This window comes from Phoca vitulina, unplaced genomic scaffold (genome assembly GCF_004348235.1).
Source record: "Phoca vitulina isolate PV1807 unplaced genomic scaffold, GSC_HSeal_1.0 scaffold4, whole genome shotgun sequence".
Classification (NCBI taxonomy): Eukaryota; Metazoa; Chordata; class Mammalia; order Carnivora; family Phocidae; genus Phoca; species Phoca vitulina.
The window spans coordinates 74,559,139-74,631,227 of record NW_022589707.1 but is presented as its reverse complement, the minus strand read 5'-3'; the positions used below and the strand labels follow the sequence as shown (position 1 = coordinate 74,631,227).

The window sequence follows — 72,089 nt, the reverse complement described above, 5'->3', positions numbered from 1 at the left end:
GAAACTCGCTAGATTTGGTGAGTTTATAAATTTAAGGGATGGCAGTAAAAGAAATCAAAAATCTCATGATTAAACACCCTCTAATGGAAATGATGAAATTCCCAAATCTATATCAAAGATCACGATCACTAAACTTCATTGAGAAAAAGTATTGATTTTCAACTGAAATCTACCCCGAACAACTAAATATATTCATGTACATCTCAGTGAAGGAAATGTTTTTTACATAAAAACATGTTAAAATGTGAGAAACTTAAAAGAAAAAATATATTTGGATTATAGAAAATATAGAAGTAAGCATTTCATTATTACCTACTCGTGTTTATAGGCATTGAAAGGTAATTTATTCATTAACTTTACAAGTTATATTGTAAATTTTGAGATGTAAGCATTTTCCAAAGCTCTGTGATAGAACTTTGATTGCACATATGATTTGCGCTCTTTTGGAAAGTTACAGATGGGGTCATTTCTACTACAGTTGCTATTAGTGTTAAAAGTGACTGATACTTTGGTAAAAATCTGATTTATGTTTGTAAAGCAGTTGGATACATATGCAGTTCAGAGTCTGTCCTGTTTTTAAGAACAGAATTGCTTTTGCAAGGCTTAAAGACAGTGTTTTTTTCTTTTTTTTATAAAAAGAACATAAAAATATTAGTAAATCTAAACAGGTTAACCTCTATCATAAAGAAAGCATAAAAAGCTATGAAATGTCTAAAGATTCTAAAGGTTGGTTCCTTTATTATTGTGTTTTGCTGTTCTAAGGACAGTGCTTCATGTGACAATTCTATCTTTATAAGCTGGTAGAAAAGAGAAATGCTCACATTTTAAGGTTTGTTTTTCATGTAATGGACGAATTATTACAGGCTTTTGTGATATGCTGCTATTCATTATCCAAAGCCTCAAAAAAAAAAATCTGTTTGATGTACATGTCTGCTCTGGATCAGCAGTCTCATTTCAAGCCTTCTGAGTTATGCTAGACAGGTTTCTTTTTATGAAGGGACCAGTGTGGCAGCAAAGGCAAGAGTGGTGTTGCTTTCTTTTCAAATGTCTTTAGGATGATACTGTTATCTCTTAGAATAGTGATGGGTTTGACTTCCTCTCTAGAAGCTTGTGTAATTCATATTGCTATTAAGAAGCCATGGTAAATAGCTTTGAGAAAACAGAGATTGCTAAATATTCCTGTAGCCTCCTTTGGAATATAAAATAGAGAGGTAAAGAATGGCTGATTGGAAACTTTACTAAATGCATTCAAGATTTTTTTTTAGGTTTGAATTAGGTAGAAAATAGGTTGGTTTTTTTTTTTTTTGGTCATGATACATGACTTTCTTTAGACACTTTTATTATCCCTTGCTACTGCACCAAGAACATTGACAGAGCTGTGAACTTTAAAACACATGGACACAAATCAGATGGTGTAAACGATGGGGTTTTGGAATATAGGTGAAGTTCAGTGGGGTGAGGTCCGGAGCTGACGACCAAGAAAGAATTCTTGAGGCATCTTTGGTGCAATATGGTGGTTTATTAAAGCACGGGGACAGGACCCTTGGGCAGAAAAAGCTGCTGCCCCGAGGTTGTGAAAGGTGGCTGATTATATACTATGGGGTTGGGGGAGGCAAGGAAAAAAAGGGAGGTTTTGAAAGAACTTTCCTGTATTAAAGAAGACACACAGGACACCAGAGGCTTTGCTATTTGTCAAGTTAAGGTTGTTTTTCCTTCTAGTAAGACATTAACAGTAAGATGGTTGGGAGCTTCCTGGAGGAATGTTGCATTCCTCCTATCACATGTCCTTATCAATGGGCTATAGATTTACAAGAAATTCAATTTTATTTACATTTCCTTCTGCCTCAGCCTCCCTCAATTTTATGGAGGGGAGGGTGATATTAGGGCTTCAGGAAACTGAGTTATGGGTCTCTGGAAGTTAGGCTATTGATAAGAAAGCTTCTTCCTTGTAAATCACTAGGACATTTGTAAACTGAGGGAGACTCAGGTCTTCCAGGATTGTGATCTCTACAAGTTAACTATTTGTTTTTCCTTTAGGGCAGCCAGCAGTGCCTGAGGAATGTCACACATATCCCAAGGCGGTGGAGGGGGTGGGGGGGTTGGTTTACAGGGTGTCAGCTTCAGCTTTGTCCTCAGCTTGCCTTCTGTTCCCTCATCATAAACAGAGCCTACATATAACTATGCTTATCTTAAAGTGGATTATGTACTCTTCACAAGGACTGACACGGATTTACTTGACTTCATTATCATGATAAGGCTTACAAAGGAGACATAAGGTGGTCAGGGAGCACAAAGGACAGACAGGTAGCCAAGACCTGGGAGGTAAGGAGAGAATGTCTGAAAAAAGTAAAAACTTAAAGATTGAGTTAATCAGTCAACAAATGGGGAGAAGGAGGAATATTCTAGGAAGGAGCACATTTGCCAGTGGATTTAGATTGAAGAATGGTAAAAGATTGAACTAGAGAGGTGAAAAGGTATTGGGGCATAGAGGACATTTAAAAACATCATGGCAGTTGGACTTGATTCTGTAATAGTGGAGAAACAGGGAAACACTTGAAGCTCTACATGAAGTTGTTTTGCAATTTAAAACGAGCACCATCATCTTGTCAGTTGGTTGGAAAATAGATTGGAAGTGGTGAGAACAGATGCAGTGTAGACAGTTGAAGGCGCTGTCCCAGAAATTTCTGCAAGAGAGAGACTTGAATTCAACAAGGAATAATGATGATGGAAAATGCAGGCAATTAAAGAAATACTTAGCATGCAGAATCACTAGAACTTGTGAGTAATTTGAGTTGGGTATCAGATGAGGGGGAAAAAAAGGCAAAACCTAAAGTTGGCATTGAACAACTGAGAGACATCATAGGAGGAGGGATAGATTCAGTGAGTTTAAATTTAATTAAACTCATTAAATCATGACTTTAATTTTTGAGTGTTGAGTTTTATTTGTATATGTCTCAAGAGGCAGTTAAGATATACATCTAGAGATCAGAAGACTGATCTTACCTACAAAAGAATGAAGTCATAAAAAGTACTTAAGATTCCTAACAGAAAATGTGTAGAGTAGTAAAAGATGGTCTAGATACATATTTTTAGTAATACTAATATTTATAGGATGGCCAGAGGAGTTGGAGGAGAAGACACTAGATAGGAGGAAAATCGGGAAAGTATTGTATTCCAAAGGCAAAGAGAATAGAAGCTTTCCAGGAGAAATTAGTAAACAACCATTGATTCATCCATTAATTCACAAATACTCAATAAATTTCTACTTTGCATCAAGCAGAATTGTGGAAAACCCCTATAAGGGCTCTGCCCTCAGGGAACTTAAAGAAAGGTGGGAAAATAAATGTAAATTAAATAATCACAAACATTTCATTGTAAATTGCAATTAGTCAAAAAGAGTAAAATTATCATAAAGAACTCTAAAAAATATAAAGCAGTTGAACTTCTGTAAGTTTTGGGAGCCCCTGTCTGAAGAGGTAAGCTCTGATTTAAGATTTAAGGAGGAGCTAACAAGGCATGAAGTGGGAGGGGGCAGTTCTGGCAATGAAATAGCAAACATTATGCACCTACTATGTGAGGGACTTGGCCATGTACCCTGAGCTCTACGAGTTAACTTGAAACTTTTAGCGTGAGAATGATCTCAGCTTCCAGGAATTTTTAAAAAATAAATTATTACTTTTAGGGAACCAACCATGCAAGGATGGTGGTCCTAGACCAACAGGGATGTTGGAGTTTGGTACATTTCGATTTTAGGCTGAGAGGTAATTAATTATGGGAAATATGAACTTAATAATTTATTAAATATTTATTCCATACATATAATATGTGTGAGGTGCTTTGGGGAAGAATGAGTTCCATATTTTTTTAAATCAACTTTATTATAATTTGAGGGACAACTTATATATTCACCCATTTTAAGTGCATAAGTCAAAAATTTGGTAATTTTACTAAGTTGTCACATTATCTTTAATGAAATTTTTATACCTTAATTGATGTGTTTTTCCTCCCTTGGATGGCAAAAGCCTCTACCAGGCTTAACGATGAAATCTTGCCTTGTGAAGCCTTTACTAGGGCCAGTGTTAGATGCTTGATTGTTCTACCCAGCAATAAATAACATTTCTAAGCCCTCAACTTAAAACTGAAAAGTAAAGGAGATCACAAATTTTAAACATTAAGTCACATATTGTTAACCAAAAAATAATCCATTTTTCTTTCTATTTCTATTTTCTTTAAGTAATTCAAACAAGAATGCTCAATAAATATTGATGACAGTGAAAAAAAAATAATTCAAACAAGAAAGAAAATATAGCCACCTTGTAAAATTAGGAATTGTTCAAGTTTCCATAGGGAGAGAGTTCATCCTAGAACTGATACTTAGGTTCAAGTTCTCAAGCACAGTGCAGAGTTCCCTAAAGTTACCATGTCACCTGTTCCAGAGACAAGATATAGTTCAGGAGAACTTTTTAGCACAGATTCACAATGAAACACCTGACAAGTAATTTGCTGTTGGAATCTCTGAGTTTAATGGAGGCTTCTAAGCATGGTGGTCCAGAATAGAACTGCCCAGATACCTACATTACTGTTTCATAGAAAAATAGTACTTCTTTTTTTATATTTAGAAAAGGAATAGACGTTTGTGTCTGTTTTGGGGTGATGTATATGGTAGACATAGAGAGAGTTCCTCACATGAACTGAGATCAAGAGTCGGAGGCTCAACTGACTGAGTCACTCACACGCTCCAGATTATATATATACTTTTTATAATAAAATTCTCTGCCTTTTGTTTCAGGAGGTGGGGGTGATAATTCGCCACCACTACAGCTATCATTGGGGGGCACACCATATACGTGAATAAAAAATGTGAAGTGATTATTTCTTGAATGTAATAGAGACCAACTAAAGATTTGTAGACTCACTATGATGAATTAACTTGACTTTATAAGGGAAATAAAATTGTTTCTTTTGTTGGAAAACTATCTCACATAATTTGTGCTATTGCAGGCATATCTCAGAGATATTGCAGGTTTGGTTACAGACCACCACAATAAAGTGAATATCATACTAAAGTGAGTCCAGTGAACTTTTTGGTTTCCCAGTGCATGTAAGTTAGGTTTACACTATTCTGTAGTCTATTAAATGTGCACTAGCATTATGTCTAGAAACAATGTACAAACCTTAATTTAAAAATACTTTATTGCTTAAAAATGCTAGCCATCATTTGAGCTTGCAGCGAGTTGTAATCTTTTTATTGGTAGAGGGTCTTGCCTTGATGTTGATGGCTGCTGATTGATCAGGGTGGTGGTTGCTAAAGGTTGGGGTGGCTGTGGTAACTTCTTAAAATAAGACAACAATAAATTTTTCCTCATCTATTGATTCTTCCTTTCACAAATAATTTCTCTGTAGCATGCAGTGCTGTTTGATAGCATTTGACTCACAGTAGAACTTTTCTCAAATTTGGGTTCAATCCTCTCAAACCCTGCTGCTGCTTTATCAACTAAGTTCCTGGGATATTCTAACTCCTTTGTGGTCATTTCAACAATCTTCACAGCATCTTCACCAGGATTAAGTTCCATCTCAAGAAACTACTTTCTTTCCTCACACGTAAGAAGCAACTCCTCATTCATTCAAGACTTCTCATGGATTACGGCCATTCAGTCACATCTCTAGGCTCCACCTCTAATTCTAACTCTTGTGCTGTTTCCACCCCATCTATAGTTATTTTCTCCACTGAATTCTTGAACCCCTCAAATTCCTCCATGAGAATTGTAATTAACTTCTTCCAAACTCCTGTTCAGTTTGATATTCGACCTCTTCCCATGAATCACAAATGTTCTTTATGGTATCTAGAATGGTGAGTCCTTTCCAGAAGGTCTTGATTTTGCCCAGATCCATCAGAGGAATCACTATCTATGGCAGCTATAGCCTTATGAACTGTCTCTTCAGTAATAAGACTTGGAAGTAGAAGTAACTCCTTGATCTATGGGCTATAGAAAGGACGTTGTGTTAACAGACATGAAAACATTAATCTTGCTGTACATCTCCATCAGAGCTCTTAGATGACCAGGTGCATTGTCAATGAGCAATGTTATTTTGAAGGGATTTTTTTTTTTTTCCTGAGCAGTGGTTCTCAACAGCGGGCTTCAAATATAGTAAACACATTGTAAACAGATGTGCTGCTGTCATCCAAGCTTTGTTGATCCACTGATAGAGCACAAGCAGAGTAGATTTAGCGTAATCCTTAAGGGCCCTAGGATTTTCAGACTGGCCAATGAGCACTGCCTTCAAATAAAAGTCATCAGCCGCTTTGGCCCCTAATAAGAGAGTCAGCGAGGCATTGACTTCTCTTCTCTAGCTATGAAAGTCCTAGATGGCATCTTCCAAAATAAAGCAGTTTTCTCTACATCAAAAATCTGTCGTTTAGTGTAACCACTTTCCTGAATTAGGTCTTCTGGTGAACTTGCTATGGCTTCTCCAATAGCACTGGGTGCTTCACTTGGTACTTTTATGTTATGGAGACAGCTTCTTTCTTTGAATCTTAATAACCAACCTCTGCTAGCTTCAAATTTTTGTTATGCAGCTTCCTTCCCTCACTCAGCTCACATAAAATTAAAGAGAGTCAGGGTCTTGCTCTGGATTAGGCTTTGGTTTAAGAGAATGTTGTGGCTGGTTTGACCTCCTATCCAGACCACTAAAATTTTCTCCATATTAGCAATAAGGCTATTTCGCTTTCTTGTCTTTCATGTGTTCACTGGAGTAGCACTTCTGATATCCTTCAAGAGCTTATCTTTTACTTTCACAACTTGGCTAACCATTTGGTGCAAGAGGCCTAGCTTTTGGCTTATCTCCACTTTGGACATGCCTTCCTCACTAAGCTTAATCATTTCTAGCTTTTGATTTAAAGTGAGAGATGTGCAGCTCTTTAACTTGAACATTTAGAGATCATTGTGATGTGGGAAACAAAGGCAGAAGAAAAATTATTAAATTTCCTTACTACTTACAGCCCATTGACAAGTCCTTGAAAAGGCAGAGTGACATTCTTCTAGGGACTCAGCTGCCTCGATCTTAAGACTATGCTAAGGGCAAAAGGCAATCTTAGCCCAACCCTCCAGGATCCTGTAAATCAACTTTAACTTATAAAAATACCTTTGGAAACTTTATCTCTGCCCCCCAAGATATATGTTGGCAATCATCCCCCAAGCATATGACCCACTGATACACATCGGAAGGGTCTCATGACTAAGGTTTTATTAGACGGTAATAAATGACCTTTTCCTAAGAATAGCTAGCCCCCTTAAGGTCCTGGAATCCTTGCTTCCAAAATTCCTTCGAGACTTACCCTATCCCTAACTCCCTCCCAACTTGAAAGTATATAATGGGCCATTCCTCATGACCCCGGTGCAGCTCCTTCTGCCCAAGGGTCCTGTTCCCGTGCTCTAATAAAACCACTTTTTTTTTTTTTTTTGCACCGAAGACATCTCAAGAATGCTTTCTTGGCTATCGGCTTCGAACCCTAAGGTCTTTCCTACATCAGTTGTAGGGTGGATAAGCTGCCTAATTTCAATATTATTGTGTCTCAGAGAATAGGGAGGTCCAAGGAGAAGGAGAGAGAGATGAGGGGGAATGGCTGGTGGGCAGAGTAGTCAGTCACAGATCACCACAACAAATATAATAATGAAAAAGTTTGAAATATTGCCAGAATTACCAAAATGTAAAGAGACAAAGTGAACAAATGCTGTCAGAAAAGTGGCCCCGACAGACTTGCTGGAGACGGTCAAACCTTGAGAAACCTTCAAATTGTAAGCAAAATATACTGCAAAGCACAGTAAAGCAAAGTGCGATAAAGCAAGATACACCAGCATATAAATGTACACTTCTACAACAGTATTTTTTAAATGTAATAAAATATTCAGATTTTAATTGGATAGGATAAATAATCCTAGCATACAGCACCTTTTTCTTTGGCATTCTGCATGTGGGGCTTTTTATGCCAAACTTTCTTACGCTAACTCTAAGTACAATCATCTATTGTTTTCTCCAACGTAAGGCTTTTAATATGTTAAAGTAGAAACAGTCACCACTGTTTTTGATATTCTAATGGAATGTCTTATTTGGCCATTTTTCTTTTTCAAAAAAGAAAACACCACAATCTACCCTGAAAAATATTTTCCATCACATATATGTGCTAGGTTTGGTTCCAATCTGATGAATTTAGAAAACATCAATGTCTTTCAAATAATCACTTGGCTTATGTGTCTCATATATTATTTGCTTTCTGAAGGGTGTTAAAATTAGACGGCTATTACTGTCCGTCTGAAGTAAATTAGGGCCTTTTTATTTCCTCTTTCTTTCGTGTGACTCTATTTACTTCTTAACTAGTGTGACAAATGTGGTTTCGAGTAAAAATTGTGCTATTTAATGAAAAATGTGTTGGCAGCCGCAGAGCTGAGAATCGCAAAATGTCACAGCGCACTTATTTTCCTGTCGATCTGGTGGAGAGGTAGTTAAGGAAAAAGTTGTAATCAACATAATAATGGGATGGTTAATGTTCTAGCAGAGTGGAATTTTACTTTGATCTACTGAAAAGAAACCCATCGAAAAGCAGCCATTTAATTACTATTCATGAAACAAGAGTTGTTAAACATCAAATTATTTTTTCTCCTACATTTCACCGTAAGCTAATCAAGATTTTGGAAACAATATAGATGAATGGAAAACCCCACTGTACAAAATGAACGGTAATTTAGATTTAAACAAGAGCTTGGAAATGGCAAAAAAAAAAAAAAAAGAAAATAGAGCATGAGCAAAGACTAAATACCTGTATAACACTGAACAAATCTGGAGCTGTTGTCAGTAGCTTTGTTATTCACAGATTTGACTAAAGTAGCGTGTATTATGATCAGAAGATTATCATATGCTGCTGAGCTGGAAGCACAAAATGAGCTATGTTTCTTAATAGGATTTGATTATCTGTCCCATTAAAGCTATTGGTAATCTAAATTTATTATGTTTGCAACATTTGGGTAGAAAAACACATGATGTTAGTGTGCCCCCGTGTGGCTGTAGACTGGTCAGTAAGCATGTCAGAAAAGGCTGACAAAGAAAGAGGGTCATAACTGGTTAGATTATCAATTGAATACTTGCTGCATCCAGGCAGAGGGTGGCGTCTCCTATTTTTAAAGTTATTCTGAGAGGATTCACAATTGCTTCTATAGTTCTTATGAATATTTTACTTTTAGTAGTTACTCCTGCTAACTAGCACATCCGTCTCTGATTCTGAAGTCGTGTCACTTCGGAAAAACACGTATCTCTACAAGAAAGATTTCTTTTTTCTCATGTATGTAGCGTGTGATTAAGTCAAGCCTGATGGATCTGTGCAAGTATTTGCAACTATAGTTTGTGATTCAATAGGATAGTGAGTGGATCAAATAAGAAAACTTGTCTTAGGACGGGCCCATAGCCTGAAAGAAACTAGTTTGCCAATTTGTATGATGTACATGAAGACTGGTGTTCGTTTTTAAGTTCTGCGAACCAATAGGATCTGGGATATCTATAACGCGTGCTGTAGACTTCACAGAATTTGAAACCCCTTTTCTATAGAGCTGCTTTTAGAGTCACCAACTTCAAGATTTTGACTCCAGGGTATTACCAATGAATACTCTTCTTCATTTAACTCTCTAGTCACTAGTCCCAAGATGCAAGGACGAAGACTGCTTCCTTGAGACACGTCAAACAAGAACCCTACCTGTACAGCGGGAAGGTTGAAATTTCCATTGAATTAGGTATTTGAGTTCTAACCGACTTTAATATTGCTGGTCTCAGGGCACCTTTCTTCTGGCTAAAGCATGGTTTTCCAGATTTTCCATTTTGTTACTTTCTTTAATTAGTTCAAAATACTGTGCGTCTAGGCCAACCTTTTTTGTTAAAAATTTAAAAAATGAAATCAGACATAGACTCACTTTTAAGGAGGGTGATCACTAAAGTCATAATGCAAACATCTATTTTCTCTACTAAAAATTTCTCTTTTTAATGAAAATGAATTGTTTAGCATAACAACTGTTGTGATTGTGAAGGAATTTTTAAAATTCCAATCATTGGGTTGGAAGGAATAGGTTTTGTTTTGTTTTCCTGTAATCCAAAGTAACCTCTAATTTTAGTTTGATCACTTAACATATTTTTTTAATTTCTCAGAGAATAGTATTTTATAAATATTGATACTTGTCAAATTTTTGCACATATTGAAATGAGTTACGTATTTTTAAAAGACAAATTGAACCCTTTCTGACCCCACCATTTACACCGAAAAGAGAAATCCTAAGGGTAAGACAAAGTCAAAATCCAAATAAAATAGTAATACTTTTCAAACTATCTTACTCCATTATGGAAAATTCTCTTCACACTGTTAGAGAAAAGCAGGTTAAGTAGAATGGGAAAAAATAAAAAGACAAAGCAAAAGATGAAATGATAGCATTTGTGATCTTAATTTAGAATCTCTGAGCATTGAATATCTCCTAGCAAAATGTTGGGTTTTTGTCATCTAGATATTGGTTCTTAGCCAGAAAATTTTATTGAATTCTTGAACTAAATGTTTTCTCTTTTTTCTGTCCTTGCTATCTTAGGCTCCTTAATAATTTATATTCTGCAAAGAAATTTCCAATTAATTTTTCTTACCATGACATTTTTATTGGATTATATTTGTTGATAATTCCTTTGTGTTTTTTGAAAGTAAAGCCAGAAGCACTCCAGTCAAGGCTATTTATTGAATAGTGATCATTCCTAAGTGTTTAGAATGGAAACGTTACAGAACCAGGAAGAAGTGACCCTGAGACATAGCTACCTAAACCCATCTAAGCTACAGATTGGCAAATTGCTTAATTTCTGTTTTCCTAATTTAGCTTGTAAAACACTAATTAGCTGTCTTTTCAGGGTAGTTATAAATCTCATCCACTGACCTACTATTCTGACCTATGTATCACCTTCTACTAGGATAGAGAGTAAACAATATTGAGACCTGCTTGAAAAGGATATGTTGTAAGTGGTACATACTTTAAAAAAGAGAGGTCATCTTTTCTGTTTGCAAATGACATCTTTTCTGTTTGTAAGGCACCAAATTAGCTTTTATAAAGTACGCTTGACCATTATCATGCAGTCGAACATTTAGAACGGACCCTACGGTGCCAATAGAGAAGCTCAATGTTTCTCTTCTACAAAATCTCCTAATTATTAACTCTTACTTCCTACTTCTTAGTCACAAAACCAAAACATACTAAATGCCAAGAAACGGAATTATTTTTCTCTCTTGTGGTCTAAAATTATTGTCCCTCAACCATCAGTTGTAATAATGCTCCATGCCACGTTGGAGTAAAATGTGGGAAATGAGTACTCCATTAAGGACTGTTGTTCAGCCTGATCAGCCTTACCCTATATATTGACCGCACACAGTCCCATTTTCTACTAGGCTGGTACAAAAAAGATAGATTGTTAAAATCTCCAATTCTAAGGGTAAATTCAGCATGAATGACTTTTCTCCCTAAGAAAAATGTAGGAGATAAAATTGCATGCGTTTCTTTTGCATATGGAATTTCTCATCGACAAGTACATGTCTAGTGAACATTTCATTAACAACTTACTGATTGGAGGAATTGACCAATAATGAATAGTTGTTATAGTAAAGGCACAGTTACGTATCAGTGAAAACAAATGTCTCTCAAAATGTGGCCAACGAAATAATACGGGATACCTTGCATTTTTCGTTGTTCTATGATTAGAAATAGATCACAATACAGAAATTTACTACCAAGCAAATTCACTGTCATTAATATGTACCGATACATTACCAAAATGTACGTTTTCAGACCTGAGGACACGAAAGACACCCCCCATCCTCAATGTCCCAGAGAAATTGAAACTTAACCAGATAGAGCTGACAATATAGTAAAATTTTTGTATGAAAACTTTTTGTTTTAGAACACTAAAACAGTTTTTAGTTTTAACAGAAACTAAACACATCGCACAACACCTTTCCTTCTGTATCTTGAGAAGTGTACATGAGCAAGAGTGGAAGAAAAAAAGGATTGATTAGAAAAGCCCACAGTCTTTTAGATTCTCTTTGATTATTATATCTGTAACTGCATCAAACACGAACTTGACATTTTGGGTATCTGTAGCACAGGTCATGTGGGAATAAATTTCCTTATCTTCTTTCTTTAAATTCAGGTCTAGAAACTGGTTTTTGATGTAGTTCCCTGCATCTTCAAATGTATTTGGTCCTTGTTAAAAAAGAAAAGAAAAGAAACGTTAATTGCATTTTAAAAGGAATAAAATTAGAAATATCACTAAGTTTTAGGATTTTACTTTGTGTGCTGCTATTTGATATACTCAGTGTTGAAAAATCAAGATGGCAATGGTCAGTTATCTGGGACTTATGCGATATTAAATTTGTGCTGGGAACTATGCATGCCCCACTGAGTGGGGGCTTCACTTGCCTCAAATACTCACAATACAGTAAAAATACTAACATTTATACATAAATGAGCAATGAAGTCTATATATATGACAAAGGCTGCTCATTTATCTGTGTACGTGGGTGTGTGTGTGTGTTTTAATATGAACCACAAGAAGAATGGCATTTGTAGATGAGTGGACTACAGAACGAGGTGGTGTTTGAGCTGGATCTTGACGGGGAGCTAGAAGAGAGAAGGAGGTAGTCTGAGTGAAGGCCAAAAAGTGGGAGTGAGAATGGCCTGTGTCACTAGACTTGAGGGTAGGGTTGAGAGTCAAATGTGCACTTGGAGAGTCTAGTTGGATGGAAAGGACAGATTTTTGCAGAGGAATTGTAGCAAATCAAGTAGAATGGATGGTACGGGTCAGATTATGGACTATGTTGCTAACCAAACAAAGGAGTTGAGATGACATAGGTGAAACTAGAGAGAGCTGTTCTTGACTGATGCTTTAGTAGAGCTAAATGGAGAGTTGATGAAGGGTGGGCTCGGGAATGGTTAGCCTTGTAGCAGGACACACAATGGATCAACTGGGAAAAGGCAGAAATAAAATACAAATGCTAAGAAACACAAGGCAGCTAAAAGTGACCCATGTTGATGGGCTTTATAACAGAATATACTTTCAGGGAACCTAACATAGGATAGGGCACAACATGAAAATTTTCCAAGGAGATACAATTTGTGTTCCTCACTTTATTGTAACTAGGAGAAAAATTCTGTGAGAGACCATCTTTACAACCATGTAACGTGGCTAAAGTCCAAAACACTAATAATACCAAATGCTGGCAAAGATGTGGAGCCACAGGAACTCAAAATGGTACAGCCACTTTGGAAGGCAGTTGGGCAGTTTCTTACAAAGCTAAACATAGTCTCACTGTACAGCCCAGCACATGTGCTTCTAGATATTTGCACAAAAACTTACACGTACACAGAATCCTGAACATAGACGTTTATAGCAGCTTTATTCATAATTGCCAAAAATTGGAAGTAACTAAGATGTCTTTCGATAGGTGAAAGATTAAACAAACTGGTTTTTGGAGTGAGTTATTATTTAGCAATAAAAGGAAATGGACTATCAACCCATGAAAAGACATGGAGGAAATTTAAATGCATATAGTTTTTATAATGGAAAGTGAAAGCCGTCTATCAGAAAATGCCATATATTGTATGATTACAGCTCTGTGACATTCTGGAAAGGGCACAACTGTAAAAAAGATCAGAGGTTGCCACAAGTTGGATGGGAGGGGTAAAGCATAGATTTATAGTGGAACACAGATGAATTTTATGGCAGTGGAACTATTCTGTATGTTATTATAATGGTAGGGACGTGACATGAATTTGCAAAGCACACAGAACTGCATGACACAGAGTGCCCCTAATAAACTATGGACTTTAGTCATAACGCATCAATACCTGTTAGTCAATTGTCACAAATATACCGCATCAATGCAAAATGTGAATAGTAAGGGAAATGGGAAGCTGACCAGAGAGGGAGTAGGTGAGAACTCTGCCTTTTCCATTCATTTGTCCTGTAAACGAAAAACTGCTCTAAGAAATAAAGCCTATTAGTTAGAAGAAAATATACAGAGCTTTATTGAGTCTATATTTAGTTAGTAAAAATCAACATGGAATCATGATTATATTTAATCACATGATAAATGTGTTAACACATAATTAATATTTACAAAGCTAGAAGAAAGATAGAAGCACTAGTTTTAGATTAGCATAAACAGCTACTATGACAGAATGCCATGCTTCTAGTAACATCTGGGCTACCCATGAAACAAAGTGGTGGAATTGGGCTTCTATTTGTGCTTTTTTAAATTAATTTTTATTTTTTTAGAAGATTTTATTTCTTTGAGAGAGCAAGAGTGCACATGAGTGGGGGGGGGAGGGGCAGAGGGAGAGGGAGAAGCAGATCCCCCACCGAGCAGAGGGCCTGACGAGGGGCTCCATCCCAGGACCTAGAGATCATGACCTGAGCCAAAGGCAGATGCTTAACCGACTGAGCCACCCAGGCACCCCTATTTGTCGTTTAATTCATAAGTATTTCCATCTTACACATAGTTTCATTAACAGAGCATGTAGCTATATTAAAAAAAAAAAGTGTCTCTGAAGGAAAAAAAACCCACTTATAGAACCTGACATTTATAGTCATTAACAGGATCAGCACTAACATTCTAGGAGCTAGGAAAACTGGAAAATGAAAACTGGAAAGAGAAAATGTCACTATTCTCAAAAATCATTCAAACTGTCCCTCAGGAAACTTAATTCAGACTTTGAGAAACAACTGCATTATAAAGTTTCATCAGGAGATACATAAAAAGTGCCAATTTGGGGGGGATGCTGGGTGGTGCAGTCAGCTGGGCCTCTGACTCTTGGTTTCAGCTCAGGTCATGCTCTCTGGATCTTGAGATTGGGCCCTGCGTCAGACTCCCCACTCAGCGCAGAGTCTGCTTAGGACTCTCTCTGCTCCTCCTGCTTGTTCTCTCCTCTCTCTCGAATAAAATTAATCTTTAAAAAAAATGCCAATTTGTAATATATTATATTGTTTATAATGTTTAAGATAACACAGTTTGCGGTGTTGTTTAATACATAGATTAGCAACGCTGGTCCATCTAACCTCCCATTTATTCATTAGAGCTTTTCTTTAATGCCGACAGTGTAGGGAGGCATTTCCTATTTAGCTGCAAGACTTCTTCCAGTTTGGATCACACATGTGACTCAAGCAATTATCATAAGCCTCAACTTCATAAATGTTACCTGTCAAGATGAAGACAGGAAAATAGAGGTCCATATAAGAGTTTTGTATGGAATTAAAAAAGTATCTTACCAGTGTATTCCGGAAAGCAGACACTAAGATGCACTTTCGTTACTTTTTCTTGAAAAAGATCTTTTTTATTGAGAAACAGGACAATGGAGGTGGTTGCAAAGTACTTGTGATTACAGATGCTGTTGAACAGGTGAAGGCTCTCGTGCATTCTGTTCTGTTAGGGATAAAGATGGGCATGTGTAGGATTATTATTGGCAAAATATTAACATTGGGCATTATAAGCAAGGATCTAGAAGTAACATCTATGTTTGGAAGATCTTCCCTGAGTTGGGGAATGTGGTAGTCATGTTGGGAAGAACTGATGCTTGGTTTTTTGTTTGTTTGTTTTACCCTGGCTTTATTTTCCTTTGAGACTTACCATTTCCTCGTCTTCCACCAGGACCATGTCATAGGCACTGAGTGCTGCACAAAATATAATACATGTAACACCTTCAAAGCAGTGAATCCATTTCTTTCTCTCAGATCTTTGTCCTCCTACATCGAACATTCTTTAAAAAAATAAAAACAGGATAACAAGTCTCAGAAATACCCACCGAAAGTTACATTAACATTTAGAACTATAAACGAACGCTCTCATATCTTCAAAAGATAGTCTTTTGTTTTCATTGATTATAAAATATTTTATTTGACCAATTTGCAGCTCAAGGACTACAGAAAAAAAAGGTCATCTTTTTTTATTTTTTTTTTTGTATCCATGCATGCTAGATAAAATCGCATACTGACTTTGAGGGACTGGGCAATTTTTTTTTTTTTTTAAAGATTTTATTTATTTATTTGAGAGAGAGAAAGAGAGAGAGAGCATGAGAGGGAGGAGGGTCAGAGGGAGAAGCAGACTCCCTGCTGAGCAGGGAGCCCGATGTGGGACTCGATCCAGGGACTCCAGGATCATGACCTGAGCCGAAGGCAGTCGCTTAACCAACTGAGCCACCCAGGCGCCCCAGGGACTGGGCAGTTTTTAGCAGTTTACAGTTTTAGTAAGAAATTTACTAGACTTGAGAGATTTTTGATCAAAGTCTATGCAGAGTGTGGGAGTGTCACATCGCTACGTTGCACACCTAAAACTAATAGGACACTGCTTGTGAACTGTGCAGCAGCTAAAATTAAAAAAAGTCTATGCATAGTCTTAAATGAACAGAACCTACAAAAAGATTGGAAGCTAACATAGTTCTAATACTATGATTCTTGCTTCTTCTCTTAGTTCTTCCTACATTCATTCATTCATTCATTCAATTATTGTTTGCATTTTTTGTGCGAGACACTGTGTTAGGCCTACCAACAGAAAGATGAAAAGATATGGTCACTATCTTCAAAGAGCCTGTTGTCTCGGAGAGAGAAAACCAGTATGTTATTATAGGATTATATGATAAATAATCTTTTATTTTAAAGATTGTATTTATTTGAGAGAGAGAGGGAGAGAGAGAAAGCGAGGGGAGGGGCAGAGGGAGAGGGAATCTCAAGCAGACTCCTTGCGCAGTGCGGAGTCTGACAGGGGGCTCGATCCCATGACCCTGAGATCATGACCCCAGCTGAAATCAACCGTCGGACACTTAACTGACTGAGCCATCCCGGTGCCCAGCACTATATAATGAGTATCCTAATACACAAGGTAAAATGTGAGCCCAGAGGAAAACCTAAATCAGCCTGAGTCATCTTGGAACTTCCTCAGAGGAGGTGTTTGAAAATGTGGCTCTCCCTCAGTGCTAGTATTTTGGTAAATGTCCCCATCATGGACCTAGTAACTCAGTAAAGAAACGAGGAGCTATTCTTTTTTTTTTTTTTTTTAAAGAATTTATTTATTTATTTGACAGAGAGAGACACAGCAAAGAGAGGGAACACAGCAGGGGGAGTGGGAGAGGGAGAAGCAGGCTTCCCGCTAAGCAAGGAGCCTGATGCAGGGCTCGATCCCAGGACCCTGGGATCATGACCTGAGCCGAAGGCAGACGCTTAATGGCTGAGCCACCCAGGCGCCCCACAAGGAGCTATTCTTAAGACCTTCCTTTCCCTTACCCTCCATATAACACCCATGCAAAATGCAGTTCCCAATTCATCCACTTCTCTCCAAGGCCCCTTCTCTTGTCCCAGCCACCAACATTTCTCAGCACGGCCACGGCCAGAGTTCTGCAACTTCCTGCAGACTTCTCAGCCATAGGACAACACACAGGCTGGTCTGATGACCCCTAAAGCTCTGGAGATTTTGGTTCCTGCTTACTTTTCCCAGCTTAATTCATACCACTTTCTTCTTTAATACAGTGAGATCACAAGGCTACTCTAGAAACTCCTTTAGTATAAACCTAACTTTTTGCTGCTTCAGGACTTTGGCACAGCCCGTCTCCTTCCCAGGTGACATGATTCCTTTCTTCATGACATGACCCTGCCTCATTCTCACCTCGCAGGTCTTACAGTCAGTGTCTCCTCCACAAGAAAGCCGCCTTCAGCCTCCATGTGAATTGTGTCTCTCCCCATCTCCATTTACTTTCTCTCACATCATTTTCTTTCCTATAAAGCATTGCTTTATAGGATAGTGTTAATGGGACCGGGGTGGGGGGGGTTTGATATCAAGTGCACATGTCAGTTATCAAGGAAAGAGAGAACACGGCATGTCTGGGATAAGCACAGAATTTACATTTTCAGGAACGTGAAAACTTAGCTAAAACCATCGAGATAAATGGCCTGATAATTATTCATTTATTCAATGAATATTTATTGATCATGCCAGGCATTAGAGATTCAACCTCAAGAAGTTTCTAATCTATGTGGGGGTGGTGGTGGCCGTGGTGGTGGGGCGTGTGTGTGTGTTTGTGTGTGTGTTTGTGAACAGACTTAGGATATAGATAGAGGGAGTGTAGGGGTGGGCCATAATTTGAACTAAACTAACTGGAAACTGCTAATTAAAAATTTAAGCAGTTGAAGGATTAAGCCAAGCAAATGTCTGGGGAAACGTTCCAGGTAGAGGCAGTGGAGGAACCAGGAAGAGCAAAGGATTTGAGCAGACAAGAGTAAACCTGACATGTTAGCCCTGAAATAGATTAACTGGGTCTTTTGTATTACACAAGAAGATGACATTTCTATTGCAATCAGTGGGGGAGCTATGGGAGATTTGGGGGCAAGGAATTAACATTGTTTGTTTGCTTGTTGTTATGTTAGGTCACTTTGATCTGAGTCCATAAGATAGATTTGATAAGGAAGAGACTAGAGGCAGAAAAAGAAATTATGGGGCTTTCATAATAGTTTAACCACAACATGTTAATTACTGAGAAACATCCAAGCTGTACAGAGATTTCAAAGGCAATAACTGTACCTGGGGTAATAAATGCCAATCAGCTGACTTGTTGAAGATAATCAAAAGTAGAATACATTGTAGAGTACATTCTACTTACTTTACACTTGATGTGTGAGCCAGGCAGAGAACAGACATATAGAACTGAGTTCCTCAAATCTACACACACACACACACACACACACACACACACACACACCAACCAATGCAAAAAGATTTCAGTAGTAGATTGAAAGAAGAGATGCTCACAATATTCAAGATAATGTTGAAGAGTTCAGTAGTTGGGTGCTTTGGAAATTTAAATGCAGTGTCAATAAACACTATTATAGATGTTGCTAATACCAAACCTTCTGCAATATCAGACTTGTAATATAAACGGAGGAAGAGGACAAAATTTTGACTTCATGTTTATATTATGTGTAAACCAACCAACACATTTAATTTTTAAAAATGAGTCAACACTCGTATGGAAACAAAGATAATTAATATGCAGTCAGACCTTTAAATTTTAGTCAAATAATTTGTTGATCTATAAAACTAGTCTTTTTTCAGAATTTGAAAAATCATTTTATCTATAGTTTTGTTGAAATTATAAAATGTAGTACACATGGAAATAATTTAGATCATGACTTTTATTGCCCCCTTCCCACCAATTGTAATGTCTTAATCTTAATTTAACATGCCTAATGAGAGTTTATTTGCCAGGCATGTGAGCAATCTACAACAATTGACTCAAATTTTAAACTATAATAAACTCAAAAGGTAGGTACAATTATTATTTCTATTTTTCATATGAAATGTTAAAGCAACTAGCCCACGGCTTATTAATTCAAGTCATATTTGTGGAAGCTATTATGTACCAGGCACCATGACAGGTTCTGTGGGTATGATCGTGAAGCTTTGTTGTGAAGCTCATCAAGTGTAAATTTATTTATTTAGACCAGAGTTCCTCAGTTAATACCTAGTGTCCACAGTTAGCTTTAAAACTCTTAAACTCTTACCAGTGGGCTGGAATTACCTTCGCTGTAGTCTGTCCTTTTTCCCTTAGGGTCAGACAGTAGGTCTATATGTTGTCAAACTGGGCAAAAATGTAAAATTCTCCCCTTCCCAGGTGTTTTGTTCCATGATTTTAATGGTGATAGTACAGACTGTCAGGATTCTAGGTGTTGTGTATATTCTCCATTTGGTCATAGACAAATATATGATGGATCATTTGTTGGCAAAGAAATGTGATACTGTGATTGAACAAAAATACATTAACTTGTGGATTTTGGCGTGTTGAGGATTGAATATGCATCAGTAGGTTTAAGCTCCTGGTAAGCTTTTCAAACTAAAACCACCTGCTGTGTCTCCACCCACTAGATTTGGATATGTAAGTATCTCCATAAATTCTTGTTTTCTCTTTTGTTCTAGTCCTCTCTTCAGGGTTTGCTTCCATCATGGGCATCCCACAATGGAGAGTGAACAGAATGAGGAGAAAAGTTGCTGGATGAATAGAATGTCTGTGCTAAGAGAGCCTGATAATGAATTTCTACAGTAGAAATGATATTGCTGTAGGAACCAAACTCCAGGACACCTTGGTTAAGTTTTCTCCACCAGATAAATGGGACGTGGGTTTGTCTAACTAACTTTCTTTTTGAGTCTTTTTTTCTTTGCTTTTATGGCCAACTAAATAAGCTATCTCCATCTATCTGATGATTTCTTTTTTTTAATTACTTTTATATTTTCAATTAGATTATATTCAAAACTTATAAATCTGAGGATATTCTACTAGTAGAACTGCTCAGATTCCTGGCACAGTGATCAAATATTTTATCTCAAAGAGGATAACCTTATTGCTCTCATGTTAATAGTTTTTAAATCAGAAAAAAAATTGCAGGGAGTCCCTTGCAATGAAAACAGTAATAAGAATTATCAAGATATGGACATCACCAATTTATGAACTCTGGGGGGAATTTAAACTCCCCAGGAAAAGGGAAAAACAGAAACTTCATGTACTTTCTATGTTTTTCTTTTCTACAATGTAATGATCTCAAATGACTTTCCCAAGAAATAGAATGTTTGAACAATCTTTTGCGATGAAATTCAGAGCAAGCCCAGCAAGCTCGCTGGCTCTCTCCTGATGTTTTCTGATCATTCAGCTTCTTCACAGCCTACTGTTGACATTAACACCTTTGTGTAAGGGTAGCTATTCTCCTCTTCAGGTAAATATATACAATTCTTGAGGTGCATAATGTGTAACATGACCCTTAGACCACTGTTCTTTTAATGTATCATGCAGCCTTCAGTAAACGTGTTTTAATAGGCTTAGCTTTCTCCTGAGGAAGGGAAGACAAAGATTTGTCCTCAGAGGGTTTTGTCATATTGATAAAAATGGCTTTCGAAAGTCTTAGATGGCATGCTAATTACCTTCTCATTTTATGACTCATTTGATCAACACTGGTGCGTGTCTATGTGCACGTGCTCAGGTTGATGTTAGAGACAAAGGTCCAGGGAGCATAGAACATGCCATCTGCCATTACAGAATTTAAATGTTCATTAGCAAATCAGAACAACAGCTGGAGTTTTGCTTTCATACTGAGTCTACCGGATATTATGTTAGCTCTAAGAAGTTACGTGTTGTTTTGCTGCTATTGTAGTAATTTCTTTTCATACGTCTCTCCTCACTTTTAGCTCTTCCTCTAAATTTTAACTTGCGACTTACTTTAGAGGTGTAAAGCATTAAAGCCTATTGAAACAATTTAGAGATTCCCAAAGTAGAAGCCTTTACTTAAATTATTGAATAAGAAGTATCTATCTAAAAAATATATGTAAGGATATATGAGTACAGAAATATATCAGAATAGGGGTGCCTGGATGGCTCAGTCGTTAAGCGTCTGCCTTTGGCTCAGGTCATGATCCCAGGGTCCTGGGATTGAGTCCCTCATCGGGCTCCCTGCTCAGCAGGAAGCCTGCTTCTCCCTCTCTCACTCCCCCTGCTTGTGTTCCCTCTCTCGCTGTGTCTCTCTCTGTCAAATAAATAAAATCTTAAAAAATAAAAGAAGTATATCAGAATATACATGAATGTGAATACATGTATATTCCATCATGACCATTTTGTGAAAAACAGAAGGAGAAATCCAAGAAAAACATGCATTCTCGCTGACTGAACATTTGGATTGGTCAAATCTACAGGAACAATTAATGAGATAAACTTACATGTGATACAGATTGAGTCCCCTTGATTCCCTGAGGAGTGAAAGTAACCAGAGTCTTCACGATAGTGAATGGAACGTGCAGTTCTCATTTTTGTGTGAAGAAGTTTTGTTTTACTTATTTATTTGTTTGGTAATACATATTTCCTTATTAAGTCTGATATTTCAGTTAGAATTCTTAAATTAAAAAAAAAAAAAGGTTTAAAATGCCTGAGCTGTACAATACAGCTAAAAATCCACAGGCAAGGCTTTTAAGTGACCGTTGAACATTGATTATTTGTTAAACTACCTATAACATTAACATAGGGCAAGTCATCAAGGTTTTATGGCTTTATATTCAGCAATTGAGTTGTGTAGTCTATTTTAAACAACTGGGGAAGCTGTTGAGTTTTATGGCTTTATGTCAAACAGCTGGCTAAATATTTAACCACACCAGATTATTCACACTTAATATTAGAATAGATTATAATGAAGTAATCTGTACTTTGTAGTGCTTACAAAATTATTACATAATCTAGGATAGCCAAAAATTACTAATGCTACTGCAGCTAATTTGTTAGAAGTCTTTGCTCTTCTTCTAAGTATATGACTTCTCTTGGAAAAAAAAAAAATCACAATTTCTGACATCTATATATTTGACCACAGAAAAAGCAGACCTAATCTGAGTTGGAATTTATTTTAAATTATTATGTTGAGTGGAGTTGTTCCAAGATAATTGGTTGTATCAGAATTGGCATAACTTCTTAAGATGGCCATATAAATCTGTGTCATCACTATACACACATAACAAAGTGGCCTAACCAAGTCTTTCCCTTGTGCCAAGTTCTGAAAATAGATCAGGGTAAATATTTTCAGACAAAAGAGATATGCACAGAGATCATTCTAGATCCCTCAATTGCTTGTGATTAAAAAACGGAATCAAAAGGACTTATAACCATAAAAAAGTCAGGTCTCTAAATGCTCATAGTTGTTAATAACATGATGTACTTTCTACCAATGTGTGTGTGTCTGTTCGGAACTTAAAATGCCCACTAGATAATCCTCTAATTATTGAATAACATAATTCATAAAATCATTAAAATATATTACTAGAATAAATTAGACACGTTATAAAGCTTACTGTTTGGATAATATTGACCATGAACATACCTGAAACAAATAGATAGTTATATATGAGTTATTGCTCTGTGAGATTTAATAGACAATGACAATGCTAATTTGGGATCTAGCAGCTGGGTAGACAATCAGACTCACTCCTAAGCTTATACCCCCACAGAAAGGAACCCAGTGCACATGATCAATTTAAAATTCAAGAAAATTATAATTTATGTCATATCATAGATCCACTCAAACGTTGTTGAGAATAGTTATGTTGAACTTACAAAACCTAAAGCTCCACATTGTTATAGCTGCTGACTTCTCTTCTTTGACTTCCACATAGTTTTATGTCCTTTCAGTTCTCTCTTTAATTGTGGAACAATTAGGAAGAAAGCGACTTCTCTATAATTGTTTGATAAAGTCTTGTAAATCTTTAAGTTCTTTGTCCTGAGGAATTATTTTATAACAAATAAAAGAGTTCACACTTGTGTTTTCCATTAACATAGTACTTTCACATCTGTAAAAATAATTTCTTTTATGTTTGACTGTTGGAGTTCTGGTTTGATAAGAACTCTAAGGTAATTTCCATTAAATTAGGTGATACAGGAAGATGATACAGTATATTGGCAGAGAGAATTTTTCATTTTGATGTTCCTGTTTAAAATTCTAGAGTTCTCTAATTTAATATGCAAATTAAATCTTTAGTTTTAAATAATCATAGGATGATGTATGCTATGTGAATACAAATCAATGCTAATGCAATATATTTTAATACCTGGGCACTTACTGAAATGAAGTTGGAAGGTATCTTATTTTTATACTTTCTGTTTTGAAATACTACCAAATTTTACACTACAAAAGCCTGTGTGCATTTTTAGATAATCCTATTCAACCCTTCAAAAAAAAAAGTTATTTAACTGTGGGAATTTATTAAGGGATTAATATATCTCAGTTGCTGTGATCAAACTTAAAAATGTAATTAAGTGATTTTAAATAGTTCCTTAAGAAAGAAGAGTTGCCTTTTTTATATTTTGTAGTAAAACCTAAATATTTTCAAAATTTCATTGTTTAAATATTTGTGTTTAGAGAAACTCCCTGCATTTGAGTAATTAATATTCTCCGTTTCTTTATAGAAGATGCCTTTTGTTAACAGACCCTCTTGAGCGGGAGGAAATACAGAACCTATTAAAAGAGTTAAAAACCTGTTTTAATGAATGGCAAAGAGGTAGTGGTTGTGTAGTATAGAGAATGTTATGTCAAAAGAAGTCCTAACTTGCCTTTACAATCCAGTTCACAAACACCTTCCATTTTCAGCACTGATGCTGTCATAGAGGATCTAACAGGACCTTTCCTGCTCCTTCGTAAGGGCCAGCGAGATATGAAAGCAGCGTAGGCACTCACCTACCTGCAGGACTCAGACAGTCTCACAAACCACAGAACTGCAAAAGGACAGGAAGATGATGATGCACCAATGGGAGTTTAGAGGTATAATCTGAAGAGGCCTATTATGAGGTCATATATCTTTAAAATGATGTTTTATTTTTTAAAAATTAATGCAAATACTGTATTCTACTCAGAATATAATTTTTAAAATTTTCTGACTATTATTTGGTACTGAGAGAAATAGATGTTCCAGGAAATGAATGTGACTTTCTGAGGTTTTGGGTGCTCATTGGTAGTCGTCACGTCCCTTGGATTCAGAAGCACAGATGTGCGAAGGTACCAAGCCGTCAACTCAGAGACAGCTCCCCAGCAGGCTGTCGTTTTCTTCCCTGTTCCCTCTTCTCTCTGAAGGGAGTCACGGAGGACCAACAACATTGGAAGGAGCATTTACTCAGTGGAAGAAAGAACGGTTTCTGCTCCAATTTACCTCGTAGCGCACAGAGATATGCAGTGGAAGAAGTGTGGTCTTGGAAGTTAGAAAGATGTGTTCTATTCACATTTCTAGCACTTCTATGTATGATCGTGGGGAAATCTTTTACCTCATTTTAGCCTTCATTTTTTTTTTTTTTTCACTCTTTGTCCAACATAAGGGCAGCATTGCTCAGTTCAACATGTTACAAGGGGTGTGTACAAATAGGGTCCATACAGTGATTGGCATGGCACATTTATTCATCCGGCAAGAACTGACTGTAAGCCTACTCTGTGATAGCCACCATGATAATCACATGAGATGGTACTGTGAAGACGTGGCCCCTACCCTCCGGGAGCTCAGAGCATATGAGACAGAAACAGAAACCAAAGAGCAAGCAAATAAAGAAGTCGATTTCACATATTAGTAAGGATTTTTTTTTTTTTAAAGGACAAAATAGTGTGATATTTCAATCCTTGAAGGCAGGCTCACATTGGTATGGCAAGTGAGAGCTGTTTGTGTTTCTTCCTGGTACCGCCCTTAGTGACCTCACATTGCTAGGTTGCAATTAGCCATTGTTGAGTATTGGTATTTTTATACCAAGGGAAGCTGCAGGGGCCACACATCGGGTTTTCCTTCTCCCCCTGTCCCAGAGAGCCTACTGATATGTTTACCAGCACACTATTGGGTATAGTAGTGACAAGTATATGCAGGGATGGCAGACAGAATGATCAAGCCTCCATGAGGAGACAGCATCTCATTTCGGAACTCAATGATAACAAGGAGCCAGTCCTTGCAGAGATCCAGGGTCAGAGCATTTTAGGCAAAGAGAACAGCAAGTACAAAGGCCCTAGGTTTGGAATGTTCAAGGAACAGATATATACAGCAGATAATTTATGATAGTGACTATTTCAGAGAAGATACTAAATTGGTGTTGCATAGACTGACTGGAGTTGTAAACTTCTAGGTATTCAATATGTGATAGTAATTTTCATAACTGGTTCATGATCCAGTCTAAACTCTAGAAAATTCCATTAACTTGTGTAATGCTTTGACGGGCTTAGGAGGGGCAAACGGTCCAAGCAATTGGACTTGGATTCCCATAGGAAAACCTTAGAAACTGGATCGAAAACAAGGAGTCTGGAGAAAGTAGTTGCCAAAGAGGAATTGTACAGCAGCCATGACAGGACTGAAGACAAACTGCTTACATCTGCCAAGAGTAGATGTCGACCTAAATCTTGGCAGTCTCTTTATCCTGGTTTGATCTTTGACTCATCTGTCAGAAAATTCACTATTTGTGGACCTGAAATTCAGGTGTAAATTTTGAAGAGCTTTCTTTGATATTAACTTGGAAATATACTGGCTATCTATATAACATCTATTCTAGTTAGATATTCTGTCTCACCAATGTTAATAATAAATTTTTTGTTTGTTTTTAAGATTATATTTATTTATTTGACAGAGAGAGAGATAGCGACAGCAGGAACACAAGCAGGGGCAGTGGGAGAGGGAGAAGCAGGCTTCCCTCTGAGCAGGGAGCCCGATGCAGGGCTCGATCCCAGGACCCTGGGATCACGACCTGAGCCGAAGGCAGACGCTTAACTACTGAGCCACCCAGGTGCCCCAATAATAAAAAAATTTTTAAAGCTTTTATCCCACTGAAGTAAGTTTTGCTTCACAAATGGATACAGATAATTCATGTCACTTCTGTTCGGTGTTTCTACTTTTAAAAAATATTCCCAGTTTGCATACATGAATGAGTTTATTAATTGCATTTTTAATTAATTTTTTCATTTATTAAGTGGTACATCTGGAACCTGGTTTTGATGTTTAATAGTCCATCTTATCCACAATCCGCAGGGAGAGGCACTTAAGTGTCGTGACATTTTATAACAACTACGGTTTGGATTTCCATTTCTTGGTATAGTAGATGAGTGGTTTTGCAATAGCATTTCTAGAAAGGTCTTGATAATGTGACGGCAATAAAAATAGTGGACTCATTTTCATACCCAAACCATGCTTATAAAATAGGTCTTGTTATTTCAGTAAATAGCATCACATTCAAATAGTTCTCTCAATTATTTGCATTTTTTAAATTAAGGAAATGAATAAGAATATTTCAGGCAAATGGGAGATTGGATGGCAAAGGACATACTATCTATAGCACCTGTTACTTAAATTTTATTTAAATATATTTTTTCTTTTTCTCTGTCTTCTTTTTTTTCAAAGTAGGATATCAGTTTCTAGAGGAAAATGAAATCAAGCATTCACCTAGTTAAGACAAGGCATGTTTCTTGGAGGGAGGGATGGAGCTTAGGATGAAGGGTAGGTGTAGGGTCACAGGAAGGCAGTACGAGCACGTGGTAGTGAAAGCGAACCAGGCCTGGGAAGGATGCCCAAGCGCTCACTTGGCTCGAATCTGGGTTAGACCTTTCTCTGTGAAAAAATATTGAATATTTTTGTTGATGGTTAGAAAAGACATGGTGCATACCTGAAATGCAAATCTTTAAAGGAGAATTGAGTTTCAATGATTCCGGTTGTTTTCACTCGAGAATGTAGCACATCTTGCTCATTTGGGACATATCCAGGAGCTGTGATTCTGTCGACATCATTCAGATAGCTAATAAAACAACAAAAATAGCATATATTTTTTAAATTTATGTTTGAACAGACCAGGATTCGGTACAAATGAAGCTTTACTTCAAGGTCCATTAAAATTACTAAGCTCCAGACTGGTGCTTTTTAAATTCCGCTCATCAGAGCTTGGTGGCTGGTTGTGGCCGAGGGCTAAGTGTGGTGCACAGCTGACCCATGGAGGCCTCTTATACCGATTGCTAGACTGATGCTGCCTTAGCCTGTGTTTTATGAGGTGTATGTAACAGAATTGATGGTGTATGGATATATTTCAGAGAAAAGTTCTATTTTTGGGTTTTGATCATCCAAAAAAAAATGCTATCATGTAATGCTAGGCACTAGACTATCCTAAAAATGCTGTGGTTTGAATTTAGGCACTTTGAATTTTAAGAGAGTAATTGGTTGCAATAATGTTGTTCTCCACAGATTGTCTAGCTTAGGGCTCTGGACCATTTGTGTTAAGTGCCATGATTATATACAGTTAATGAAGTTAAAAAAAGAAAACAACAAAAAACTTTTGACTTTCTTGCTGGTTCACAATGGAACTAACTCATGACATTGGTGACCCATCCAGGGGACAGAAGGCTGAACTTAGACATTACACCCACTCCTACTACTCTTCTCTTCCACCCATGTGTCAGTGTCCTTAACTCTTTCCTGGAGAACATATTTAAAAACCCTACCGTTACCAAGCTGAATACTGCCCTCTTTTTGCCCACAGGATCTAGGGGTCCTGAGAAGGAGGAACAGGTCTGAGTAAACTGTGTGCTCTATTAGAGTCTGTTAGATGAGAGGAAAGGAACTGCTCTTTGCCTCCTTCTTGAAACCAGATCATGTCTTTAAACTAAAAGTATTTCATTGCTTTCAAAACATTTGACAACCACTTTTCTAGACTTTCAATACTAAGGCTTCAGTGGCTTAGCAATATGGCTATTTCTGTGAAAATGCTAAATAGAGATAGTAAAAGTCTGGTAAGGTTTCTATGACAAAATTGGCCATTATATTAAATGAAGTTTACATTATGTAGCTAAACAGGAAGATCGTGACGGGTATACATCCATCCCGACAGAATTCGAGGGGTAGAATCCAGCTAAATATTACACATTATTCAAAAGTTGAATTTTTCAGGGACTTAGTTGAAGAGTTGTTACGTGTTAGCACCTCACACAATGCCTTAAACAGCAAAACTATGTCGTCATTTTTTAAAAAAATAAATTCAACATCAATATGGATAATTTATTCTTGGAGGATCTTTCTGCTTTTGAGCCGAAACAAACGGAGTGAATGCCCCAAAGGGATTTTGGCCAAATGACAAATAGGCGATCATAGTTCAGAAACATATGTATGTGTGATGTGAAAATTTATCACCATGCTTGATTCTAAAAAAGCTGAATTTTTCTTAAAAGCAAGAGACAAATCAAGATACAGATCTATCAGAAGAAAATATTAGAAGATTTTTCCAGTTTATCTGTTTTCTATTTTGTGAAGTCAGGCCCTTTGTGAATTCCCTACTGACTAAGTCTTCACATAGGGTAAAGTCTACTTTTGGTCAGGTGGTTTAGGCAGGAACAACAACAACAAAAGCAAACTTGTCAACATAGCGGTTAAATTCATTTTAATGATAGCTAAGTGAATACTTTGGTAAAGACACATTTAATGTACTTTTTTTTTTTTTTTTTAAAGATTTTATTTATTTATTTGACAGAGAGAGACACAGTGAGAGAGGGAACACAAGCAGGGGGAGTGGGAGAGGGAGAAGCAGGCTTCCCGCTGAGCAGGGAGCCCGATGCGGGGCTCGATCCCAGGACCCTGGGATCATGACCTGAGCTGAAGGCAGACGCTTAACGACTGAGCCACCCAGGCACCCTTTAATGTACTTTCATTTGCGTATACAAATGATTTCAAGCAAAGCAGAAGCATTAGCAGAGTGACAAATTTGCATTTAAGATGCCTGCTTTTAATAAGTACAAGATTTGAGTGCTCAGGCCTGTGGTCTAGAACTTAAGCCATAAGCCCAAAATACATATAGCTCAAATCGTTAAAAAATAAATATATAAATAAATAAACCTGATTCTTTTTCTAATCATGTAAAAATAGTATTTTTTTTTCCTGTTAGTCTTTGTTAAATCTTAAGGCTTGTAGAATTTAAATAGCACATTAGATGGCCTCGATCAGTAAACCATGAAGTATTAATAACAAAATCTTTCCCATGTTTGTCACTGTCATGCCCTTTTTCTTTCCGTTTGCTAGTGCTGATGAAGGCAGTTTGGTGTCCTGTTGCCACGGACATGACCTTCCCTGCTCTGATTAGGACTCACCTCTTTGTTAGCTTAAACTTGAAGGGGCCATAGGGTTTTTTTTTTTCTTTCTTTTTTTTTTTTTTTAAGATTTATTTACTTGAGAGAGAGTGAGAGAACGCGTGTGCATGCACACCTGCGTGGGGGTGGGGGCAGGGTGAGTGGCGGTGGGGAGTAAGGGGGAGGGGCAGAGGCAGAGGCAGAGGGCGAGTGAGTCCTGAGCAGACTCCTTCTTAGCACGGAGCCTGACCTGGGCGGGTCTCACAATCCTGAGATCTCGCCCTGACCCCGGAGATCTGGACCTAAGCCGAAAGCAAGAGTCAGAAGGTCAACCGACTGCACCACGCAGGCGCCCTGAAGAGGCTCTAGGTTTGAAAAAATAATAAATATCCTATTTTGACTGAAAAAAGAAAAAAAGGAAAAAGGGAAAAAGGTAGAGAGAGGGAGAGGAGAAAGAAAAACGGAGGGAGGGAGCGAGGGAAAGAGGCCATTGCGGTGTATCGTACATGTGACATAGACATGGGTTTGGTACCTCTCTGATATTGTATTTAGTTTTAAAATGTGAATGTGATGCAGTATTTGAAAAAAAGCGTTAATTTTTGGAAGAAAGCAATGGCCATTCAGCTATTTTTCTTTGTGTTTTACTTAATCTTTCTTTTAAGGGCCTCTAGGGGCAGAAAATGATAATATTTAAATTTGGAGGTGTTTTTAACAATGAAAATTTTCTTAGATATGGAGGTGGGAGTAAAGGTGGAGGAGTGGATCAGATTTCTTGTTCTACTGCTCTGTAAATTAGTCAGGGTATTTAAAACCATTATAATATGGGCAACATTCACAAAATGGGTACAAATGTGTAATTGCATTTAACCTGAACAGAGAAATGCTTTTAATATGAATCTATAATGTGATAGTTCCACTGTAAATTTTATATTTTGTGTGCCAAAACAGAAAAACTGAAACTAAAGTTTAGAAAGATTAGAAAATAAAATGTCATTTCATCTACCCATTTTAACAATACAATATGTAAAATGTTTTTGCTAATAAAGAGCAAAGTGTTTGGTAAACATAATGATAGTATAATTGCAAACACAGAATATTTGAGTGGAAAAATAAAGCTTAATTGCTAAAGTATATCTAAAACTAAATCTATTAAGTACAGCTATTGAAGGGGTTCAGGACAGCACATCCCCCCGTACCCCAGAATGTGCCACTTTGGCATGTGGATTATTTTGAGCTGAAGGCACCTGAGACCCTGGAGGCTCAAGAGAACATTTGCCCCTCCCTCAACTACATAGAAGAATCTTAATTGAGAGTCGTTGCCCTCAGTTTAGCAGAGATACATTTTATCTGAGTGACCCATCTGTGTGGCAGGGCAAACATCTAATTACTAAACATCTGCTCTTCTGATTGCTCTGTGAAACACATTCCTTTCCTCTCAAGTCCCAGACCACTACCCCCTTCTCTTTAGTTCAGAGTAACATATATACCTCATTTCGCCTGACTTTGAAATTTCCACGTCCATGTAGATTCCCTGTAGGTATGCCTATTACATTTTATTTTCTCCTGTTAACCTGTCTCATGTCAATATGATTCTTAGGCCAGCTAAAAGGACCTTGGAGGGGACAGGAATTCTTTGTCCCCAACACTATCTTGTGCTCGTTTCGGCAGCACATATGCCAACACCATTAATCTCTCACTTCTTCCCTAGAATTTTGTTAAACAACGTTTTAGGAGACTATTCCACAATTCAATTTCTTATTGTGACTGCCCTTATCAATGATTTATATAGAAAAGCAGTGTTTTCTATACTACAGAGAGTTCTGTTAGTATTAAGATGTGGCTAGGTGCTGGGACACATAAAATAATCCTTTGAGTTTGTGTAATCACATGATGATATGCATTCCCTACTCCACCAAAGAGACTTTGGTGGACTTTCCTCCAAGGGCTTTAGAATTTAAAATGAACATGAGTGAGTAATCACAGAAGACTGTTGTTGTTATTAGTTTTTCCTAAAATTTATATGGTTTGTTTTCTCTCTATAATCCTTCTGACCATCATGATCAGAAGTCTGAAGTATCATGCAAGTTTCATTGTTCTGTCTTCATACAATCTTCCATTTGTTTCATTTTTACTGTATATATATTTTTTAAAGTATTACTAACATGTTCTGTTGGGAGTTCATCAAAAGGACTGTATTTATACCTTTTTAGACATTGCTATGCATGTCTAAATATAATTAATATAGAATAATTAAATTATATTTGCATACATGTGCACACACAGCACAGGTTAAAAATTGCTTACTAAAATAGAAATTTAAAATAATTTTGATAATGAAATTATTCAGACTGTCATAACCTCCTAACTTCCTTATGGCTGATAATTGCCAACTGGATGATAGTAGCTGTGAAAATTATATAATCTCTCTCAAGACTCAAACAGAATCCCACAATACACAAATGTTTTGGAAATCATTATTTTCCTTCTAGAATTCAGCATCCTAATCATCGAACCAAAGGAGTGAAAGAATGTGTCATTAATAAAATTATTTTGGAAGATGATTTCAGCAATAGGACTAGAAATGAAATGAATAGCCCAAAACCTCAGCATGATGTCAACAATCTGCGTTAATGTTGAGCACAGTGCACAGTGATTAATTCCTTTCAATTGGGAGAAAATATTTGCAAAATAGGGGTCTCAGGCAAATAGTTTCAAAATTAGTTATTTTAAATGCTCCTTTGCTTAGATTTTTAAATCTCATGATGTCACCTTGATCTTTATTTCTCTTCAATTACTTTTTATTTTAGTCTAACAAAATGTGAAGCTGTTTGCATTCCTCATTGGTGATTACAAAAGCAGAGTTTGAAGAATTAGAATTCCTAATATAAAATGTTTCAACTATAATTGTTGTCAAACGCATTCACTTACTAAGCTGCTGAGTCGTTGAGGTGATACTCAGATGCCCTTTCAAAGCAGGCCTGAACTCCAGGGTCCCTCCAGAGTCGTTTTATTACCTCGGCCAGTTTGGGTGTCATCCCGCCATCTTGCAGAGTGTTCGCCATCGCACAGAGTTGTTGTTGGTCTTCCTAGAACAATGTTTTTGTGACAATGATAAAAATGTGTTGTTATTTGGAATCACGTAACTTTTTTTTAATAGAGCACTTTCATTTTATTATTTTTATCTTATTCTTTTAGGTAATAATTTTGTTGAACATCTATTCAGTGTATCTTAAGGTCAATGGAATCTTAAGTGTCCTTATAATGGCTGGGTGAAGAGTTCTCTGTTGCAAAAACTATGTATCGTTATATGGTGAAATTAGGATATTTTGGAATATATCATTAACTTCTGAATATGGTGTCAAAGGGATTAATAATATTTCAATGTAAATCCATTGAGATCTCAGTCAAAATTCAAGGAGAAAATATAGTGTCTTTTACAAATGAATCCAAAACTAGGAGGCTAATTTGCGAAACCAAGAAAGACAATGAGCATCAGAAGAAGAGTCAGACTTAGACTACTTTGTGCAGTGTGAGATGGCTCCCAGTGAAGAACGGCCAATGAGAACTTGCTGTTTTTCTGATACAATTCAATTTATTATGTTAAAATACTAATAATAGTTTATTTCACCATTTTATTAAAAATCTGTTCTTTGCATTAAAAATGAAAGTATGTCTCTCATTGTCAAAAAGAGGCCCTGTTAAGACTAAAAATCTTATTACATCTGTCTTCACATTCAGTTTTTATTGCTAACCCAAATTGATCAGATGACTATTAAGTCAAAAGTTGTAAATGGCCCAAATCCAAGGACTGACCCCATTTTCATATATTGGCACAGAGTAAATTTTTAAGTCCTTCTTCCCAATAAGTTGGGTGTGAGAGAGGGCTGCAAATCCAGCGAAGTATGACCCAGCCAGCTTAGCTGGCATCCTCCCATTTGCCTCCTTTCACTGTTAAGGTACCATTTAGGACAAATTTAGGATGCAGTGAAACAGCTGCTCAGACTAGTTTGTCACTAAAGGGAAAAAATGACATGCCCTGTCAGCATTCCTTTACAAACCAAACTAATTTCTAATACACTCTTTCATTAAAAATTTTTTTTCCAATTTCAGTTTACACTTTATTTGAATAGATATCATGAAAATAGTCTCATCTTGAACATGTAAATGTGATAAAGTATTCTTCGACCACCATCTCAGTCCTTGTGCTTCCCCCAAAGGGCAGGTCATCGTATCCGCTTGGTTTTTTGTCTTTCAAGACCTTTTATGACTTAGCTTATTGCTTGCATAGGTAAAGCCGATGGTGGGGGTTTTCAAACCAGCTGTGCCTTCTAAGCATGTGGGGCACTTTTTAAAAATACTGATACCAGGACCTCAACTCAAACAAAATGAGGCAGAACCTCTGGATGTCAGATTCTACAAAGGTATTTTTGAAAATCTTGCAGGTGGCTCAAATGCGCAGCCTGAGTTGAGAATCCCTGACAATATACAGTTTTCTTTAACCATAAATAATATCTTATTGGACATATGGAATTTTAATTCGTGAAGTTATTCTACAGTTGTTAAAGGGCTGACATGGTAATTTAAAGAATCAAAATTCATGTGTTTAAGGAGTTGGGCCCCCCAATCATATTTGAATTTTTAAAATATATAATACCAAAATCAACCAGTATTATGAAAAGATGTCTTCTACATAAATAGCCAAAGTGATGGAAAACTGATTTCTACTGATAATCTTACTCTCATATTTTAAAAGCTCCAGTAATTTCCCAGGCACATTTTCAACCACTTACACGTGTGGACATGTTACAGAGCTCACAAACACAACACTTCTTAAAAGAAATGTACTAGTTCTGTCCTATCCCCACTGGTGATAGCATTTCCTTTTTTCAGTAATTCTTTCCATAAATGAGGATTTGGCTCCCCATCCCAGCTGTGCTGCACTTTTGAAATAGCTGATGCTTTGTAATTACTTGTTCAGCTTCAGACTTCCCTCTCTTGAGAGCAGATACTGTTTCTATTTTATTTACTGCTGATCCCTCAGGGTATCCCCAATGTCCAGTCAGGTGTCTGCCATATAAATCATAGTTTAATATAATTTTTTCAAATGATATTAGATGTGTAGATTTTAGTACATAAATTTTAATGAGCTTACATTCGGAGTGATTATTGGAAAATAAATAATATTTACTAGAATCATGACCTGAGCCGAAGGCAGACGCTTAACTGACTGAGCCACCCAGGTGCCCCAACTTCTCACATTTTTCAAATAGCTCCAAAGTTGTTTTGTTTTTAAGTGGATTTCCTGTATTTCTGTTTGCTTCTGTAATAGTCCTTGAAACTTAGTGAAAAAAGCACTAAAGTTTTGTGGATAAAGAAACCCAAATGTAGAGATATTAAGTAACTCATCCAAATTTACAGAACCAGTAACCAATAAAGCTTATGGACATTTTCCTTTAGGGCTATAGTGTAAAAATATATAAATTATATAAATAGCTAAATTGAAAGCTATAGAAAACTACTTTCAGAGTACACGCACATAGATGTTTAGCAATTAATCTGTTAAAGAAACAGTTCAAGCCAGGTATTGAGTATATTAATCTTAAAATCAAATACTAAAGAAGGTCACTGAAATTACTATAGTTTTCAACAACTGAAATCAAAATTTGAGTTACATGGTACCTGCCAACTGATGTTTGACACTTAAGGGCATAGGTCCTCCTGAGAAGTCGTATCAGTCCTTCAGTGCTGCATAAATTACTCTTTTACCACTTAATGTACAGTTTGAATAAATTGCATTTATCTTAATTTTTTGTCAGCATAGTGGCAGCAATCTACAGAGTCTATATTATTTTCACTCCACCTGCATGCCAGATCATTAAGATGTTAATCAGTGGAGGATTAGCAATCATTCCTGATCATTAAAAGTATTTTTACAAAAATCCCTTCATTGGGAAAAGCGCTCTAATGGAAGCCGGAAGTGGGTTTTGCCAAAACACTGGCTATGCAATGCAAGCCACCTTGCTAATCCTCTTTGGCCTTTATTTTTCACATCTATAAATATGAGGCTTATACCAGGTTGTTTCTGAAGGGCCAATTTAAAGTCTCAGATCCTTAGGAACAGCCAAGGTCAGAGGGATAACCAAACTACCCTTAAATAAAAAGGGGATCACCAAGTCACGGAATGGTAAAGAATGCAAGGATATTGGAGTTGAGCTCTTGTAAGTTCCCCTCTTACACGTGAGTGGGAAACTGTAACCTAAAGAAGGAGATGACTTACTGGAGCCCACTTTGAGGAAAACTAAAAATGGAAGAGGAGTCTAGCCGAACTCCTGACTCTGCTTTACAAAGGATCTGCCCTGAGAACATACTTAGAATTTTTGTGCTCTTTGTTGGAAAATGGCAGAACAAGATGAGGGTTTACCATTTCCTTTAAAATTAACAGCACGAAAGAGGTATTTTTCTTTTTATCCTAGTGGTGTCCAATGGTAATTTACATGGTCTAACCCTAAACTCCTGGAGGGGTAGGAAGAGGAAAGTACAAGGGTCATATTCCTCTCTGTGCTTAACATGCTGTTCCTCTCTTTCTTATTGTTAGTGTACCAGGTATCTAAGTTACACTGGGAGCAGTTCAATTGATATCATCTGGGGGCACCCAGCTGCTCCAGGACAGGACAAACGGAAATGAGTGTTTTCCTGTTGATTGTACACTATTACTCCTTTTTTGCGTGTGGTTAACTATTGTTCTTTGGAGAACGCTATATGTTTCAGTTGCCAACTAAAATAGTTCTATATGCTTGCACATAAACTGTTTGAAACTAAGTGGGTTTTTAATGTATTTTAACATAAAATAATTATATTACAAAATATAAAATAGAATGAAATGAAACTGTTTAGATGCTACCTTGTAAACATAACTCTGACCACTTGAGTATATTTATTATATAAAAATCTTACTTAGTCACAGAATTTTGAATTCTTTTTTAAAAAATTAACACTATAAAATAATCATTTCCCTGCCCAACATTGTCTTATAATTGTTGTTGAACAATAATGATAATTAGAATATTATTACTATTACTCTAATGTTATAAATATAATCACTCTATGAAATGACTCATAATTAAACTAAGAAAATAAAAGTAGAGCTATTGCAGTTTGATTTTATGGGATGAACTCTTCTGTATTTAGTAAACATCAATATTTTACTCTAATACAGTATATTATTTGATATTAGGTTTGATTCCTAGGAAAAAATGCTGAATAATATTATGGCACACAAAGTTTCATTTGAAGAAGAAAAGGATATCTTACACTAAACAGAATTAAAGTTCCCCAAATTCATATTTTATATTCTTAAATTTTTGGTGTAGATTAGTACTACAAATTTAGTTCTGTTTTCCGGCTCAAACTCCATTGTAGGACTACAACTGTCATTATTTGCATACTTACTGCACTTGTGGGATTTACATAATCAATCCCAAGGGTAGTCATGGCTTTCACAATAGCTAGGATGGATTGCAATGTATTACTGTATATTACTGCTTTGAACTCCATGCATTCTTGCTCACTGTAACCATTCTTATGGATGATCCTATAATTTAAACATGAAAAGCTTTTGTGAGTTGAGCAATTTTTTAAAATAATATTAAAACACATCAACAATAATTTGCTTGACTAAAATTCCAGTATATATTTGTTACAGAAAATATTGTCCATATGTATATGTTAAATCTGAACAATTACATGGCTTTGGACTTTTATTATTATCATTGGGACTTAATACAATATTTTCTTTGTGAGCTCCTTGTGCAAAATATAAAGAGGACTTAGAATTTGCCCAAAGTAAACCAGTATTTAAAATGAGTAAATCATGAGAATTTTACTTAGAAAGCTTATTATTTTCAAAAAACAAATTTCCAGTTTCCCAGGACAAAGATACATACAGAGTTCTGAAACTGGTCTTTATAACACGATGTCTAGAGGAAGCAAAGTAATATAGTAGAACATTCAATCCTTTTCCTATCACTTAAGACACACTGGAAAATAGGAGTGACTGCTTTCTATTTATAGCATTAACAACGGCATCTTTTTTTTTTAATGTAGGTAATTACCTATTAAATGCTATTAAATCCCTTGCTACTTTTCCATCTGTGTTCGTGCCACTAGTTCTCAAAGTTGAAAGGCTCACTTTATTTGGCTGAACTCTTCTTTTCCTTCCATTCACTCAATCAAAACTCAAAGTTTTATTGTTTAGGAATGTTAGATTGAAATAGATTTACCTTCAAAAGCTAAAATCTCTGCATATGCTAATTACTTTATTGCTTCTTTGTTGTATAATATGTTATTGCTCCTTTTTGTTGTTGTTGTTTTTGAAGTTCTTTGTGTACATTAGGCATCATTTTGGAAGTCATATTCTGAAGGGTTTGTGTTTTATCTATACACAGAGAAGCTTTCGCATAGGGGAAAAAGAATACAAATGCCCCCCAAGATATTAAAACTTTTTTTTAATTATGTTATGTTAGTCACCATACATTACATCATTAGTTTTTGATGTAGTGTTCCATGATTCATTGTTTGCGTATAACACCGTGCTCCATGCAGTATGTACCCTCCTTAATAGCCATCACTGGGCTAACCTATCCCCCACACCCCCTCCCCCCTAAAACCCAAATATAAGAATTTCTGCAGTGAAAATAGAGGTAGCCCCTATATCCATTATTGACTGTTTTTGCCATTTGCTTGCCAATAATTGCTGTATTTCTATTTTAAGCATGGCCATGTTTATCTTGCTATATTAAACACATAACTTTAATAAGTAAATAAAGTAGACAACTAAAGGTTGTAGAAAAATGCAGTAAAATGTCTTTGTGGATAGATCAAGAATAAGTTCATTAAATCTCAGTTCTTTCTCAAAAACTGAAATTGGAAAGTTATTTTAATTACTAAATTAAAATGGCAGTTACCACTAAACTTGGGGGCATTTAGGTTTTCTAACTGGAACAAGTTCTGATTCCTATCTTTTTATCATAGGATAAGGAAACATCACAAAGCAAAATGGCAAGAGCAGACTTTAAAAAATCCAGCCGTAGTGGGACTTCAAGCAACGTTGTTTTTCTAGGAACTGCGTAAATCCATTTCTGTGAGATAGAGCTTTCTACTTGCAAGTTGATTCCTAAATCTGTTCCAGTTAATGAGCTTTTACTGGGCATTTTCTGTAACATACTGCATTATGTGCTGAAAAGAATGAATTATACTTTCTTTCCTCCCCAAAAACCTATAGACTAGAGTTCCACTGTCCAATACAGTAGCCACTAGATGTTAATTAAAATTAAAATAATTCCTCATTCACACTAGCCACATTTCAAATGCTTAATGGCCACATATGACTAGGAGCTGCCATATTGGAGAGCACAGACAGAGAATCTTCCTGTCATCACGGAACATTCTATTGGACAGTACTAGATTATAGAAAGGTAGAGCATAAAATCCATTTTTATGCAGTGATAGTATATAACCACAATGTCTGCATGTGGTACCATAAACTAGAAAAGAAAAAGTGATAAACTTTATTGGGAGTAGGTGTAAGGGATCACAGGAGACTGCCTGGGAGCAGTGATGATCAGTTGAGTTTTCAAGGAGAAGTCGTTATTTCCAGATAGTGAAAAGGAAGAACATTCTAGGCAGAAGGCTCAGTATGACCACATAGATGGGTACCATCATCAAGCTCTCAGTGTGTGCAAAGCATTGTGTTAAGTCCTTTATACGTCTTCTCATTTCTTGCAATAAGTCCTTTAAAGAAGGTAAAATTGTTACCTACATTTTACAGGAGAGTAATGTAGGCACAGATAAATGAAGGAACTACCCCTAACTTATTCAGTACATGGTACAGTTGGGCAACGAATGCAGTCTGGTTTGGGAGCCTGTGATCTTAGCTGCTAAACTGTACTGCCTTCTGCAGTCCACGGAACTCTGTGAGTTCAGCACTTCCGGTGTAGAAAGCAGGAGGGGGGAGGTCATGGGACATTAGAATGAAGAGACAGCTAAGAGCTGGATTCTAAAGTATCTTATGTATCCTTCAAGGAGTCTGTTCTTGATAGTTCATGAAGAGTACAATTCGGGAAAGAGATGCAGTTTTCTTTTTAAAGAAATCGGTTGGTGTTGGTGTGGATATTGCAGTGGAAGAAAGAGGAGGGAGGGGAAAAGTGCTTTGCAGGGTATTGTATTAATCCAGTTCAGAAATGCAGGGGTTTTAAGCTAAGGCAGCAACAATAGGGATAAATGACAGCCTTGAAGACAAGAGTTGTGTCGATGTGGCAAAACTTAGAAAGTGAATGTCAACCTATCTACACTCAGATTAATTGTTTTAGAGACCTGTGCTGCTATAATTCATTGTAGGGACAAGGAGGCCAGATGGGGAGATAACTTACTGTTGTTTATTCTGATTTGGACCTATCCATAGAATATGGAGGAAGCAGGAGGTACCTGCTTCCCTAGTTTAGACAAAGTGAATTTGAAAGAAATATCCTGAGACAGTCCGCTTGAAGATGAGAGTAAAAATCATTGTACCTTAGCAGTTTTCATTTGAAGATATAAAGTAAGCAGAGAAGGGGGCCAAGTGCATTAGATACACCAGCAGTTAGGATGTGGTCAGAGAATCTGAGAGTAAAGCAGGCAATTAGGAAGTAAACCAGGAAAGAGTTATTCTAAAAGCCAGGGTGAAGTTTTAGAAGAGAAAAGCCCAGTGGAGTTGAATGGAATTAAAATAGGCACCGGGTGTTATACACAAACAATGAATCATGGAACACTACATCAAAAACTAATGATGTAATGTATGGGGATTAACATAACATAATAAAATAAAATTAAAAATAAAAAAAAGGAAGTCATGATGGGGTGCCTGGGTGGCTCAGTTGTTAAGCGTCTGCCTTCGGCTCAGGTCATGATCCCAGGGTCCTGGGATCGAGCCCCTCGTTGGGCTCTCTGCTCAGTGGGGAGCCTGCTTCTCCCACTCCCCCTGCTTGTGTTCCCTGTCTCGCTGTGTCTCTCTGTGTCACATAAATAAATAAAATCTTAAAAAAATAAAATAGGAACTCATGAGCATTTCAGACAAAATGGCAATTAGGAGATAATACTGATGTTTATAAGGGCAATTGATGTGGCATGCCAGAGGCAGGAGTGATGGAAATGGTTTAAGAGCAAATGGAAGGTGGAAGAATGAAGAGACCTAATGGCAATGATTCTTCATAGAGTCTACTGAGAAAAGGAAGGAGGAGATAGAATGAGGATACTCTTTGTTACTAACAAAAGCAATACTTGCTCATTGTAGAAAATGTGAAAAGTCCAGCAGTATTCAAAATGAAGGTGCGGGGCGCCTGGGTGGCTCAGTTGGTTAAGCGACTGCCTTCGGCTCAGGTCATGATCCTGGAGTCCCAGGATCGAGTCCCGCATCGGGCTCCCTGCTCGGCAGGGAGTCTGCTTCTCCCTCTGACCGTCCTCCCTCTCATGCTCTCTGTCTCTCATTCTCTCTCTCTCAAATAAATAAATAAAATCTAAAAACAAAAAACAAAAAAAACCAAAATGAAGGTGCAATGTAACTTTAAATCCCGGTATTGAGAAATAAATATCATTGAACATTGGCCTATATTCTTCCCTTTTGAAAAACTATTTTGTCATAGTTGAGGTAAAGATGTTTATGCAATTTTGGATCTTAGTTTTTTTAACTAGCATAAGTATTTTCTGCTATTAAAGCTTTCTCATATACTTATAACTTGTAATGGATGCAAAATATTGCAATTGAAAGGTGAATTGTTCCATACTTTTGCAATCTATTTCCTTGTGTTTTATTTTAATTTAGGGTACTTTATTCTATCTCATATTTCATTATTTTAAATAAGACGAATCTAAATCTCTTGGGGCATAAATGTTCATATTTTCTTGTTTACATTATTTTATTTTTGTGCTTTTTCAAATTTAAATTATTTTACTAAAATTCTCAGAAATATATTTAGATCAATAATTATTATTTTCCCAGTTTCCTATGTAGATTGCAAAAATTATTTCTATAAATTTGCTATAACAAATTATTTTACTGGTAGTAATGAGAAATATTAACTTCTCCAAACCTCACCTTTATTGGGTAATATTATTTAAAATTGTTTGCTAATCTGCTAAGATAAAGCATAGCTCATTATTGCTTTGAATAGATATTTGAATTTTGTCTTGTGTGAATTGTCTGTTCATAGTCTCTTTCCATTTATATATATTGGGCAGCTAATTTTTCTTACCAGTCTATATGACTGTTTATATTATGATAGTCAATTATATATCATATTCATTATAGATTTTTTCTTTTCTTTTTTAAAACTTATTTATGGTTTAATATATTTAAAAGTTTTAATTTTTAAATAGCCAAATAATTGGTTATGTCTTGTTTTACTGCATTTAACTTCATAGAGAATGAAGAGGTAAAAAGGATAGGGATTCGAGCATGATTAGAACCAGAAAGAAAAGAACAGGTGAACCCAGTGGGAATGTGATGGGGGGTGTGAGATGATTTGGGTGCACGGATAGAGCCGAGAACCCAAAAGCAGTCTGAGCAATGATCAGGAGAAAGGAGTGTCCTGTTCTTCAAAGACAGAAGAAAAGGAACAAAATTTGGTTGCAAGTACACCTGTCAGGAAATTCCAAAAGTGGGACTTAAATAATTGTTTGTATGGGACTTACATGACATTATTATTTGAAAAGAAAGAGAAGACCAGTGATTTAGATTCTAAACAATCGCATCATTGACTGGGATGATGTCATCATGTGACATATTCCAAAGAACAAGATCCTCCAACATAGAACGGAAAATTAGCCAAAAAAAAAAGATGATCTTCTTCTCCTATAGCAATAGTTGTCCTTGAAAATTCTCCAGCAGTGACAGAGCCATGAGGTTTTACATAATCACCTCCACTTACCAATTGAAATTTTATTCATTTAGACATTATATTCTTGAATTTTAGCACTTTTGTGTTTGTTGTCTCATTAAGGAATCCACGTCTAGTTATTTCATTATAAAAAGATTTTTAAAAAGTAGAGAAAAGAAGTGCAAAAATAAATTGAAATCCACGATAGTAATAACTTTAAATAAGCGCTTTATTCCCAGGTAGGCAAAATGCCAATTAAAAATACCATTTCCTCTTAAATTCAATTGGGTCATCGATGGACATATTTTGAAATGTTTATGGCTTCTGCCCACAATACCGAAGCCCTAGATTAGGCCCAGATTAATATATTTAAAACATGACTGCTTTGAGTATTCATCTTGTTGAGAGGCAAAATTTAAAAGAAAAATGGAAATTCCAATACCACACATAAGTTACACTCCCTGCTAAAGGATAGGAGGGACGCTTGCACGGGAATTGAACTAGCCCTGCCACCACCTGCCCGGATAGACCATCAGTCGGATTTTCCCAAAGTATTTCTTTTCAGACTGGTCGAGTACACAGACAGACTTCAAATATCAAACATGTAAAATAGGGTATACCTACTTCATTTGTTTAACGATCGTACTTTTTCCAGATTCTCCGGCACCTGCAACAGAAAGAGGGGAGTGTTATCAATTGCTACACTAAATTCATATAGATAATAAACTCTGGGATTGTCACTTTCTTGTGGGTAAATCTTGACCAGACAACTCTCCTATATAAAGAAGAAAAATAATCTCTGTCAAGTCTTGAAAGATATTAGCTGCCTACTTTCCAGGAGAGCAGAAGAAAATAAAACCCTCTATGACTGATGTTAAATCCAGATATAGGTCTGGCTTCAAGGGAAAGGGTATCTTCTAAAACAAGAATCATATACTCTCAGGAAAAAAAAAAATATTATTGCATTTGAACATAATTTGGAAAGCTCATGTCTCCTGGGTTTGCACCCCAAGGAAAGTGGTCCCAACTTTGCAGTCTCTAGAAAACTCTGTCTCCCAGAATGTCTCCTCATATATCCTATTTAATTAAATAGCAATAAAAAAGAACACTAGACAATTGTCTTTTATTTCCAGAATTGTTTGAAGCCTATTCTAATTGAAGAATGGACTCTTGTCTTTATTATTGTGTTTACCTTGGTACATAGGTGTTTTCTCTTCTGCTTAAATAAAGGAGTTAATAACACTAACAACACTAAGCAAACCTAAAGAGCCTGCAGATAACAATGATGCAGGAGTATCTGCAAATGGATTGCATACTCCAGGGGGAGGAACAAGGGGTGGCAGTAATACCATAGAGAACCAGTTGCATTTACCTGGAACGTTTATTTTAGTTGATGATATACAATATACAACTTTATTTTGGTATGTTTGGCAAACATTGTATAAAGAGATGCAAAATTCACATGATTTTTTTAAAGATTTTATTTATTAGAGAGAGAGAATGAGCAGGGAGAAGGGGCAGAGGGAGAGGGAGAAGCAGACTCCCTGCTGAGCAGAGAGCCTGATGCTGGGCTCGATCCCAGGACCTCGGGATCATGCCTGAGCTGAAGGCAGACACTAAAGCAACTGAACTACCCAAGCGCCCCAAAATTCACATGATTTTTAAAATACAAAAGATGAAACTTTGATGAAAAAATCTGATTGTTTCCAGCTATGTCTCAAGGCCTTTTGAGCATATTTCTCGAGTGTCCTTTGCCATTAATGAGTGTTGACTTGGGAAATGAAACCCAAGAAGTACTGAAATGAAGTGACCTAGGTTTGAGGATTTGGCTCTGTCCCCATGTGTGCACACATATGTGTTTGTGTGGAGCTGCGATATCTTTGGTAAATTCGTTAGCCTCTTAATTTCCTTATCTATAAACTGAGAATATTTACCTCACAAGATTATTAGAAGACTATAATGACATAATAAGCATGAATTTATCTGCCAACTACCATGCAAAATAAAACATAGAGCAATGTACTTAAGAATCCAGGGATGAAAGAAATTCTGTGGTGTTTTGTAAAGAGAACAGTGTCAAGATACCCGACATGTACTAGGTGAATGATGCTGAAGCAACTGGGTGTTCATGTGGAAAAACAACACTGACTTTTATATAACAGTAAGCCAAAATTAATTCGAACTGATTCATAAACATGTATGTGTTTTTGTGTATAATGAAACTCTAAAAGTTCTAGAGCAATATGTAGATGCAACATCTTTCCAAACTTGAAGTAGTCAAAATGCTCTTAGATAGGACATAAAAAAAAAAAAACCAAAACAACAAAAAATTGAAAATTGATAAGTTGGACTTGTTCATGGTTAAAAATGTTTGCTCTCCAAACACTATCAAGAAAATAAAACGACAAGCCAATGTTTCCTAGGAGGAAACGTTCACACCATGTATGTCAGGCAAAGGACAGGTAACCAGATTTATAAAAACTATTGTAAGTTCATAATGAGAAGACATAAAAATCTAATAAAAATTAGGCAAAAAAAATTAAATTGATGTTTCTCAAAAAGAGATATATGTGACTAATAATCTTATAAAAAGATGCCCAATATTACTAGGAATTGAGGAAGTGCAAATAGCAGCATAGAGAGATGGCATTACATAGCCAGTAAAGTTGGCTAAAATTTAAGATTCACAATACCAACTATTGACAAGGACATAGAGCAACTGGAAGACTCTAGCATTGCTGTTAGAAGAGTACATAGTATAGCTACTTTGGAATGTAGTTGGCAGCTCCTAAGATGTTAAACATAAACCTATCATATGATCCAGTCATTATACTCCTAGGCATTTACTTCAAATAAATGAAAATGTACATCCTCACAAGGATTTGTACATGAATGGTCATGACACTTATTTGATAGCCCCAGAGCAGTAATACCCAGATGCCCATTAACAGGGATAATAAAATGTAGCCTATCTTTATAATGAAATGCTACAAGCAGTAAAAAGGAACACATTATTGACTCGTGCAACAACATTAATAAACTTAAAATGATTATGCTGAGTGAGAGAAGACACAAAAAAGTATATTTATCCCATATATTCCATAGTATATTTATTTCATTTATATAAAACTCTAGAAAGTACAAACCAAAGCATAGTGACAGAATGCAGACCAGTGCTTCCCACTCACGGGAGAGGAGAAAGGCAAGGATTGTAAAGGCACTTGAGGAAAATTTGGGGGTGATGAAAATGTTCAGCATCTTTAATCATGGTAATAATGATTTCATGGTGTGTACGTCTATCAAAACTCATCAAGTTGTACCCTTTCAGTATTTGTAGTTTATTATATATAGATTTTATCTCAATCTTGCTTAAAAAACATACATCCTCACCAACTTAGAACAACAACATTGTAGGTCATTATCCAGAATAATACAGAACATAAAACACCAACAATTTTTGAGGTCTAATAGTGCCATAATATCATTAATGTGTGTTTTATGAAGTAGGATATTACATATTTATAGTTATACTTTAAACAAGATAAATGCAGTGGGACTCAGGAATGTTCATGTAAGAGTGTTGATTAAAATGATGACTAATGTGAGGATGGCTGCCATATGAAGAGTCTAAAAATGGATATGATTCTTGAGAGTGAAAATGATGGGAGAATTTGGTTAAAATTACTGCAAGATGTAGGACATATTGTATAGATAAAATGGGATATAATGACATACCTTTTAGTGTATTTATGTGATAAATACCTATGTATTTATCTTTAGTGTATGTGATAAATATGTATTTATCTTTATGGAAAGGAGAAAATTCAGGCAACCACTTGAACTTTGAATGTTCTGATTTTATAGATAGGAGGAAAGCAGAGAGTCACCAAGAGTTGGCAAAACCTGATAATACAAATTTGTTCATAAAATTTTTAGATACAATCACCAATAAATCTTGAAAGTATTGGGGGGGAAATTCAGTATTTTGTAACTGATATGAAATATTTTTTAGGATGTATCCTCAGGTTACAACTAAACTTTTCTTGGAAATTTGACATTAAAATATGGTATGTGACCAAGCACCTGAACTAAAATACCAATGAGTAGATTTTTTTGTTTTCTCATCCTAATTTTTGTATCTTTAAGAGAAGCAAGAAACCGATATATTACTGTCAGCTCCAAAAATTGGGTCACAGACACATTCGAAGTCTCTGTGTGCCTGTTAATTTTGGCAGTTTTAAAATTTCCCAGGAAAAATCCCAATTCAGGAAAACTAATAAACATATATATCCCTTACCAGCATGGCAGTCAACTGCCTTGTTTTACCTCTGTTTTTATGTAAGCAAAAGTAATATGACTTTTGGTAACCCTGAATCTCAGAATTTTATTTAAATTTATATCAAAATATATACTGAATCGGAGGACCCTGCTTACCCTGTTTCAATTTTTAACTCCACTGTCACTCACTTTAATCTATTTTCCCTACTCCAGTTTTTCCTAGCGCTTATCTTGTTCTACAAACTTACAAATTACTCACATGCTGTTTTTAATTTTTCTTGTCTGTCTTCCAATGCTGTGAGGTCAACTGCACAAGGGCGGGGGTTTTTGTTTTGTTCCCTGATGGATCTAAAGCATCTAGAAGAGTGCCTAATCGTAGAATTTCAATGAAATAAATGAATTCTTTAAATTCGTGCTTCAAAACTAAAATTTTGCCCTCTGTCTTGTATATTATATTTTTCACATTGCAACATTTCTCCCCGATTGGCACTATTTTCTTAAGCCGTGATAAACAGATATAATGACAGCTAAATTGAATTCTACCTCACAATGAATCTGTATTGTCTCAGCCTATCTAAGTGTTTCTAGTTCCTGCAGTTTATCTGCAACGGCTGCCCACCTTATATAGCCAGGATATCAGAGTGGCAAAGCTATGGGAAATGAAATTTTATTGCCTGGTGGGGATAAATGGATTCTTCCTCTTGGGTAAGCCTCCGGCATACTTCTCCTCATGGCTTTATACTAGTGTGGTCTACACCACACAGCATAAAATTTGATGAATGCAAAATCAACCACAGTAATTTGCTAATCTTTCTTTGACAGATGGGGCAAAACCATCTCATTTAATAGTGACTGCTATGTCCAAGAGTAAAACTTTTGGGGATCAAATAAAAATCACATTATCACCTCACCTATCTTCAGAAGACAACTGGCTATGTTATTTTGCATGGCTGAGCATTGCTTGTTTGCAACAGTGGTAAGAGCAAATCGATGAGCTTTGTACAATATCTTGGTTTGCTGGCTTCAGAAAATTTGCTATTTTGCTCCAGGCTGTGCATTACTTTGGAAAAATAAAAAAGTTATCTGGCAAGATTATAAAACTGTTCTTGGTAGTTTTGTTTTAAATTCTCTAGCAGTAGATGTGGACATGAGAAATTATAGCATCAACCTCTATAGCTGACATATTTGGAGAATATCTCACTTCTCCATATTTATATTTATATTATTTATATTTATGTTTATATTTATATTTATGTTAATAATTTTGCTATATGGAAAATTACAGAGTGATAGGGATGTGGGAGGAAAGCCGATGGACCCAATAGGAACTCCCTTGCTTGTTCATGCAGGTGTATTTAGTCTTACATTTTGTTGAATCGGAATGGAAATATTGGGGGGAAAAGAACTTTGGAGAAAATCTGAGACTGAGAAAAGGAGCTCATCTCTATTATATTTAATTGTGAATCATACTGACAACACTAAGATCTGGCACATTTCCAAAAGTATTTCTGAGTCTAGAGGGCATCTTATTATAAAATGATTCTTTCTGGGTTAGTTGATCATTCATGACCTTTCTTGGGTAAGCAGAATAATCAGTCATGTTTAAAAAATAGTAGGTAAGGGTTTTTTTTTTAATGAAACTACATATGAAATATGAGTATTTTCTTTGGAAGACTTTACAAAAGGTATCTGGAACATTTCTTGCTCTATGTAGTGACTCCAGTCTTTTATATGAAGGTCTAGTATAGTCAGCTACAGCATTAACAGGAAAATTTCTGAAGAAAAGTAAATCTCTCTAAAATCTCATTTATTATCTGAAACTCTATTATAAAGTTATTTCCAAAATAACTTATCAAGTCCCATAGTCACAATGATTCTGGGTCATAGTTCACAATAACCATTCCATTCTTGTATGATGAGATCATGTTACAGAGTCAAATATAGACATTAAAACAGCATGTTCACATAGGCTGAGGGCGTCCCGAAATAATCTCTTCCTTCCAAACTGGTCATCACTAAAATTATTTTCTGGGCCAAGGGGTACTAAGGGAATTTTATTTCTTGGAAATGGATAAATGTTTCAAATAATTAAATATTTAGGTTTATGCCTCATATTTTAATACTTATAAATTGTTCCTAAGAATTAGAGATTTTATTCCATGTTTTTATTTGCAAATATTAAAAACAATTTTAAAGCTGTATAGATACTTGTAACTGAACTTCAGCTGAACACATTCATTTGCTAAAAGAGGCAAAATGAGAATAAACACTCCAACCTGTTATCCTGCATAAGATTTCTTGTAGGTGGTTTTAAACATCACACAACTGTGCAGTAGAATAAAACCTCAGAAATCAACCAGTTACCTGTGCATATCTCTTCATTCCATGCATTGAGAAAAATGGGTCCAGTAGAAATTTTGATACGCACCCGAAGTCCCACATCTACCTTAAAACAGAGAAGCTATGTCTTCTGACTCCCATATTAACACTGTAATGTTGCTTTTTTAAAAAATAAGCACTGGTAATGTCAATATCAATATGATTTCAACACAGAAATTATTTTAAATTCCTTCATTTTAAATTAATATGAAAGCAGTGTACTTTTCATAGATTCTGGTATGCAGTGTCTGCTTGTCATGCATTTATAGACTGCAGCATGGAAGGTTTTTAGGGTAGCCCTTTTGAACAACTTAATTTTATTGCAGGGACTCTTCCTCTTTCTTATGGAGCAACAACAAAATTATCTGTTTCTTCTGCATGACAACCCTTCAAATCGTCTAGACTGAAGGTAGGAAAATGTGATAAGCATTTTGGAATTAAACAAATGTGGGCTCGCAGTCATTTCTGATCTTGATCAAATTTAATCAGAGAGTCAGTTTTCTCCTTTATAAAATGGAGCTATTAATATCTACCTCTTAGGGTCAGGACAGGTTAAATTAGAGATATGAAATACCCAAGACATACTTTAACTCATGGTGAGTTCTCAATATTTTCTCTTAATTGAAGCATGCTCTCTTTTCTAAGAGACTTTTCAAGTTTAATATGTTCTGTTCCTTTAATCCTTTCTCGTGGAACGTAATATTTAGACCCATTCCACTCGGAACTGCGCTCCACGTGAAAGCCAGTGTATGAAGTACTGGTACTGAAAATTGTGTCATAGATATCAGGAGATTTATCAACATCACTGATATTCTGATGTAGTAGGATAGGAATGCAACCTAGGCTGCCCTTGCTCTTGGTGCTTGTTTTTAAATAGAAAACTTAATTCGGACCATGATTCATTTGCCTTTTTTTTTTTTTTTTTTTTTTTTTCTGTATCTTTATCACATTCTTTACCTATATTGAGTTTGGAGTATTTAAGATTTTTCTACTTTTCTTCCACACCACCTCTTAGCAAACAGATTCTTTCACATAGTACACATGTATCATCTTTTTTAAACCTCACTTGAAGATTTCTGTTAAATTCCATTTAGTTTATTTGGACCAGTCATTTCTGGTAGTTCAAGTCAGTTAGAATTTTGATTTTGTTTGTCACTATATGTTGCCAAACTCTGAATCTTACTTGAGTGTGAAATGCTGCCTATCCACCTTCACCCAAATCCCTGGTACGAGCATTGAATAGGAAAGGGTGAGGGGCAGGAAACTGCCTCAAGTGCCTGAATCATCACTAGCCCTTGTTCACTATCTGTAGTAACAACGCTAACGGTGTAGTAAGCAGGGCTAACAGTAGTTAACTATGACAACCACGGAAGGGTTTTATACATACTACTTATCTGGTTAAGGGAATTGCCTTTATAGCTTGTTTGATAAGAGTTTTTATCAGGAACGGATGAAAGAAGTTTATTATTTGTGTTTGGTTCAGCTTCTAACATAACTATAATGATTTTTCTCCTTTAATGTGACAATGTAGTGAATGATATTAATGTTCTAATACTATTTTAACCATGCAATCTTGAGATAACTCCCCCCCCGCCCACACACACACTTTTTTTTTCTTATATTTTATGCATTGTTAGAATCAGCTTGCTAATATTGGCTTTGGTCTTTGTATTTATGTTTCTAAGGAGGGAGATAGGCCCGTCACCGTCTGTTAAATTTTGTTGTCAAGGTTATCAAATAATGCATTAAGAGGTATTTCTTTCTTCATGTAATTTTTAAATGATTTGTTCATGAGATAATTGGTCGGATTTACTTGTAAAGTCATATACTGAATTTGTAGATAAATTTGTACATTTTCTTTTGCCAGATAATAAACAATATCTCAATGTACACTTATTTTTCCCAGACATTTTATCCTAATAATCTTAAAACCTGCAGAAGTTTGAGAAAATAGTACATTGGAAACCTCTATTTTATTTTTTAAATTGAAGTATAATTAACATAGAGTGTTATATTAGTTTCAGGTATACAACATATTGATTCAACAGTTCTATACATTCTTCAATGGTATATATTGAGTATATAATAAATGCTCACCAAAATAAGTATATTCATCATCTGTCACCATACAGTGTTATTACAATAGTATTGACTATATTCCCTCTGCTGTACTTTTCATCTCCGTGACTTATATATTTTATGACTGGAAGCTTGTAATCCTCTTTATCTGTTTTGCCCATCTTCCCAATGCACTACTCCTCTGGCAACCACCACTTCTCTGTATTTAAGAGTCTGTTTGGTTTTTGTTTGTTCACATGTTTTGCTTTTTAGATTCCACATAGGAGTGAAATCATATGGTATGCATCTTTCTCTGACTTGTTTTACTTAGCATGATACCTCTAGGTCCATTCATGTTGCAGACGGCAAGATTTCATTCTTTTTTATGGCTGAGTGAGAGTCCATTGTATTTACCACATCTTATTTATCCATTTAGCAATTGGTAGACACTTGGGTTGCTTTTATATATTGCCTATTGTAAATGATGTTGCAGTAAATAGAGGGGTGCATATGTCTTTTCAAATTAGCGTTTTCATTTTCTTTGAGTAAATATCCAGCAGTGAAATTACTAGATCATACAACATTTCAATTTTTAATTTTTTGAGGAAACTGCAAGCTGTCTTCCACAGTGGCTGCACCGACTTCCATTCCCACCAACAGTGCATATGGGTTCCCTTCTCCACATCCTTGCCAACACTGGTTATTTCTTGTCTTTTTTGATATTAGCGTTTCTGACTGGTATGAGGTGATAGGTCACCATGGTTTTGGTTTGCATTTCCCTGCATCCATGGTTTCGATTTGCATCACTGATGATGATTAGTGATATGGAACATCTCTTAATGTGTCTTTTGGCCATCTGTAGGTCTTTGGGGAAATGTCTAATCAGGTTCTCTGTCCATTTTTTAATTGGATGATGATGATGATGATTTGGTATTGAGTTATATAAGGTCTTTATACATTTTGGATATTAACTCCTTATAAGAGATAACATCTGCAAATATCTTCTCTCATTCACTAGGTTGTCTTTTTTTGTTGATGGTTTCCTTTACTGTGCATATATATATATATATATGTTTTCTTATTTTGTTGTAGTCCCAGTAGTTTATTTTTGCTTTTGTTTCCCTTGCCTGAGGAGACATTTCCATAAATAAATTGCTAAGAGTGATGTCCAAGGGATTACTGCCTATTTTTTTTTTTCAGGAGTTTTATGTTTTGGGTCTCCCATTTAGGTCTTTAATCCATTTTGAGTTTATTTTTGTAGTCTAGTTTCATTCTTTTGCATGTAACTCTCCACTTTTCCCAACACCATTTATTGAAAAAGCTGTCTTTTCCCCATTGTATATTCTTTCCTCCTTAGTCATAGATTAATTGATCTTATAGGCATGTGTTTATTTCTTGGCTCTCTATCCTGTTACATTGATCTATTTGTCTATTTTTGTGCCAGTACCATACTATTTTGAATACTAAAACTCAGTAGTATATCATGAAATCTGTGATTTTGATGCCTCCAGCTTTGTTCTTTCTCAAAATTGCTTTCGTTATTCAGGGTTTTTGTGATTTCATAAATATTTTAGGATAATTTATTCTAGTTCTGTGAAAAATACTATTGGTATTCTGCTAGAAATTGTGTTGAATCTGTAGATTGCTTTGGGTAGTATGGGCATTTTAATGGCATTAATTCTTTCAATGCATGAGCATTGAACCTATAGGTTTGTGTTGTCTTCAACTTCTTTCCTCAATATTGTATAGTTTTCAATGTATAGGTCTTTCACCTCCTTGGTGAAATTTATTCCTAGGTATTTTATTCTTTTTGGTGCAATTGTAAATGGGACTTTTTAAAAGTCTGCTACTTCATTGTTAGTGTATAGAAATGCAACTGATTATGTATATTAATTTTGTATGCTGTAAATTTACTGAATTAATTTATCAGTTCTAGTAATATTTTTGGTGGAATCTTTGGGGGTTTCTATATACAGTGACATGTCATCTGCAAATAGTGAGTTTTACTTCTTCCTTACCAATTTGGATGCCTTTTATTTCTTTTTCTTGTCTGATTGCTGTGCCCAGAACTTCCAGTACTGTGTTGAATAAAAGTTGTGAAGTGAATATCTTTATCTTGTTCTTGATCTTAGAGGAAAAGTTTTTAGTTATTCACCATTGAGTATGTTTCCTGTAGGCCCACTTTGTTAAAAGTTCTTATCATGGATGTATATTCTATTTTGTCAAAAGCTTTTTCAGATGATCATGTGTTTTTTATCCCTTCTCTTATTAATGTGATATATCACATTGATTTTGTGAATATTGAACCACCTTTGCATTCCCTGGAATAAATTCCACTTGATTGTGGTGAATGATTCTTTTAATGTATTGTTGAATTCAGTTTTAAGGACTTTTGCGTGTACGTTCATCAGAGATACTGGCCTGGTAGTTCTTTTTTTTTTTCTTCTTTTCTTTTCTTTTCTCCTTTTTTTTTTTTTTTTTTTTGTGGTGTCTTTGTCTGGTTTTGGTATTAGAGTATGCTGGTCTCATAGAAGACCTTTGGAAGTTTTCCTTCCTCTTCCTTTTTTTGGACTAGCTTGAGAAGAATAGGTATTCACTCTTAATGCTTGGTAGAATTTACCTTTGAAGGCATCTGGTCCCAGATTTTTGTTTGTTTTTTTTAATCCATTTGGTCACCCACACCTTTTGACTAGAGCATATAGTCCATTTACATTTAAAGTAATTATTCGTAGGTATGTACTTATTGCCATTTTGTGAATTGTTTTCTGGTTGTTTTTGTAGTTCTCTGTTCCTTTCTTCTCTTGCCCTCTTCCCTTGTGATTTGATGGCTTTCTTTAAATGTTACGCTTGTATTCTTTTTTCTTTATTTTTTGTGTATCTGTTACAGGTTTTTGATTTATGATTACCTTTAGGTTCATATATAACATCTCACATGTACAGTAGTCTGTATTAAGCTAATAGTCATTAAGTTCAAGCACATTCTAAAAACATGAAATTTTCCCTCCCTCATTGATGTTTTAGGTATATAAAATTATATTTTATATATTTAATTTTCTATATCCCTTGACTTATTTTTTGTAGATATAATTGATTTTAACTGCTTTTGTGTTTTAACCTTTCACACTGGCTTTATAAGTGAGAAATCCATTACCTTTACTCTGTATTTACTTTTACCTGTGAAATCTTTTCCTTTCATAATTTTCATCTAGTTATGACCTTTTCTTTCCACTCAAAGAATTTCCTTTAACATTACTTGTAAGGCTGATTTAGTGGCGATGAACTCCTCTAACTTTGTTCATCTGGGAAGCTCTGTATCTCTCCTTCTATTCCAAATGATAACCTTGATGGGCATAGTATCCTTGGTTGCAGGTTTTTACCTTTCTTGGAATATATTATGCCCCTCTCTTCTGGTCTCCAATGTTTCTGCTGAAAAATCTGCAAAGAGTCTTATGGGGTTGTCCTGTATATAACGGTTTTCTTTTTTTCTAGCTGCTTTTAAAATTCTCTCTTTATCATCACTTTTTGCTATTTTAATTATTATGTGTCTTGGCATGGACCTCCTTGGGTTAATCTTGTTAGGGACTTTCTGTGATTCCTGGTCCTGAATATTTGTTTCCTCTCCCAGACATGATTACTCTTGATGATGTCACTGAGTTCCCTTAACCGATTCCCATTTTTTACTCTTTCTGCTGTTCAGCTTGCTTGCTTTCCATTACTCTCTTCTACATTGCTGATTTGTTCTTCTGCATCTTCCAGTCTGCTCTTGATTCCCTGTGGAGTATTTTTTTATTTTCACTATTGAATGCTTCATCTCTGACTGATTCTTTTTTATATTTTGTATCTTTGTGAAAGCTCTCACTGGGTTTATCCATTCTTCTCAAGTCCAGTGAGTATTCTTATGACAATTACTTTGAATTCTCTACCACACATATTTATCTTTGTTTCACTTAGCTTTTTTTGCTGTGATTTTGTCTTATTCTTTCATTTGAGACCTATTCCTCTGTCTCATTTTGTCTAATTCTGTGTTTGCCTCTGTGTAATAGGGTGATCAGCTACATCTCCTGGTCTTCAAAATAGTGGCCTTGTGTAGAAGAGGTCCTGTGGTACCCAGTATCCCAATGCCCCCCCCCCCACCCTGGTCACCAGAACCAGATGATCCAGAGGTGTCTCCTGTGTGGCTGCAGGTGCCCTACTATTGTCACTGAGTTGCGCTTGTTTTCTGCCCAGGCAGCTGCAATGTATTGGGTGCAGACATATCCAGTGGCAGGGCTTGCTCCCTGTGCGGGCAGCTATGAAGCTTGGATGCAGGAATTGTGGTGTGCTGGTGTTGGGGGTTATCTTCCCTTCTCCCCAAGACAGGAATCATTTTGGAACGGTACCGTTCCCTGCTGGGGCTGCTTGCACAGTGTGGTGGTGGTGGGGGGCTCTTTAAGGGCAGAGACTCAGTTTCCTATTGCCTTCTGACTCTCCTGGAGTTAAGCCCACTGATTTTTGAAGTAATCGGGGTTAAACCCCACTGATTGTAAAACCTCTCAAATTTAAGCCCCACTGGTTTTCAAAGCCAGACCTTATGGAAACGTGTCCGCCCGCCGTGAGTTCCCTGTTCCTGGGGTATGTGGGTGGAATTTGATCCTCTTGCTTTGCTGCACTTGTGGTGTCCCTCCTGTTTGTGGTTAGTCTCACTGGGGGTTTGGTTCACAACTGCATCTGCACCGCTCCTGCCCTTTTTGATGTGGACTCCTCTCTACAATTAACTGTGGAAGGTCTGTTTGGCCAGTCTTTAGGTCATTGTCAGAGTTAGTTGCATATGTGTAGCTGTTCTCTCAGTGTGTCCAAGGAACAAGGTGAGCTGAGCATCCTCCTACTCTACCATCTTCCCTGGACTCCCCTAAAAACCTATATTTTATATCATTTACCAATTGTTAATGTTTTGTCATGTTTCTTTTCTTTCATATATGTATGAAATAATGTTATATATGTATATACATATATATAATATGCTTTGTTTTGCTGAACCTTCAAAAGCAGCACTTTACCCAGAAATACTTCAGAATGCATAAGAATAAGGTCATTTTTTTTCTATAAAATCACAATACTAGTTTCATGTTCGAGAAAATTTATATTAATCCAAAATGTGATCTAATATATTTTCTTTTTTTTTTTTTTAAAGGTTTTATTTATTTATTTGACAGAGAGAGACGCAGCGAGAGAGGGAACACAAGCAGGGGGAGTGGGAGAGGGAGAAGCAGGCTTCCTGAAGAGCAGGGAGCCCGATGTGGGGCTCGATTCCAGGACCCTGGGATCATGACCTGAGCTGAAGGCAGACGCTTAATGACTGAGCCACTCAGGCGCCCTTGATCTACTATATTTTCTACATCCAGTTTTATCTGATTGTTCCAAAAAATGTTTTTCATACCTTTTATATTTCTTGGATCCAAGATCCAGTCAAGGTTTATATATTCCCTCTGGTATTATGCCATTTAAATTTGTTTAATTTAGAATATTTCCATTTTCATATTGTTTTTAGTTTGTTTTTATGACATTAGCATTTTTGTAAGGTCTAGGGTAACTTCTTTTATTTATTTATTTATTTATTTATTTATTTATTTATTTATTTATTTTAAAGATTTATTTATTTGACAGAGAGAACACGAGAGCAGGAACACAAGCAGGGGGAGTGGGAGAAGGAGAAGCAGGCTTCCCGCCAAGCCAGGAGCCCAATGTGGGGCTCGTTTCCAGGACCCTGAGATCATGACCTGAGCCAAAGGCAGATGCCTAATGATTGAGCCACCCAGGGGCCCCTAGGATAACTTCTTATATAATGTCCAGTATTCTGTATTTATCTGATTAGATTCGACATAAATATTTTAGCATAAATATGATATAAATAATATGGGTTTTTTTGTGCATCACATCAATATGCTTATGGTATTAGATATATTTCTATGACTATTAGTATGTCTGAGTACCTATTTCTGTGATAGAATACTAATAAGCATCACAAATCTATAAGATACCTTATCAGGCAAACTAAGCATGTTTCATTTGTGAGAAATATTGTGGCTATGTACTATCTTTTCTAATGAAATTTTATTTAAGTACTTCCAATTTTATACTTGTTTTAAAAATATAATATTTAAAAGATGATATGAGCCTTTTTGGATTTTAAGAAGTATTTTAGGGGCGCCTGCGTGGCTCAGTCGTTGAGCGTCTGCCTTTGGCTCAGGTCGTGATCCCAGGGTCCTGGGATTGAGCCCCGCATCGGGCTCCCTGCTCCACGGGAAGCCTGCTTCTCCCTCTCCCACTCCCCCTGCTTGTGTTCCCTCTCTCGCTGTGTCTCTCTGTCAAATAAATAAAATCTTAAAAAAAAAAAAGTATTTTAAAAATATGTCCTCTTTCTTATTACTATATGTTTTAGGCTGAAAAGGGAAGAAACTAAAATACAAAATTATGTGGTTTTCCCCAAAGAGGCCTATTTTAATTAGAAATATAGATGATAGATAGATTTGTCTAAATGTTCATTAATTGTGGAACAGGCATTTAAACACCTTTTTTTTTAAATAATAAAGTTTCAAAAAAAAAGGCCTTGGTTAATTACATGGTTATTTTATCCACATTTGATAATTGGGCAAAGGAAAACAGAGGATTGAATATATCAAATCTCTAGTGCTCACTGGAGTTGTCCCTCCTAATTTCCAGACCCATATATTCATCTATTTAATAGGTATTCCACTTGATTGTGCTATAAACATCACCCATTTGAATGTCCTAAATCATTTCTCCTTTCATATCTTCCCCAACTTAAACTTTGTCTTGCCTTTCACATACCAATGAATAAAATGATCACCATATTCAATTTCACCTTTAATCATTCCTTTCACTTAAAACCCATATGCAGGGGCGCCTGGGGGGCTCAGTTGGTTAAACCGCTGCCTTCAGCTCAGGTCATGATTCCAGAGTCCTGGGATCGAGCCCCGCATCGGGCTCCTTGCTCAGTGGGGAGCCTGCTTCTCCCTCTCCCTCTGGTGCCTCTCCCCCACTTGTGATCTCTGTCTCTCTCACTATCTCTCTCTGTCAAATATATAAATAAAATCTTTAAAAAAAAACAAAACCATATGCAGTCAGCTACCAAGTTCTGTTGACCTTGTCTCTGGATGTCCCTCAAATCTTACTTCCAAACTTGTAATTTCCACCTTAACTTACGATCTCATCAAGTATTTGCATAGTAGTGACAGTTTCCTAGATGGCCCACCTACCTCAATCATTCTTATAAAATCTTTGTCTCATAGCCAGGATGGTTTTTGACCCCCCCCCAAAAAAATCCAAATATTATCATTCTCACTTACATTCTGAAAACCTATCAATATCTTCCAATTGAATTAAACAAGCTCTTTATGGGAAGACATACGGCTTTTTTAAAGCTCTGTTTCCACATATCAAATGTATGTGTATGCTTTAGACACTATGAACAGCTTACAGAAATATTTCCGATTCTGTCATTCTTCCATACATACATCATGCATGCATGCATTCCTGTGCTAAGCCATAGGAATTCAATGAAGAACAAAGCCTGACATGTTTGTTTTCATAGACCTTAGAATGCAGATAAAAATTTAAAACTGTCACGGATAAAAATAAGAGGCTTTGTTTTCTTGTAAGCTAATTCGTGATCTTAGAAACTGAATTATCTTCTTAATTTCTTAAGATTCTTATCTGTATAATGAAAATAATATCTATTTCATAGGGGTGTTTTTGTAGATTGAAAACAATAGCAAGCAGTGGAGAAATATGAGATCCATTCTATCAGAGATAGAGATAAAACTCAACTTTGCCACAAGGTTGCCCTCGGGCAATGGACAAAGAATGATCACAAAGGAGTTAAAGAAGATTGAAGTACAGAATTGATATAAGGAGAAAGAATATAATGGGGAGCCTCATAAAATACAAAGTTTAAGGATAAATAGGCAGCAAGATAAACCTGAAAAATAATTTTGAGATCTCCTAAGTTGCAGTCAGTTCGCTGATAAATAACAGAAATTTGCAAATATGGATCAAAACATGGGCAAAGGAAGGATATTAGTGTCCTTCTTCCAGAAGAGATCATTAAGTTCTGATGTGAGGTCCCCAAGAGGACAGATTGCAAAACATAAGATCCAAGGACAAACTTTGATAGGTGAAACCACTTAAGAATGTGGAGAAGAAACAAGTTTCAATAAAGGGAGCAGTGAGAGGATATAAAACACTAGAGGGTATTGCAGTCTTACAGGATGAAGAAAGAAGAGAGATGCAAAATTACCGAGGTCTGAGTTTTGTGAATTGGGGGTTATCAGGGCTCTATGAGAGATAACATTTTAGTAGAGAGGAAGATACACAGGTAGATTGTAATTTACTGAAGAGAATGTAGAGGGTAAGAAAACAAGCAGTGAGCAAACACTATGAGAAGTATTTCAATGCAAAAACATGTTTAAAAAGATACCTGTGTAAGGTCAATTCAAGGAGATTATGGAGTCAAAGAATGTTTTTTAGGCTAATGGAGAGAAATATCTCTATATGCCAAGAGGAAGGAGCCAGTAGAGAATTCTGAAAATTCACTTAATAAACTTCTATTGCTTTAAAAAAAAGGAAAAGAAAAAATAATTCAAAAAGCAAAATTCTTAAGATATGGAAGAGGATAAAATTTATAACACAGAGGATGAAATTAGCTTTAAACTGAAAATGGAATAGTTCAGTGAGATTTGGAGATGATGATTGATCACTATCTGGTTCACGGATGTTCATCTAGGGTGAGGCGAGGGGAGGAGGAGTTTTAGATGAAAGTGGTATCGGGAATACAGAAACAGCTTCCCTTTGGATGACTTTAGGAGAAAACTAGGACTAAGTAAAATAATTATCGGCCCAGCTAAAGTTAAAAACAGAAATTTGTCAGCCAGGAAACAGAAAATGATACCATTTTATTCTACAACACCTGGGAATGAAGGAAATTAGGAGTATGCATGGGGGTCAGGGTTAGGTCATCCCTAAGGGCTGAAAAGATGTTGAATAGCATCACTTTGGTGGAAATTGGTTGGCTTCAGTGTATTAGAACAATGGTGAATGGAGAATTTTGAGGAATTAGCTAGGGTTGAGGGTATGAATCTCAAGGCAAAAGATTAAAGGGACAGGATATTTCAGAACTGTCAGAGGAATGAAGCTAAAATGGCTGATTCTGATTGAAGGGGTCAGGAAAGTATATGAAATCGAAGAACTAACTCAGCAAAAGTCGAAAAGAATGAGAGAATATAAAATGCTGGTCAGAGATTGAAACTTTCAGATATCTTAAAAAAGGAACAATTCTAAGTAGCACATTTATTCTATTTGAATACGAAATACTGAGGCAGGAATGAAAGCGGTGAAATCTGCTTTAAAGCATCAGGATCTAATGAACAGAATGGGTGTTTTTCCACATCTTGGTGGGTCTCATCCTCAGTTTCACATTGAATCAATCCTACTTCTATAGGTTCAAGGCTCCACTGATGTATTTACACATCAATACTTGGAGAAAACTTAGATAAGCAGATGGATTCTGAGTTTGAGTCTAAAATCTTAACTGGAGGTATATTTTATGTGAAATCTATCATGGAGTTATTATGCTCTCAAAAGTTCACTACCCTCCTATCTCTCTAACAGTTTGGAGGCGTAAATAACTTTTTGTTAGCTGCTCATGGTGCTTATGTAAATGTTTTTAAAGGTAGTATCACTTGCTCTTGAATCAGTAATTCAGAGTTTGAATGAAAAAAAGTGAATGCAAAAAATTCTGTGATATTACTAGAGAGGTTCTGTTAAGTTAGAGTTAACCAGTCTTTTCCAGAGTACTTAATCTCATTAGCAAATACTGTCATTTGGCTAAATATGGAATGCCTTAATAAATGGTTTGCATCTTTTATGTGAGAGACTTGAGTCTATGTATAAGATGTGCTGCTTATTTAAGATAGATTAACTTAAAACAAACAACCAAATATATGCAAAACATTTGTCTAAGTGCTTTTTGCCTGTTGGAAAAGGGGACATTATCTAGAGCTGTTTGATACCGCCATCTGTCATTCTTGGTAAATAAATACAACATCATAAATATTTGGCTTTGCTTTTGGAACTTTCAAATTGTTATGGTGCAAATGGTTCATTGCATTTTGGAGAAAATTTGAAAACTCTCCAAGTAGACCTACTTTAAAAAGAAAAGAATAAAAGTAAGAACTTTGATTTAACCTGAATTTCTGTCTTCTTTTCCCTTAGGTATACATAACAGGAAAACAAAAGGAAGAAAAATTGTATACATTGACATTCAATTTATTTCAGTTTTGCAAATCTGTTACACAACAAAAATCACATTTGTCTGGATTTTTACAGTTTATAAAATACTTTGACACCCACCATTTCTCTGAGGTTGTGTGGCTGGCCTGAGGACCTCAGAGATGTGAAAAAGGCATAACATAATGAAAGCATTAAATCAATTTTTTTTTAATCTCACATGGCTTAAAAACACATTGTACTCATTTGTTTTGAATTATATTCTCTCCACTCTGCCAGGTAGATAAGCCTATTTAGTCAATTCTGCTGTGCAGATTTTGTTTTACCAATTATTTTGAAATAAGCTTTTAGACAGTGTCAGAATTATTATAATTCTCCTACTGTCATACTGGAAAAATGATACACTTTCCAAAATATCCGTTTGTTGAATAAGTGGGGCCATTTGAAAAATTTGAAAATGTTGATTACCTAAGTAAATATGAACACATTTAAAGTAGATATTCTTTTGTATTTGGATGTTCAGGTTCATGTTTCTAAGAGTCAGATGATTGCAATACTATTTTAAGACAATAAAGCTCAAATAGCACCATTAAAAAGTTATGTGACATTTATAATACAGCACATAGAAAAATAAAGAATATAAAGGTTTGGAGCTAAAAGAAAATGAATGATGAACAGTCCAGGATAGTGCTGGAAATCACTGGCTAAAAGCTAATTATAATATCATAACTGAAAATTGTAGAATAAATATGACTGTGTTTCAAATATGAAGAGAAAACAAAGCTAAGTTTTCCTTATATTTCCCATTAAGCTCTGAACTTACAGAAGTACAAAAGAAATTAATGTAAAATATAAAGAGAAGGGACATGGAAAGAATGGAAATGATCCACACTGATTCTGCAATTTAATGACAGGTATTTCTTTTGAATAGAAATAAAGTTTAATCAGACATCTATAAATTAAGTCTTTAAAAAATAACTAACTTAGGAATTCTCCAAAAGAGAACATGTTATTCATTAGAATTTGTTCTTCTTATTAAAATGTACTCTTTCTGGGGCATCTTTACAGGCTTTTTTCCCCCTCTTTTTAAAGCATATGACATTATTGTCCTGATAGCAATTTTCACATGTGGCCGGGATGTCTGAGTCATCTCCAGTGTTTCCTAGATGCCTGCTTTTTGCGAAGGAAAGAGATGTGGCATCTCTTCTGTAATATTACTAAATGTCTGAAAGGCATAATAAAGAGGGAACCTGTCTGCAAGGTGATTCTTTATTTGTAAAATAGTCATTAGATAGCTCTTTAACTTCAGTGAAGTCTTGTGTCCTGTAATAATACCAAATGGTACATCTGCTTTACAGCACATGTTAAATTTGGTAAGTTGTGTTATGTGTTTAAGCATCTAGAATTTATTAGATAAGAGGATCAGCATAAAGCATGACTTATGTCAAAAATATTTTTCAATGTGAATCTTTTAAAAAATTGAGTTAGAATCAGGATCTGATCACTACCAAGCCTTAACTTGTCGGTCCCGCATGACACACACACATTGATACATATAAAAACTGTTGTTTAGACTGCTCTCATGAATAGGAATCATTGTTTCAATGATGGGAGAGGTTAAATTTCATTTGTAAGGGGATTTGAGCGTAGGAGGATGGCAAGGTTTAGGTTAGTTCCACTGAATGCTTGTATGTCTTAATGAGGCCATATTGCATATAAAAAATGACTGTTTAGAGAATTTGAGTTCAAGGAAAAAATGAGGATTGAAGCAGAGTTTTTACAAGGCTTTGTTGTTTTGAACTTGACAATTGAACGATCATACATAGAACTCAAGAGTCCAGAAGGGAAAACTTAAGACAAATATTTGGACTAAACTGAAAGAGGAAGACTTGAGAATTTGATTCACTTGTGTAAATAAGAAGTTCGGTGCACATATTGTCGGAACCAAATAAATCCAAGCGTATTGTCTGGTAACTTTGGAACTGAATTTATGAAACTGTGACTGGGGAAAGTAAAAGATAAAATAGTGCTCCTAATGATTCTTTTTTATCTCTGGTATTAAAAGTTACCCTCTTTTCTTGATCTAACTCAACCGCTTTAATCTAAAAATAACTGGTGTATTGAGAATAGGTCTAGTCTTTTGGAAATTTTATTCAAACATAGGGATTTTCTTAAAAAGATTTTATTTATTTGACAGAGAGAGAGGGAACACAAGCAGGGGGAGTGGGAGAGGGAGAGGCAGGCTTCCCGCCAAGCAGGGAGCCCCATGCGGGGCTCGATCCCAGGACCCTGGGATCCTGACCTGAGCCGAAGGCAGATGCTTAACAACTGAGCCACCCAGGCGCCCCTCAACATAGGGATTTTTAAATATATTTTATCATTACTCTTCTATCACTGTTCTTAGTACAAGAGAGGGACACCGAATGCATTTGTAGAAGTGCTTGGCTTTCCCTCTCTTCTTTTATTTGCTTTTTCTATGTCCACATTACTTTTACTCTTGATCAAAGCCTCAGGGAATGCTCTGGAGTGTGAGGGAAAATATATTCGGTGCTTTCATAAGAGCTGGCCCCAACATCTTTCTAAGTTCCCATCCTTAGGTGGTTACTTGTGAGTGCTGTGGGCAAGTGTGAGCCACAGAACTTGTGCAGAAAGGGAGAGAATGTTTTCTTTTCTTTGAGGAGCAGGTGCTGGGAATCCCACAGTTGGTTTCTGAGACACTCTTGCCACTGGGAGCAAACTAGACACAGGAAAGGGGGCACTTAGAAAAATGAGGGTATTTCATGTGAACGATACACAATTCTGAAATAAAATGAAGTCCTTTTGTGTGTAACTAAGCAGGAGGAACACACAACTGATTAAAGTTCTTGTTTTGGTCTCTTTATATAGGTCTTGATTTTTATTTCAAAAACATTTTTTCTTGCTGTGACCACTATATGTTAGATTTTTTATGTTTAGAAAAATGTGCAGCATACAGATTTCCTTCAACTCATTAAACATTTGTTGAATTTAGAGTTGTGGTAAAACATTGTGCTGAGTTTTAAAAGGATAAAAAGATAGAAGGAACATAATTCCTGACCTGAATCAATATATAAATATCCTAAAAGACTTTAACTGGAGTATTTTACAAGTGTAAAACAGTATCACAGGCAATATTCAGAAGCCTGAGCAGTGTTATTAATATAAAGTACCTTATCATTCATTACTCTCTAAATAACTTGAGACTAATTGGTTTTCACAGCACAAGTAATTAAATAACATATTAAATTTGATATCAAACAACTCAACATGTTTCTGTTCAAACAAAATAATGTAACTCTTTATAACTTGTAATTAAAGGATTGTTTTCAGTACTAAATAACTGACATTCAGAAAATGATTAGGGTGAGATAAAATAATAAATGGATATGAGTTTTATTTTAATAATAGTAAATTGTATTATTAACAAAGAGGAATTGAATCATCTCATAAATATTTGTCTCTCTGCTTAAGCAAAAAAATAAAATATTAAACAAGCAAAGTAAACATTTATAGAGGGCATATAAAATCTTTTTAAGTTTCCAAGCACATATTCATTATACATCCCCCATATGGTAATATACCTGAAATTAAAATTTGAGAAAAGGAAATACATCATAATTGAAAAAAAAGTGGGGGTTTTGAAAGCAAAAGGGAAAAAAAATATTACCTAATAACAGCAACTTTACAGTTCTTGCATCTCGCTCAGCGTCTTCCTGAAGCTTTTTCTCCAGTTCTTTGGATCTTTTGGCTGACTCCTTGCTCTCTGAACTAATTCTGCTCCCCATCTTGTGGTGTTAGATACGTGTTAGTTTATTTGCCCAAACTTTTCCAAACGTCGAGCACAGCTCTGCCTTGGACATAGGATGCGGAAGCACTGCTCTCCTGAGCTTCCTAACAGCCCACTCCCTTACTCTCTGAGATTCTGCTTTGACTAAGGAGATGCTTTCTGAGCTGTCACCTGATCAAAGGGTAAAGCCACAAAACCCCATGGTTGTATGGCTGGAAGCAAAAGGGGAAATTCATTATGCTTTCAAATTAAATGACCACTCATGGCATATCTTCAACAACTTGCCCATCGTGTTTAAAGAATAGTGCATAATAATGAAGAATGTGGTCCAAATCTATACACTAAAGATAATCTGCAATGAACAGTTCAATTGGAACATGCTCTTTATTACTGTGATTTAAAGTTATTACTAATCAACAAGCTTGTATCTTCAGATATTTGAGTCTTCAGATTCTTCATAATCATTCCAGTATCACTATCAGAATATTTATATTGAATCATCCAAATTTCTAGTCTTGTATATTCAGATTATCACTCAAAATTATTGGGAATCTCTTAGTATTAACTAGAAAACATTTTTTTTTAAATGGAAACAAATAAATGCAGTTTTTATATTTATACACATTGTTGTATTGCCACAAACCTAGAATTCAACACACACACTGCTTTGGAATTACTGATTTTAGTCTTACAGGAGCCATCTCTAAAAATTGAGCTTTTACTGCTTGTGAGAAAGCCAATCCATCAACATTACTTGAGGGCCCACTTGGTGTAGACACTGAACTGTGTTCAATTTAGGCAGTGCATTCACTCTTTGGGGCCATTAAGCAACAGCTGTTGTGCTGGAAGGACTTTTATTGATTTGGTACCAAGGAAATAAAAAACAATGTTCTTTGAAATGGTAGGTAATTTGGTTCTCCCTGAAAAGTAAGAACAGTAAATATGTCTAAATATGTTCCTTGCCTTTCAACTATCCCAATAGATATCATGCACTTGAAGACCTCCAAGGTTGGGGACAAAGATTATGTTGTACAACTTTTTGTTTATATGAGGCATAGAAAAGTACTTGTTAGGTAGTTGAGATATATTTATATCTTGTATATAATAATATAATTGAGATATATATAATTATATATATAACTGATATATATATAAAGTATTATATATAATACTTTATATATACTTACATATATAGTATATATATACTATATAATACTTTCTTATATATAGTATATATATACTATATAATACTTTATATATAATACTAATACTTTATATATAATACTGAGATATATATCTCAATTATATAATTACTATATATAATATAATATATAATTATATAATTACTATATAATATATATTATACATATAGAATATATATAATTTTATAAACAGGGTTGGCTACCTGTGGCAGCAGGCAAATCTTTCAGTGAATATGTTGGGATTTGTGAATGTGCCCTAACCAGGAAATGATAGAACACAGTCAGTCCATCAACATGTCAGTGTTGTCCTTCTTTTAAATCTTGTGCAAAGTTAGAACAGGTGGGGTTTTGCATATTCATAAAACAAAGAAATTTAGGCTTCCAAATTAAATACATATTCCTGATTTGTTTACTTTTTCACATATAATATTAGGCTGTAGATATATAAGCATAGTCAAAACTCCTGGATTTCACCTCTCCAAAGCCATGTTATGATAGCATAAAGATGTGGAAAGGTAGGTACGCAAGGCTTTGTGCAAATCGTGTGGTACTGTTTTTACAATGCAAAAGGCCTGCCCCAAAGGAATAAGATTTGCACTGCTTAGTTTATTTATACCCATCCCTGAACACAGAGTTTACTATGACAGCATTGCAAAATAGCAAACATTAAAATAAATTTGTTTTCGCCTATTGTTTTTATATCAAAATCAAATATACCTAGTACATTGACTATACAAGATTCATGTATGTTTCATAACAATTATGAACTGAGACACTTCATATAATTTGCATTTAAGTAAATATACCCCACAGCTTTTTGGTGGGTACATACCTGGGCTTTGAAAAGGTGTGCATTTTACTCCGCCTTCCTAAGTAGGTTATTAACTTAAACTGACCAACTCCTTCAGGACTGTATGCAATTTTCTGCACTGTATAAAGTTATAAACTTCTACTTTTCTGTGTAACCCAGAAGGTTCAGTCATCAACTTGGAGATGATTATATGATTTTTTTCCATCAGTGATTCAAATAAGCTTGATATAAAATTCAAGATGTTTCTATATTTAGGGGAGGCAGGCTGGGGAGGGCCAGGGAGAAGAGAAAGGTTCCTTTTACAGCTCTCTCCCCTGGGTACCTGGGCCACAGCCTTACTAATGAGCTGGGGTTGTTAATACAGCTATTAGTCCTGTGGCTTCATTTAGCATTATAGTTTTCCGGGCCTAAGAAAATGATGAAAGTAAAATAATAAACTCCACTAGAGTGGGGACAATATCTTCCTAGCTTGGATGTGGTCCACAGTATTTGGCAGTGTTTTCCATAGGAAATGTTCAAAAATTATTTCTTGCTAATAAATTGAGGCCTGGAGTCCTCTTTATTTCTTATGCTCTGCTGAGGTGACAGTATGGTTAGGGCTCCTTTCCAAGGTTCATTGTCATAGTGGGTCTATCTCAACAACCTAGAAATTTTAGAGTGTCTCCAAAAATCAATGAAAAAGCCCAATTTTGGTCTGAAATAATGTCAATATATACAATTACCACTGTTAGCCCAACATTTACCTTTTTTTTCCTCAGCCTTAAGAATAACATTAGCATAATCCCTTTCTATGGTTAAACCTCATTTCATAGTGAGAGAAAATTGATAAAAGTTGACAGTGAGAAAGGTAACTAAATTAGAAGCTTTTTATTCAGGGAAAAGTGCAGCCATAAACTTTGTTCTTGAAAACAAACATAAAGTTATCTAAGACACTATAATGTTAGAGTTCTATGTATTAGCCAGCTGAAGGGATAGATCGCTCTGTGTACACACACCTCGAAAGCAGGAGACATTGTACTGGAATGTCATGGTCTTTTAGAATAATCATTTAGAATGACTTCTAAGAGCCTTGGTTTTTTTTTTTTTTTATGTTATGTTAATCACCACACATTACATCATTAGTTTTTGATGTAGTGTTCCATGATTCATTGTTTGCGTATAACACCCAGTGCTCCATTCAATACGTGCCCTCTTTAATAACCCATCGCCAGGCTAACCTATCCCCCTACCCCCCTCCCCTCTAGAACCCTCAGTTTGTTTCTCAGAGTCCTTAGTAGAACCTTGTTGCTTTTTAATTGTTTTTTTTTTTCCACAGCATCAGCCTGCCTGAGAATATCTTCTTTTGGTACCAGGCTGTGCAAAAGAAAATTGGCTTGAGGTAAAGTACAGAGAGAGTCCTCAGCTCTAAAGGTCACTGAAATACCACAAGCTTTTGAATGAATAATTTTTCCTCTTGATATTTTTGGTCAGGGTCTCAGTGTAATCTTCAGAAGGGGACATTAGCCTTTAAAAAAGTTTGAGTAATCACTATTTTACATTTATAATTCCACATCTAGCTTGAGAGGACATGCAATTATTCCCCACCTGCTTTTCATAATGAGATTTCAAACCATGTTTTTGTAGGTGTCTCTTTTGCCAGTATTACCTGGGCTTCAAGCTGGATTTCTTCCAAGGATGTGATATGTGGCTGATTTTCATAAGTGGCTTCAGTGGCTCAGCTCCTTCTGGAAATTGTAAATGCAGGCTACCATCTGTATTACTCTTTATTTTGTTTCCACGTATTATAGGAACTGTTGACTTCAGACACTGGGTCCCTGGGTGGATTGTCTGGCTGCCTTAGCAATGACCTTTATCCTTATATATTCCCATGAAATTTGAGGCAAACCATCCCTCCTTTGCTAATGGTACTCAAATGTGCACTTCTGGGAGCTATGTGCATGGTATTTCCTCCAGAGAGTTCACATCTTTGGGGACTTCCTGAGAGCAATCTTTTGATCTTGAGGGAATAAGGCAAAACTTGCTGTTTCAAGTTAGTACATTCATGTGGTGCAATAAATTTACAATACCAGCATTAAGCAGCTCTTACGTCTTAAGAGGTAATACAAATATGTGTTTTTATTCATTGGAATGGATTTCTACATTTACTTATTCTACATGTTCTTTTTAGACTAGAATATGCTTATATATAATGATTATTTGAGATTAAAAAATGCTATAAGCTTAATCGACAAAGGTGAGAATCATAATTATCTCCAAGGGACCACTTCCTGGCCCAGATTCTGATCTTATTTTAGATGTTTTTACTATGTCTTTTTAATGCAATATTTCTACCACTTACCCCCTAACTCTTACTCTTCAGTCACTTCAGTTCTGGTAATTGCAACCACCTCTTACTTAGGTTTGCAAATTCTAGTCTCTGCTCTGTTCCACTGTAACCTGTCTAATTGTGCCAGGTTAAATTCCCTCAAACCCAAGTTTCATGATTATACTTTTCTTGTTGAAAAAAATCAAAGAACTCCTTCACTGTGACTGTTTCCTGCCACCATATACTCAGAATCCAGTTAGCACTATCCAACTATCCCAATATATTTCCCATTACTTCTCATAACACATTCTCTATTATAGCCAGGCTTTTATCTTTTTCCTAACTAGATGTCCCAACTTAACTTTCACACATGCTTTCTTTCCTCAGTAGGAATATCTCGCCTTCCCATAGCTAACTTTTTCCGTAGTATCCATTCTTTAAGAACCTAATATGTATATTCTCCATTATGCCTCACAACTGCTACCACCCATTGGGTGATCCTTTACTTTCCAAATTCCTAAGAGGACTCTATCACGGGTTAGTTTGTTCGTCCTCATTAATGAGGCAGAATACTTTGCAGTGAGCGTGCCTTCTGCTTCTCTTCCGTTTGCAAGCTCCAAACTAAGAGTACAAAGGGGGAAATCTTCCTTATTGAAATAGTTGGTGAATAGTAAGTAATTGATGGAAATATGGTATTTGACACCTCTTTGCTCTGTCTTGGAAATACATGCTTCTCCTTTCCACGTGATTGCAAGTATGAAATATTACCTCTAGAATTGCAGGAATTTATTTGACAATTGATATATTTAACAACTGTTATGTACCAGGCATGGCAGATTCAGCAGTAAACAAATTAAATAACACCTCTTATATAGCTTAAATTCTAGAGGGTGAGTACGTATGGGGGCTCACACAGACAATAAACATGATAAATATTTAAAGTATGTAGAATTATAGATGGTGACAAGTGTTAAAGAAAACAAAATGAAAAAAAAAAGGGGGGGTGCACCTGGGTGGCTCAGTCAATTAAGCGTCTGCCTTTGGCTCAGGTCATGATCTCAGGGTCCTGGCATGGAGACCTACGTCAGGCTCCCTGCTCAGTGGGGAGTCTGCTTCTCCCTCTGTGCTCTCCCCCCTCCAAATAAAATAAAATCTAAAACAAAACAAACCCAGAATGAAATAAGGAGTATGAAAATTGTGATGAGGATGAGAGATTAGAATTTTATATAACTTGTCCAGGGAAGACCTAGCTGAAAAAGTAATTATTTTAGATCAAGTTTTCTAAAGTCTGACTTTAATATGAAAAATCATGCAGGGAGTTTACCAGAAAGTGTTTTTTGGAACAATCCATGTGAGTGAGTAAAGAAAGCAATATTGACAGAAGGAGAAATTAGATTGCAATGCACTTGCAACAGAGAATTCAGCCATTCCTATGGGGAGCTCAAAAGCTGAGATGGTCCCTCAGATTTATATTGAAATGAACCACAATGGACCAGTACACCTCCTTTAAGGACCGTAACAGCCAGGGGCTGGGTGGGGCAATATCATAGGCATCTATTTGATATTCACTGTGTTAACTCTTACTGAATAAACCAGAAAAGTGATATGAGGATTTTGCCAATTGCCATATTTATTTATTCCAACTATGCATTTAGGGAGTTGAGAAATGAGTACTGGCTGAGTCTGTGAATCCAATGGATCCACTGTAACCTCGATATGGTCCAGGATACCATTTATTACCTGCTTCCCATATGTCTCTGTTCTAACATGAGGGGCATGATGCTGTTGCTGGTCCCCAAGTATCACGGTTCACATAGACCCCATAAGATATCTTTTGTGAATCTTCACCCTATACATATCTCATGGTGTTGAAGTTTTGTCATTCATGAGGATCTTTCAGTAATTGGGTCCTGGCTTTGAGAAATAGCTCAGGTATAGAAATAGAACAAGAGTTCATAACATTTTTTTGAGAGTGACCACTCTTATCCTGTAATGATTACCCTTCACTTTTCTGGTTGTTTAACTTGAGCAACACTTGTATTGCCTACTCATTTATTTGGGCTTTAAGAACATTCTGTTCTATTAACTTTTTTCATAGATCTCTGCATATAAGGGTCTCCAGGCTGCCACTCTGAATTTGACTCTCATTACAATATTATACTTAGTTTTGTTCTCATAATTAAGTGCTGAAACCTGGTCTTTCTTATTTTGGGATCTTATTATTCTTATTGCTTTGAGGAAGCCTAGGTCTGTAATTGAATGTTTTATTAACCCCTGCTTATAAAGAGCTATCTCAATAATGCTGAAATTTTCTTCACTAGTGTATTTCTTATTATTTTAATACATAGAAAACTTTTTGGTCATTTCCTAAAGTCTG

The 72,089-nt window shown here is 35.9% G+C and overlaps 1 protein-coding gene across 1 annotated transcript; it reads right to left on the bottom strand.

Moving 5' to 3' along the window:
- Window positions 1-11,949: 11,949 nt before the first annotated feature.
- Window positions 11,950-65,409, bottom strand: GNAT3 (G protein subunit alpha transducin 3). The gene is made up of 8 exons (XM_032402290.1): window positions 65,275-65,409; window positions 43,215-43,257; window positions 37,132-37,273; window positions 32,611-32,768; window positions 27,243-27,371; window positions 15,689-15,818; window positions 15,331-15,484; window positions 11,950-12,266 (listed from the first exon to the last, which is right to left on the bottom strand). Exons 1-8 carry the CDS (start codon window positions 65,390-65,392, stop codon window positions 12,076-12,078), a joined length of 1,065 nt encoding a protein of 354 aa, XP_032258181.1. The 5' UTR covers window positions 65,393-65,409; the 3' UTR covers window positions 11,950-12,075.
- Window positions 65,410-72,089: the final 6,680 nt, after the last annotated feature.

Excerpts from the sequence above, each read along its gene's own strand:
- GNAT3 (XM_032402290.1), bottom strand. The coding sequence starts at position 65,392 with ATGGGGAGCAGAATTAGTTCAGAGAGCAAGGAGTCAGCCAAAAGATCC. Across the intron at positions 15,485-15,688 it reads TGGTGGAAGACGAGGAAATG|AACAGAATGCACGAGAGCCT; the intron begins GTAAGTCTCAAA and ends TATCCCTAACAG. Across the intron at positions 12,267-15,330 it reads CTGCTTTCCGGAATACACTG|GACCAAATACATTTGAAGAT; the intron begins GTAAGATACTTT and ends TTTTTTAACAAG.